Genomic DNA, 72,089 nt, shown 5'->3' with positions numbered 1-72,089 from the left:
TCAGAAATGTCGTGATAACACTTACTAATGCAATCACCAAGATTAGAGTATAAATCTATCCTAAGCAACGGTGCCAGAAATGCTTGTTAGCATTTCTTAGCGTCGCTACCTAGAATACGGTTCTGGTCTACTCATGATAATGACATTGGCAGTGTTATATTGGCAGATCCGTAGCATCACCACCTTGAATAGGAAGCTAGATCTACCTTCCCGATAACGGCGCCTTATTACCGTTAGGGTAGGGTTCCAGTTCTTAATCATGGTAGTGGCACTAGGATTGCCATGTTGGTATTCCTTAACAAGTCACTAGCTCGGTGCATGTCTAGCAATAGTGTTAAGTATATACCGGGGTGATAGTTCCTTAGGTTTGGAGTTTAAGTACCGCAAGCGGACGGGAATTATCGTGTAGCATTTCAACCCGGGGATTTACCGAGTGTCGTATTTATAGGTTCGCTCTAAGGAAGGCTTAATATGTTAAGGATTCTAAGATAAGCATAGATCAAAGTAATTATGATAGCAATAATGGAATCAAAAGTTATAGCAGGTGATAAACATTTATATGTAGAATAGTGAACCATCACAATCTAGGCATGGCATATGGGCTAAGGAATAAAAAGAGACTAAAAGAATGAATTAAATCAAAGAATAAACAAACAACCTATTGGAGCAGGTGTGGTCCTAGATACAGATCATGTCATAGAACAAGTTAATCATGTAATTATACTACTTAGATCTAGTCCTGTGTTTAGATGGTTTGGTAGGTTACGCGAGTATTGGTCTGCCAGCAACCTCGCAACTATTTAGACTCCTACACCGTAGCCGAACGTGGGGGAATGCCAAGGACGGACAGGGTTGTCACCACCTGCCGCCATCCCGTCAACCGTGGACTAGGACAATGCATTTACCCGACCTTTACACCCAAGCACCATGCTTACATGCAAAGAACCTACGCGGACTCCCCCGGGTCCCCGACCCTACGGATCGACAGGTAAGAAGCCTGAGCCTACTCAAAAGAGCATGATAAACCCCACATCTTCACATAAAGCTATTTCTAGGCAATTAATTAACATGAAGCAATTAGACTAAAGTCCTAAGTGAGAATAATACAACATACACTTAGCACTAGTTCATATAATACACTACTAGCCCTAGGGTAGCATTATACTATAAGAACTATATACTAAAATGTATGTCATATCATTTTCACTAGAACTATATTCTAGTTCATATGCTAGCATCATAAAACAGGGCCTATGATCTATGTCATATACCATAGCATAAGAACTATACTCTAGTTCATATGAAGAACTATATCGGACATGATAAGGCATGGACTTGGAGTAAAGATATTCTTTATTCATACCCAAGTTTCTCTCCAAGGAGCCAAGCCCTCCTTGATAGCTCACCCAACTCTCTCTCTAAAAGCTAAAAGGAAAAAAACTAAGAGGAGGTAGTGCCCAAATGCCTTGAAGGTGGAGTGTTGATTGTGAATGTAATGAGATGAATGGAGCCTCCCTCTCCCCCTCCTTAAATAGGTGGGGAAGGTCGGTTCCCCAGGGTGTAAACTGCAATTTGCACGCGCGGACTGCGGGAGGATAGGCTCAGCACCGCCTCTGCGAAAGGCGGTGCCGAGATGGGCTGGGTTAGGGTCGGCCGACCCTAGGGGGCGGCCGCCCCCTAGTGGGCCCCTCTGGCCCCGACCCGAAGCCCGTTGCCTTCCTCTCGGGCCCCTGAGTCCAGATCCACCTGCAAATTGATGCACTTCTATATTGGGCTTTTGGGTACTTGTTTATTTGCGCATTTTTTGACGTGTCGGATTGCGCCTTTTTATTTGCTTTCCACCTGTATGCCTGTATATGATCTGCAAAACACAACTTGCACTACATGTGGAACTTGGTAAGCATTTAATAAGTATATGTGAGTAAAATACATGCTTTTCTTCCTTTGCATGGACTATGTTGGCGGGGTAAATATGTCACTAAAAACCGCCAACAGTCGTGCGGCGCTGGAGTAGACGAACGGCCGGCGCCGCTGGAGACTAGAGCTGCTCGACGAAGACGAAGACGATGCTTCAGATCTAGGGCACCTGTGCGCTTATATAGGGGCGGACCCTTTAGCACCGGTCTGTAGCTGGAACCGGTGCTAAAGGGTCTTTAACACCGGCTTGTAACATGAGTCGGTGTTAAAGGGTGACCCTTTAGCATCGGCTCGTAACACCAGCCGGTGCTAAAGGGACCCTTTAGCACCGGTTTCAGCCACGGGCTGGTGCTAAAGGGTCCTTAGACGGGCTCACGCAGGGTCGTGAAATTTTCAGGACCCTTTAGCACCGGTTCCAACCATGGGTCGGTGCTAAAGGGCCTGTTTTTTTAGTTTCAGCTTTTTAAAGTGTTTATATATACACTATACATTATTAATTGTATAGTAAATTAAATATTTTGCATAATATTTTCATTTGGAAAAGTTTGAACCACTCAATTTTGAATTTTGAAAGAATTTATAGCCAAGCATCGGTTTTCGGAACCCTAGATGGTCTTGAATGGAAAAGTCAACAATACCGATATTGTTTCACTCATCAAAATCTATATTTAACATATAGACCATTTTTGTATTTGACAAAGTGTTGGGAAGGTGTAGTTGAAAATCCACAATTGACACATATAGTTTCATATAGTTTGTGTGAGATTCAAGATTTGGTGGGTATTGTTAACTTAAACTTTCTCAAATGGAAAATTGTCTATATAAAAGTTTAGATCTTGATGATATCTAACAACTTGGTATCCAAAAGTTTTCATTTTAAGCAATTTAGTTTGTTATTTGACCAAGTTTGACCAAAATCCATCTTGGATTTTAAACAAATGTGTTTAGGATTGGCTCAAATTTATCCAAATGGAAAAATGGACAATATATCAAATATAGATCTTAATGATCTCCAACAACTTTATATTCAAATTGTTTCATTTCAAGTCATCAAATGGGTCATTTGACCAAGTTTGACGAAAGTCAAAGCATTAGTTATTACAAACACACACTTTGACCGAAACCTAGATGGTCCCAAATGGAAAAAGTCATGAATACAAAGTTTGTTACACTCATCAAGTTCTACATTTGGTCTAATGGTCAAGTTTTCATTTGGAAAAGTTTCAACTACTCAATTTTGAATTTTAAAAGAATTTATAGCCACACATTGGTTTTCGGAACCCTAGATGGTCTCGAATGGAAAAGTCATGAATACCAATATTGTTCCACTCATCAAAATCTGCATTTAATATATAGACCATCTTTTCATTTCACAAAGTGTTGAGAAGGTGTATTTGAAAATCCACAATTGACACATTTAGTTTGATATAGTTTGTGTGAGATTCAAGATTTGGTGGGTATTGTTAACTTAAACTTTGTCAAATGCAAAAATTGTCTATATAAAAAGTTTAGATCTTGATGATATCTAACAACTTGGTATTCAAATTTTTTTCATTTTAAGTAATTTAGTTTGTCATTTGACCAAGTTTGACCAAAACCCGTTATGGATTTTAAACAAATGTGCTTAGGATTGGCTCAAATTTTTCCAAATGGAAAAATAGACAATATATCAAATGTAGATCTTAATGATCTCTAACAACTTTATATTCAAATTTTTTTCATTTCAAGTCATCAAATGGGTCATTTGACCAAGTTTGACCAAAGTCAAAGCATTGGTTTTTACAAACACACACTTTGACCAAACCCTAGATGGTCCCAAATGGAAAAGTCATGAATACAAAGTTTGTTACACTCATCAAGTTCTACATTTGGTCTAATGGTCAAATTTTCATTTGGAAATGTTTGAACCACTCTATTTTGAATTTTAAAAGAATTCATAGCCACGCATCGGTTTTCGGAACCCTAGATGGTCTCGAATGGAAAAGTCATGAATACCAATATTGTTCCACTCATCAAAATCTACATTTAATATATAGACCATTTTTGCATTTGATAAAGTGTTGGGAAGGTGTAGTTGAAAATCCACAATTGACACATATAGTTTCATATAGTTTGTGTGAGATTCAAGATTTGGTGGGTATTGTTAACTTAAACTTTCTCAAATGCAAAAATTGTCTATATAAAAAGTTTATATCTTGATGTATCTAACAACTTGGTGTTGGGTATTCTTAACATCATTACCGAAAGTAGACTTAGTTTTCTAATTCTGATAACGGTGCCAAAAATGCCAAACCTATCCCTCATACCACTTAAGCCAAGTTGTCATCCCCAGCATAACATGAGAGACGCGGTATTGAAATATGCAATTGCTCTTCTAAATAAATAATGAATGGGATCTGCAAGCACACAGATTAATACCGATGTAGCATTTTAATCGGAAAGTATTCCAGGTATCGTTATTTATATTTTTACCACTGGGAAGGGATTAGCAATCATCAATATTGATTACAGAATGGAATATGAGATTGAGTATCTATCATTGCATGTATAATTGAGAACATTTATATAATTCTTTATAGTGGTAAGTGTCACATAAAAGATATATGAAGTAATAAATAGTGACAAAGATAATTAATCTGATCAGCATAACTTAGCCACATATAAATATGATAAGCACCTCAATTAGATACTCTAGAAAGTCATTAGCATAGAATTAGAACGAACTACAAGAATATTTCCTAAGTTATTCTCAACTATATAGTCTAGCATTATCATAGTTAGTGCAAGCATACTTAGCAATCATTGTGAGAGAAGACTACGCCCATGCATAGTGATATTAGCAAGGTAAATGAGAAACATAGCAATCACTCACCTGTAATAATGTTGCTCTGCCAGCCCAATACACGAGAGGGGGACTATATAAGAATCAATGAAGCTGTCACTATCACGAACTACCCCACGATCTGGCATATTGGGTACAATCGCAGATAAATACGGTATAAGCACCACGCCTACATAATATCTATCATTTACCCATGGATCCGATGGATAAACGCTATACGATCCTAAGCATGTATATAGATCCAATCTAACTAAGCCAAGTACATAACTATGATAAACTAAGAACAATATAATCTTGAATATAAACAAGTAGAGTAAAGCCATAAGCAATATGTTGAAGTAGAACAAAGTCATATTCATAATATTGAAGAACAAAGATGATTAGAAGCACAATTAGAGCATTACCAATGTAGCTATGCTAATCTAGATATCTAATTGATGTGGTGGCTCTAATCTTGATCAGAGGCTTCTTCTCCCTTGAGGAATAATGAATTTTGGTTGAGCGGCTCTCTCCTCCAGGGGCCAGGGGTCTGGTTGTATAGTCCCTTCAAGTGAATATGGGTCGTTGGATCAAACCGACATAGATTGAACGGTTATCTTTGATCCTTTAGGTTGGTGGAGATCTTTCCCGAAAGAGTGTCCTGATTGGACTCCAACAGGGGGCGGGCGCCCAGTGCCTGGCCCCGTTCGGCCTCCGCTTCCTTCCCGTGGCTTCTGGAGTCTTCTAGATGTAAGGTAATTGCGCGGCACGTTGATATCTCTATGTAATCCCGACGTGTGGGCCATTCTTCCATATTTCCTGATAACCCCCTGCAGAAATAGACAAACACCAAAACTCGTGGAATTTTGTCTGATAAAACCCTAAATCTGGATGTTGATTTCATTTGGATCCTTTTCTTTGTATATTTAATAACTAAATTTGATACTTAAGGACCGTCAACACTTGGTATTCAAAATTTTTTTATTTTAAGTAATTTAGTTTGTCATTTGACCAAGTTTGACCAAAACCTATTTTGGATTTTAAACAAATGTGCTTAGGATTGCCTCAAATTTATCCAAATGAAAAAATGGACAATATATCAAATGTAGATCTTAATGATCTCTAACAACATTATATTCAAATTTTTTTCATTTCAAGTCATCAAATGGGTCATTTGACCAGGTTTGACCAAAGTCAAAGCATTGGTTTTTACAAACACACTTTGACCTAACCCTAGATGGTCCCAAATGGAAAAGTCATGAATACAAAGTTTGTTACACTCATCAAGTTCTACATTTGGTCTAATGGTCAACTTTTCATTTGGAAAAGTTTGAACCGCTCAATTTTGAATTTTTAAAGAATTTATAGCCACGCATCGGTTTTCGGAACCCTAGATGGTCTCGGATGGAAAAGTCATGAATACCAATATTGTTCCACTCATCAAAATCTACATGTAAAATATAGACCATTTTTGCATTTGACAAAGTGTTGGGAAGGTGTAGTTTAAAATCCACAATTGACACAGATAGTTTCATATAGTTTGTGTGAGATTCAAGATTTGGTGGGTATTATTAACTTAAATTTTTCTCAAATGGAAAAATTGTCTATATAAAAAGTTTAGATCTTGATGATATCTAACAACTTGGTATCCAAAAGTTTTCATTTTAAGTAATTTAGTTTGTCATTTGACCAAGTTTGACCAAAACCCGTCTTGGATTTTAAACAAACGTGCTTAGGATTGGCTCAAATTTATCGAAATGGAAAAATGGACAATATATCAAATGTAGATCTTAGTGATCTCTAACAACCTTACATTCAAATTTGTTTCATTTCAAGTCATCAAATGGGTCATTTGACCAGGTTTGATCAAAGTCCAAGCATTGGTTTTTACAAACACACACTTTGACCGAACCCTAGATGGTCCCAAATGGAAAATTCATGAATACAAAATTTGTTACACTCATCAAGTTCTACATTTAGTCTAATGGTCAACTTTTCATTTGGAAAAGTTTGAACCGCTCAATTTTGAATTTTTAAATAATTCATAGCCACGCATCGGTTTTCAGAACCCTAGATGGTCTCGAATGGAAAAGTCATGAATACCAATATTGTTTCACTCATAAAAATCTACATTTAATATATAGACCATTTTTGCATTTGACAAAGTGTTGGGAAGGTGTAGTTTAAAATCCACAATTGACACATATAGTTTCATATAGTTTGTGTGAGATTCAAGATTTGGTGGGTATTGTTAACTTAAATTTTTCTCAAATGGAAAAATTGTCTATATAAAAAGTTTAGATCTTGATGATATCTAACAACTTGGTATCCAAAATTTTTCATTTTAAGTAATTTAGTTTGTCATTTGACCAAGTTTGACCAAAACCCGTCTTGGAATTTAAACAAACGTGCTTAGGATTGGCTCAAATTTATCCAAATGGAAAAATGGACAATATATCAAATGTAGATCTTAGTGATCTCTAACAACCTTACATTCAAATTTGTTTCATTTCAAGTCATCAAATGGGTCATTTGACTAGGTTTGACCAAAGCCAAAGCATTGGTTTTTACAAACACACACTTTGACCGAACCCTAGATGGTCGCAAATGGAACAGTCATGAATACAAAGTTTGTTACACTCATCAAGTTCTACATTTGGTCTAATGGTCAACTTTTCATTTGGAAAAGTTCGAACCACTCGATTTTGAATTTTGAAAGAATTCATAGCCACGCATCGGTTTTCAGAACCCTAGATGGTCTCGAATGGAAAAGTCATGAATACCAATATTGTTTCACTCATAAAAATCTACATTTAATATATAGACCATTTTTGCATTTGACAAAGTTTTGAGAAAAGTAGTTGAAAATCCACAATTGACACATATAGTTTCATATAGTTTGTGTGAGATTCAAGATTGGTGGGTATTGTTAACATAAATTTTCTCAAATGGAAAAATTGTCTATATAAAAAGTTTAGATCTTGATGATATCTATCAACTTGGTATCCAAAATTTTTATTTTAAGTAATTTAGTTTGTCATTTGACCAAGTTTGACCAAAACCTATCTTGGATTTTAAACAAATGTGCTTAGGATTGGCTCAAATTTATCCAAATGGAAAAATAGACAATATATCAAATGTAGATCTTTATGATCTCTAACAACTTTATATTCAATTTTTTTTCATTTCAAGTCATCAAATGGGTCATTTGACCAAGCTTGACCAAAGTCAAAGCATTGGTTATTACAAACAGACACATTGACCGAACCCTAGATGGTTCCAAATGGAAAAGTCATGAATACAAAGTTTGTTACACTCATCAAGTGCTACATTTGGTCTAATGGTCAACTTTTTATTTGGAAAAGTTTGAACCGCTCAATTTTGAATTTTGAAAGAATTCATAGCCACGCATCGGTTTTCAAAACCCTAGATGGTCTCGAATGGAAAAGTCATGAATACCAATATTGTTCCACTCATCAAAATCTACATTTAAAATATAGACCATTTTTGCATTTGATAAAGTGTTGGGAAGGTATAGTTGAAAATCCACAATTGACACATATAGTTTCATATAGTTTGTGTGAGATTCAAGATTTGGTGGGTATAGTTAACTTAAACTTTCTCAAATGGAAAAAATGTCTATATAAAAAGTTCAGATCTTGATGATATCTAACAACTTGGTATGCAAATTTTTTTCATTTTGAGTAATTTAGTTTGTCAGTTAACCAAGTTTGACCAAAACCCATCTTGGATTTTAAACAAATGTGCTTAGGATTGGCTCAAATTTATCCAAATGGAGAAATGGACAATATGTCAAATGTAGACCTTAATGATCTCTAACAACTTCATATTCAAATTTGTTTCATTTCAAGTCATCAAATGGGTCATTTGACTAGGTTTGACCAAAGCCAAAGCATTGGTTTTTACAAACACACACTTTGACCGAACCCTAGATGGTCGCAAATGGAACAGTCATGAATACAAAGTTTGTTACACTCATCAAGTTCTACATTTGGTCTAATGGTCAACTTTTCATTTGGAAAAGTTCGAACCACTCAATTTTGAATTTTGAAAGAATTCATAGCCACGCATCGGTTTTCGGAACCCTAGATGGTCTCGAATGGAAAAGTCATGAATACCAATATTGTTTCACTCATCAAAATCTACATTTAATATATAGACCATTTTTGCATTTGACAAAGTTTTGAGAAAAGTAGTTGAAAATCCACAATTGACACATATAGTTTCATATAGTTTGTGTGAGATTCAAGATTGGTGGGTATTGTTAACTTAAATTTTCTCAAATGGAAAAATTGTCTATATAAAAAGTTTAGATCTTGATGATATCTATCAACTTGGTATCCAAAATTTTTATTTTAAGTAATTTAGTTTGTCATTTGACCAAGTTTGACCAAAACCTATCTTGGATTTTAAACAAATGTGCTTAGGATTGGCTCAAATTTATCGAAATGGAAAAATGGACAATATATCAAATGTAGATCTTAATGATCTCTAACAACTTTATATTCAATTTTTTTCATTTCAAGTCATCAAATGGGTCATTTGACGAAAGTCAAAGCATTGGTTATTACAAACAGACACGTTGACCGAACCCTAGATGGTCCCAAATGGAAAAGTCATGAATACAAAGTTTGTTACACTCATCAAGTTCTACATTTGGTCTAGTGATCAACTTTTTATTTGGAAAAGTTTGAACCACTCAATTTTGAATTTTGAAAGAATTCATAGCCACGCATCGGTTTTCGAAAACCTAGATGGTCTCGAATGGAAAAGTCATGAATACCAATATTGTTTCACTCATCAAAATCTACATTTATTATATAGACCATTTTTTGCATTTGACAAAGTGTTGGAAAGGTATAGTTGAAAATCCACAATTGACAAATAGTTTCATATAGTTTATGTGAGATGCAAGATTTGGTGGGTATTGTTAACTTAAACTTTCTCAAATGGAAAAATTGTCTATATAAAAAGTTTAGATCTTGATGATATCTAACAACTTGGTATCCAAAATTTTTCATTTTAAGTAATTTAGTTTGTCATTTGACCAAGTTTGACTAAAACATGTCTTGGATTTTAAGCAAATGTGCTTAGGATTGGCTCAAATTTATCGAAATGGAAAAATGGACAATATATCAAATGTAGATCTTAATGATCTCTAACAACTTTGTATTCAATTTTTTCATTTCAAGTCATCAAATGGGTCATTTGACCAAGTTTGACCAAAGTCAAAGCATTGGTTTTTTCAAACACACACTTTGACCGAACCCTAGATGGTCCCAAATGGAAAATTCATGAATACAAAGTTTGTTACATTCATCAAGTTCTACATTTAGTCTAATGGTCAACTTTTCATTTGGAAAAGTTTGAACCACTCAATTTTGAATTTTAAAATAATTCATAGCCACGCATCGGTTTTCAGAACCCTAGATGGTCTCGAATGGAAAAGTCATGAATACCAATATTGTTTCACTCATCAAAATCTACATTTAATATATAGACCATTTTTGTATTTGACGAAGTGTTGGGAAGGTGTAGTTTAAAATCCACAATTGACACATATAGTTTCATATAGTTTGTGTGAGATTTAGGATTTGGTGGGTATTGTTAACTTAAATTTTTCTCAAATGGAAAAATTGTCTATATAAAAAGTTTAGATCTTGATGATATCTAACAACTTGGTATACAAAAATTTTCATTTTAAGTAATTTAGTTTGTCATTTGACCAAGTTTGACCAAAACCTATCTTGGATTTTAAACAAATGTGCTTAGGATTGGCCCAAATTTATCCAAATGGAAAAATGGACAATATATCAAATGTAGATCTTAGTGATCTCTAACAACTTTATATTCAAATTTTTTTCATTTCAAGTCATCAAATGGGTCATTTGACTAGGTTTGACCAAAGTCAAAGCATTGGTTGTTACAAACACACACTTTGACCGAACCCTATATGGTCGCAAATGGAAAAGGCATGAATACAAAGTTTGTTACACTCATCAAGTTCTGCATTTGGTCTAATGGTCAACTTTTTATTTGGAAAAGTTTGAACCACTCAATTTTGAATTTTGAAACAATTCATAGCCACGCATCGGTTTTCGGAACCCTAGATGGTCTCGAATGGAAAAGTCATGAATACCAATATTGTTTCACTCATCAAATTCTACGTTTAATATATAGACCATTTTTTGCATTTGACAAAGTGTTGGGAAGGTATAGTTGAAAATCCACAATTGACACATATAGTTTCATATAGTTTGTGTGAGATTCAAGATTTGGTGGGTGTTGTTAACTTAAATTTTCTCAAATGGAAAAATTGTCTATATAAAAAGATTAGATCTTTATGATATCTATCAACTTGGTATCCAAACTTTTTCATTTTAAGTAATCTAGTTTGTCATTTGACCAAGTTTGACCAAAATCTATCTTGGATTTTAAACAAATGTGCTTAGGATTGGCTCAAATTTATCGAAATGGAAAAATGGACAATATATCAAATGTAGATCTTAATGATCTCTAACAACTTTATATTCAAATTTTTTTCATTTCAAGTCATCAAATGGGTCATTTGACCAAGTTTGACCAAAGTCAAAGCATTGGTTTTTACAAACAGACACTTTGACCGAACCCTAGATGGTCCCAAATGGAAAAGTCATGAATACAAAGTTTGTTACACTCATCAAGTTCAGCATTTGTTCTAATGGTCAACTTTTTATTTGGAAAAGTTTGAACCACTCAATTTTGAATTTTGAAAGAATTCATAGCCACGCATCGGTTTTCGAAACCCTACATGGTCTCGAATGGAAAAGTCATGAATACCAATATTGTTTCACTCATCAAAATCTACATTTAATATATAGACCATTTTTTGCATTTGACAAAGTGTTGGGAAGGTATAGTTGAAAATCCGCAATTGACACATATAGTTTCACATAGTTTGTGTGAGATTCAGGATTTGGTGGGTCTTGTTAACTTAAACTTTCTCAAATGGAAAAATTGTCTATATAAAAAGTTTAGATCTTGATGATATCTAACAACTTGGTATCCAAAATGTTTCGTTTTAAGTAATTTAGTTTGTCATTTCACCAAGTTTGACCAAAACTTGTCTTGGATTTTAAGCAAATGTGCTTAGGATTGGCTCAAATTTATCGAAATGGAAAAATAGACAATATATCAAATGTATATCTTAATGATCTCTAACAAATTTGTATTCAATTTTTTTTCATTTCAAGTCATCAAATGGGTCATTTGACCAAGTTTGACCAAAGTCAAAGCATTGGTTTTTACAAACACACACTTTGACCGAATCCTAGATTGTCCCAAATGGAAAATTCATGAATACAAAGTTTGTTACACTCATCAAGTTCTACATTTGGTCTAATGGTCAACTTTTCATTTGGAAATGTTCGAACCACTCAATTTTGAATTTTGAAATAATTCATAGCCACGCATCGGTTTTCGAAACCCTAGATGGTCTCGAATGGAAAAGTCATGAATACCAATATGGTTCCACTCATCAAAATCTACATTTAATATATAAACCATTTTTGCATTTGACAAAGTGTTGGGAAGGTGTAGTTGAAAATCCACAAATGACACATATAGTTTCATATAGTTTGTGTTAGATTCAAGATTTGGTGGGTATTGTTAACTTAAACTTTTCCAAATGGAAAAAATGTCTATATAAAAAGTTTAGATCTTGATGATATCTATCAACTTGGTATTCAAAAAATTTTTATTTTAAGTAATTTAGTTTGTCATTTGACCAAGTTTGACCAAAACTCGTCTTGGATTTTAAACAAATGTGCTTAGGATTGGCTCAAATTTATCGCAATGGAAAAATGAACAATATATCAAATGTAGATCTTAATGATCTCTAACAACTTTATATTCAATTTTTTTTCATTTCAAGTCATCAAATGGGTCATTTGACCAGGTTTGACCAAATACAAAGCATTGGTTTTTACAAATAGACACTTTGACCGTACCCTAGATGGTCCCAAATGGAAAAGTCATGAATACAAAGTTTGTTACACTCATCAAGTTCTACATTTGGTCTAATGGTCAACTTTTTATTTGGAAAAGTTTGAACCGCTCAATTTTGAATTTTGAAAGAATTTATAGCCACGCATCGGTTTTCGGAACCCTAGATGGTCTCAAATGGAAAAGTCATGAATACCAATATTGTTCCACTTATCAAAATCTACATTTAAAATATAAACTATTTTTACATTTGACAAAGTGTTGGGAAGGTGTAGTTTAAAATCCACAATTGACACATATAGTTTCATATAGTTTGTGTGAGATTCAAGATTTGGTGGGTATTGTTAACATAAATTTTTCTCAAATGGAAAAATTGTCTATATAAAAAGTTTAGATCTTGATGATATCTAACAACTTGGTATCCAAAATTTTTCATTTTAAGTAATTTAGTTTGTCATTTGACGAAGTTTGACCAAAACGTGTCTTGGATTTTAAACAAATGTGCTTAGGATTGGCTCAAATTTATCCAAATGGAAAAATAGACAATATATCAAATGTAGATCTTAATGATCTCTAACAAATTTATATTCAAATTTTTTTCATTTCAAGTCATCAAATGGGTCATTTGACCAGGTTTGACAAAAGTCAAAGCAACGGTTTTTACAAACATACACTTTGACCGAACCCTAGATGGTCCCAAATGGAAAAGTCATGAATACAAAGTTTGTTACACTCATCAAGTTCTACATTTGGTCTAATGGTCAACTTTTTATTTGGAAAAGTTTGAACCGCTCAATTTTGAATTTTGAAAGAATTTATAGCCACGCATCGATTTTCGGAACCCTAGATGGTATCGAATGAAAAAGTCATGAATACCAATATTGTTCCACTCATCAAAATCTACATTTAAAATATAGACCATTTTTGCATTTGACAAAGTGTTGGGAAGGTGTAGTTTAAAATCCACAATTGACACATATAGTTTCATATAGTTTGTGTGAGATTCAAGATTTGGTGGGTATTGTTAACTTAAATTTTTCTCAAATGGAAAAATTGTCTATATAAAAAGTTTAGATCTTGATGATATCTAACAACTTGGTATACAAAAATTTTCATTTTAAGTAATTTAGTTTGTCATTTGACCAAGTTTGACCAAAACCTATCTTGGATTTTAAACAAATGTGCTTAGGATTGGCCCAAATTTATCCAAATGGAAAAATGGACAATATATCAAATGTAGATCTTAGTGATCTCTAACAACTTTATATTCAAATTTTTTTCATTTCAAGTCATCAAATGGGTAATTTGACTTGGTTTGACCAAAGTCAAAGCATTGGTTGTTACAAACACACACTTTGACCGAACCCTATATGGTCGCAAATGGAAAAGGCATGAATACAAAGTTTGTTACACTCATCAAGTTCTGCATTTGGTCTAATGGTCAACTTTTTATTTGGAAAAGTTTGAACCACTCAATTTTGAATTTTGAAAGAATTCATAGCCACGCATCGGTTTTCGGAACCCTAGATGGTCTCGAATGGAAAAGTCATGAATACCAATATTGTTTCACTCATCAAAATCTACATTTAATATATAGACCATTTTTTGCATTTGACAAAGTGTTGGGAAGGTATAGTTGAAAATCCACAATTGACACATATAGTTTCATATAGTTTGTGTGAGATTCAAGATTTGGTGGGTGTTGTTAACTTAAACTTTCTCAAATGGAAAAATTGTCTATATAAAAAGATTAGATCTTTATGATATCTATCAACTTGGTATCCAAACTTTTTCATTTTAAGTAATCTAGTTTGTCATTTGACCAAGTTTGACCAAAACCTATCTTGGATTTTAAACAAATGTGCTTAGGATTGGCTCAAATTTATCGAAATGGAAAAATGGACAATATATCAAATGTAGATCTTAATGATCTCTAACAACTTTATATTCAAATTTTTTTCATTTCAAGTCATCAAATGGGTCATTTGACCAAGTTTGACCAAAGTCAAAGCATTGGTTTTTACAAACACACACTTTGACCGAATCCTAGATGGTCCCAAATGGAAAATTCATGAATACAAAGTTTGTTACACTCATCAAGTTCTACATTTGGTCTGATGGTCAACTTTTCATTTGGAAATGTTCGAACCACTCAATTTTGAATTTTGAAATAATTCATAGCCACGCATCGGTTTTCGAAACCCTAGATGGTCTCGAATGGAAAAGTCATGAATACCAATATTGTTCCACTCATCAAAATCTACATTTAATATATAAACCATTTTTGGATTTAACAAAGTGTTGGGAAGGTGTAGTTGAAAATCCACAAATGACACATATAGTTTCATATAGTTTGTGTTAGATTAAAGATTTGGTGGGTATTGTTAACTTAAACTTTTCCAAATGGAAAAAAATGTCTATATAAAAAGTTTAGATCTTGATGATATCTATCAACTTGGTATTCAAAAATTTTTTATTTTAAGTAATTTAGTTTGTCATTTGACCAAGTTTGACCAAAACTCGTCTTGGATTTTAAACAAATGTGCTTAGGATTGGCTCAAATTTATCGAAATGGAAAAATGAACAATATATCAAATGTAGATCTTAATGATCTATAACAACTTTATATTCAATTTTTTTTCATTTCAAGTCATCAAATGGGTCATTTGACCAGGTTTGACCAAATACAAAGCATTGGTTTTTACAAATAGACACTTTGACCGTACCCTAGATGGTCCCAAATGGAAAAGTCATGAATACAAAGTTTGTTACACTCATCAAGTTCTACATTTGGTCTAATGGTCAACTTTTTATTTGGAAAAGTTTGAACCGCTCAATTTTGAATTTTGAAAGAATTTATAGCCACGCATCGGTTTTCGGAACCCTAGATGGTCTCAAATGGAAAAGTCATGAATACCAATATTGTTCCACTCATCAAAATCTACATTTAAAATATAGACCATTTTTTCATTTGACAAAGTGTTGGGAAGGTGTAGTTTAAAATCCACAACTGACACATATAGTTTCATATAGTTTGTGTGAGATTCAAGATTTGGTGGGTATTGTTAACTTAAATTTTTCTCAAATGGAAAAATTGTCTATATAAAAAGTTTAGATCTTGATGAGATCTAACAACTTGGTATCTAAAATTTTTCATTTTAAGTAATTTAGTTTGTCAGTTGACCAAGTTTGACCAAAACCTATCTTGGATTTTAAACAAATGTGCTTAGGATGGGCTCAAATTTATCGAAATGGAAAAATAGACAATATATCAAATGTAGATCTTAAAGATCTCTAACAACTTTATATTCAAATTTGTTTCATTTCAAGTCGTGAAATGGGTCATTTGACCAAGTTTTACCAAAGTCAAAGCATTGGTTAGTACAAACAGACACTTTGACCGAACCCTAGATGGTCTCAAATGGAAAAGTCATGAATACAAAGTTTGTTACACTCATCAAGTGCTACATTTGGTCTAATGGTCAACTTTTTATTTGGAAAAGTTTGAACCGCTCAATTTTGAATTTTAAAAGAATTCATAGCCACGCATCGGTTTTCGAAACCCTAGATGGTCTCGAATGGAAAAGTCATGAATACAAATATTGTTCCACTCATCAAAATCTACATTTAATATATATACCATTTTTGCATTTGACAAAGTGTTGGGAAGGTGTAGTTGAAAATCCACAAATGACACATATAGTTTCATATAGTTTGTGTTAGATTCAAGATTTGGTGGGTATTGTTAACTTAAACTTTCTCAAAGGGAAAAATATCTATATAAAAAGTTTAGATCTTGATGATATCTAATAAATTGGTATTCAAAAATTTTTTATTATAAGTAATTTAGTTTGTCATTTGACCATGTTTGACCAAAACTCGTCTTGGATTTTGAACAAATGTGCTTTGGATTGGCTCAAATTTATCCAAATGGAAAAATGGACAATATATCAAATGTAGATCTTAATGATCTCTAACAACTTTATCTTCAAATTTTTTTCATTTCAAATCATCAAATGGGTCATTTGACCAGGTTTGACCAAAGTCAAAGCATTGGTTTTTACAAACAGACACTTTGACCGAACCCTAGATGGTCCCAAATGAAAAAGTCATGAATACAAAGTTTGTTACACTCATCAATTTCTACATTTGGTCTAATGGTCAACTTTTTATTTGGAAAAGTTCGAACCGCTCAATTTTGAATTTTGAAAGAATTTATAGCCACGCATCGGTTTTCGGAACCCTAGATGGTCTCGAATGGAAAAGTCATGAATACCAATATTGTTCCACTCATCAAAATCTACATTTAAAATATAGACTATTTTTACATTTGACAAAGTGTCGGGAAGGTGTAGTTTAAAATCCACAATTGACACATATAGTTTCATATAGTTTGTGTGAGAATCAAGATTTGGTGGGTATTGTTAACTTAAATTTTTCTCAAATGGAAAAATTGTCTATATAAAAAGTTTAGATCTTGATGATATCTAACTACTTGGTATCCAAAATTTTTCATTTTAAGTAATTTAGTTTGTCATTTGACCAAGTTTGACCAAAACCTATCTTGGATTTTAAACAAATGTGCTTAGGATTGGCTCAAATTTATCCAAATGGAAAAATAGACAATATATCAAATGTAGATCTTAATGATCTCTAACAAATTTATATTCAAATTTTTTTCATTTCAAGTCATCAAATGGGTCATTTGACCAGGTTTGACAAAAGTCAAAGCATTGGTTTTTACAAACAGACACTTTGACCGAACCCTAGATGGTCCCAAATGGAAAAGTCATGAATACAAAGTTTGTACACTCATCAAGTTCTACATTTGGTCTAATGGTCAACTTTTTATTTGGAAAAGTTTGAACCGCTCAATTTTGAATTTTGAAAGAATTTATAGCCACGCATCAGTTTTCGGAACCCTAGATGGTCTCGAATGGAAAAATTGTCTATATAAAAAGTTTAGATCTTGATGATATCTATCAACTTGGTATCTAAAATTTGTAACAGAACCGACCAAATTATAAGAGATTAAGCCTAATAGTGACCATTTGCATAGTCAAACCATCGAGCTTAAGCCCATATAATCCCGGTAGTCCATGAAATCTCGAAGGATGTCAAACCACATATCGTACATACAGCCAAGATCGTAATAAGTTTAGCGGTCGCCATCCACAAATACATCCGGATTACAACATTCATAAAATACATCGGAGTTCTGAAAGTTATTACAAACCAAGTTCTCAGGTAGAGGAAGCTTCATTGTTCGAAAATACAATACACACACTTGGTCTGATACAGTGCCATAATTCAGTCATTCCCACAAAAGCAAAAGAGAAGACGGAGTGACCATCGCCCTTGGTCTAGTCATCACCCATGGCTGGGTACAGACAGAGGATGCAATAACCTTAGTACATTTGACCATCTGCAAAACAACATGGGAGTAGAACCCTGAGTACGAGAATGTACTCAGCTAGACTTACCCATCATAAATTAAAATAAAGACTCTTCAAGGATCATGAAGGCTATATAGTGGGGTAGCTGACAACCTTTTTGCATAACTGCAAGATCCTATTAACATGCCCTACATAAATCTTTATTCTTTTAATTTGCTCAAGTTGACAGTATCATTACCTATTATCTAGGTTTGCACCTGCGCTATTACAAGCAAGTATAGTGATATGATGGTACCTCATCATAGCATTCATAGAACCCCTTTATCATTATAACCCAAGTGTTCCATAGTCCTTACTACGAGGACAGGGCTCGTGTCAAGTGCTCACTATCCAGGAGCGATGGTGATTCGAATCGATTTCTAACCAGTTGGCGAGGTATTCCCCACACAAACCACACTCACTGATCAAGTGAGCTACAGATCACCGTATTACACTATCCAGGACCAATTCGTGGGTTCGGCAGGCACTTCCAGTACCCGAGGACCCTTCTGGCGACCGAGGTATCCAAGGTATACCAAGATTGCGCGCCGCGCCCTCGTCGTTCTCCTCAACCATCACCAATACAGCGCATGGCGGCTCGATTCCCGGCCCGGATAGTGTTCAGGCTTCGCGGTCGGAACGACTTATCCTTCCAGCTAAGTGTGGGGCATGCGTTCAACATGACAAGAGGGCCGTCAACGATCGGTCCTTAATCGACACAGGCAGGGGCACTATAGTCAACCCACCATAAGACCCTGTCCGGTCTTCAATTCCATTTCACACTTGGTTATTCTTTTACCAAAGCAATCACTGCTTAATCAAGCAGGTATCCACCTATATCTCGCAGGTGACAAGAAATCACCCGACTTCTACCGGACTAAGCAAGCTAAGCATAGACTTCGTACCTATCTACATAGGACAAGGTAGATAAGTGAGGGGTGATATCAAGGAGTACCAATGCATCAACGGTATCAACCAACTCCTATCACTTAAATGCAATATCATAGAACAAGCATAATATATCATGTAAGTTAGCGAGAATAGGGAGACTTAGAATGCTCCGGGGCTTGCCTTTCTCAAACGTGCTGGGCCGGTGATCCGGACACTCCTTTAACTCTTCTCCGGCTTCCTGTGCTTCCGGAGGTTCCTGCTCCTAAATCTCCTCTGGCTCCTCGGGTCCCACCTCCTTCTCCTGTGGGCCTGTATGATGCATGTGTGCTCATGAGTGGAGTGCGGGATGCCCGGGGTACAATGCTCATACGATAGAACACCAGATGACTATGACATGATGTAGGGAGGATTTATGTGAGAATTTACAAGGTAGTCAACATCATCCAAGAATCATGCAATTGAATTAAACACATATTGCATTCTCTTCTATAAATTGCCTTCAAGTGTAACCAGCAACTCACATGATGCTTCAAAGATACACCAAACCCCTTTTTATCCTATTTAACCCATATATAACAATTCATAGTTTCTTTATTCATTTTTAGACCCCTCAAAATTTGCATGCAGTTCTGTTCATCAATAAATTCCATAAAAATTACAGGAGACTACCAGTCAAGCATAAAGTCTACTATAAATTTTTCATAATTTTTGGATACTCATTTTGAGCTACAAAAATCACAAGATTAATTAATAAGGGCAATTACAATTACTGTACTGTGGTATAAGTGTCAAACAACAGATTTCATATTTTTATAATTTGCCTAATATCATAGGAAACACCCACAAAAATTTCCAGATTAATTGCATGACCAAATAATTATTAAAAATCATAAACCACTGCCATGCAAGCATTTAAATCACTATAAATTCATTTATACTCCAAATAATGTGTAGCAATATTTTCCCAGTGATTTAACACACATGCAGAGCCAACAAAACAAGTTTCACATTTTTCTGAGCCATACTTTAATTACTATGCATTTTCCAAGTCTAGCAAAAGCATGGATTAAATATATTCTTACAGAAAAAGTGTTCAAACATGACATGCAATTACATCAAACTGTAGATCTGAAATTAGAGAGCACACCAAACTTTATTTCATCAGATTTGGAGCTGTAGAACTCAAGATGTGGATTTTACAAGTTTTAAATCAATTTGTGGAAAACATTTTCTGAAAATCAAATCGAAATCGGGATAAAAAACGCTAAAGCCACCCAGATCTACACCCAACGCGGTCTCCCTGCGACTGACAGTGGGCCGCAGACCCCACTGGTCAGCGAGACCGAGAGGGAGGGCACCTCCGACGAGCAGATCTCGCCGGCGGTGAGGTTCCCGGCCACGGGGTGAGCACCATCGTGCTCCCCGCAGCGAGGCGCACCCAGCGGTACCCTCGGATTGGCCGGAGGATGGCCGGAGCACCTCTGACGAGCATGCATGGTGGCACGGCGGCGCTGCTCGCCGTGGCCAGGCTGCTCCGGTGCGGTAGAACATGCGCAAGGGCTCCCCCGAGCTTCCCCGTCGAGCTACGGATCTAACGTGCTAAAAAGCAAGCGAAACGAGGCGAAAACGAGCGAGGTTCGATGCGGCGGAGCTCTCCGGCGAGGTCGGAGCAACTCCGACGAGCGATTCACGGCGTTCGGCGGGCTCTCACCTCGGTAGAGCGTTCGCAGGAGCTTACCGCGACGACGGTGAGTGCGTTGGTGGTTTTGGCGTCGAGGTTGGGGCACTGGCGTGGCCGTCGGTGAGCAGCGGAGCTGCTCCGGCGATGGCGCTGCGGCGGAGCTCCTACCGCTGCGGTTGCGCTCGCGAGCGGAGGGAGGAGGGAGAGAGGCACGGGAGACAGAGCGAATGGAGTGTCCTGGGAGCTCGGGCCGGCGTCCCGACCAGGTGAAGCCGGTCGGCCGCGGCGCGCCCATCGCCGGCGTACGGCCGCCACGTGGCCGTCGCTGGCTGGGACGAGGCGGGCGTCCGCGCGCGGGAGAGAGGTGGAGGGGGAGGCAGGCCGGGCCGCTGTCTGGGCCGAAAGGGAGGCGGGGTTGGCCCAGCAGCGCCTGCCCCCTTTTCCATTTTTTTTGAATTTCTTTTCTCAAATCCTTTTCTAAATTCATTTGGACCATTTCAAAGTCATTTCCACCTTTTTCCCCCAACAACAAAGTTGTTCCAAAACAAAAACCCTACAACTTTGTTTTCATAAGCAAGACCAAATTCCCAATAGAATTTGAATTACAGATTAAAACTAGTTCTAGGTTTTCAAATAAATTCATTTTAGGATTTTTGTATAAATTCCATTTCTCAAATTCTACTGCTCCAAAAATTGCACAAAAATGTTCTTAAACCTTCTTACACATAAATCAACCTATCTTGAATATTCCACAATTTTAGAAGCAAGCATCATATTTTTAACATATTTAAAGCACATGGATTAACATGCTCATGATGCTATGCTTGATGAGAATGGTTATGAATGTTTTGATAAGGCTAAGTGCATGCTTAACACCTAGGGTGTTACAGCCCTTCCCCCCTTAGGGAAATCTCATCCCGAGATTTGGGTTACTAACCATTTCTTATGAAATTTTGGATAAACTGTTTTTAGATAATCCTCAGTTTCCCAGGTGGCATCTGTTGGGTATTCTTAACATCATTACTAAAAGTAGACTAAGTTCTAAATCTAGCAACAGTGCCAAAAATGCCAAACCTATCCCTCACACCACTTAAGCCAAGTTGTCATCCCCAGCATGATATAAGAGACGCAGTATTGAAATATGCAATTGCTCTTCTAAATAAATAATGAATGGGATCTCCAAGCGCACAGGTTAATACCGATGCAGCATTTTAACCGGGAAGTATTCCAGGTATCGTTATTTATATTTTTACCACTGGGAAGGGATTAGTCAATCATCACTATTGATTACAGAATAGAATATGAGATTGAGCATCTATCATTGCATGTATAATTGAGAACATTATATCTAACTCATCATACAGGGATAAGTGTCACATAAAAGATATATGAAATGATAATAGTGACAAGGATAACTAATCTGATCTAGCCACATAATAAATATGATAAGCACCTCAATTAGATACTCTAGAAAGTCATTAGCATGGTATTAGAACGAACTACAAGAATATTCCCTATGTTATTCTCAACTATATAGTCTAGCATATCATAGTTAGTGCAAGCATACTTAGCAATCATTGCGAGACAAGACTACGCCCATGCATAGTGATATTAGCAAGGAATATGAGAAACATAGCAATCACTCCCCTGTAATAATGTTGCTCTGCCAGCCCAATACACGAGAGGGGGACTATATAAGAATCAATGAAGCTGTCACTATCACGAACTACCCCACGATCTGGCATATTGGGTACAATCGGAGATAAATACGGTATAAGCACCACGCCTACACAATATCTATCATTTACCCATGGATCCGATGGATAAACGCTATACGATCCTAAGCATGTATATAGATCGTATCTAACTAAGCCAAGTACATAACTATGATAAACTAAGAACAATATAATCTTGAATATAAGCAAGTAGAGCAAAGTCATAAGCAATATATTGAAGTAGAACAAAGTCATATTCATAATATTGAAGAACAAAGATAATTAGAAAGCAATTAGAAGCACAATTAGAAGATTACCAAGAATCCTCCTGACAGATCCAGAAACCAATCGAAGATTGACTCCTTCTAGTTCTAATCCTATGTAGCTATGCTAATCTAGATATCTAATTGATGTGGTGGCTCTAATCTTGATCAGAGGCTTCTTCTCCCTTGATGGAACAATGAATTAGGGTTGAGAGGCTCCCTCCTCCAGGGGCCAGGGGGTCTGGTTTTATAGTCCCTTCAAGTGAATATGGGCCCTTGGATCAAACCGACATAGATTGTATGGTTTAGATTCATCCTTTAGGTCGGTGGAGACTTCCCGCAAAGCAGAGTCGTGATTGGACTCCAGAGGTGGGCGGGCGCCCTGACCAACTGGGCGGCCGCCCAGGGTCTGGCCCCGTTTCGCCTCCGCTTCGGTCTCGTGGCTTCTGAAGTCTTCTAGATGTAAGATAATTGCGCAGCACGTTAATATCTTTACGTAATCCTGACATGTGGGCCTTTCTTCCATATTTCCTGATAACTCCCTGCAGAAATAGACAAACACCAAAACTCGTGGAATTCTGTCAGATAAAACCCTAAGTCTAGATCTTGATTTCATTTGGATCCTTTTCTTTATTTATTTGATAATTAAATTTGATACTTAAGGACCGTCAACAAACTCCCCCAAGCTTACCTCTTGCTCGTCCCTGAGCAAGGATAGACTCAGCTATGGATCATAAGTAGTTGCAATATCTTTAAAAATTTGACGGTACACATGCTTTTAAATAAGATCTCATCTCTGAGTAAGAGTAAACTGTCAAGACTTAAAACTTACTTACTTTACCTTCACCATGGGACTTGTAATTGTCACTTCGGTCTTGAGTGGTTAAAAGATAGAACAGTCTAGCCAAGTGCCATGTCTCTTATTCTTGATCAGCTATAGCTCTGGGGTTTTTGCAGATTTTCAAATAAAACTCAGAGATTCCTTGTATGATTCTCTCAGGTCTCTCTTTTGTGGTATTTTTGGATCCTTACCAAGGCATTGATGGTATATGCCTTCTCTCAAGATATGTGGTATTTGGGGTATAAGGCATAGTGACATTGTCTTCTCTCTCACTCTATTCTAATAAGGCTTTAATATCTGGAGCTCATAGGTGGGAGATAAAATATACATACTTACAAGACATTTATTGCATAGTCAAACCGTGGATCCAAAGAAACAAATCAATAAGCCTAATCAAGATGTGCATGTGTGGTGAATGAATGATGTATGGTGGTGATAGTGATAACAATGGTGAAAACAATGGTGAAAACAATGGTGAAAACAATGGTGGTGAAAGTCTAATTCTACTTTGCTCTTTTGAGGGGATACATACCTTCCTTGCTTTTGAAACTTTATGAGGAGAATAAGATGCTCTTCTTTTTCTTTTCTCTCAGGTGGGTATCTTGCAACCCTAATTCTACTGTCGGACACTTGTCCATTTTTACCTCTCGTCTCACTTTTTCTTTTCTTTCGAGGTTCCGAGCACTTGCTCCTTTTTATTTCCTCGTATTATTTTCTCTCTCTTTTTTTTAGAGCACTCATCTCTTGAGATAATATAGCAAGTGGTAGTAACAAGATAACTTGAGCATTTATTTCACAAGGGAAAACAGAAATATTTTTGGTTATTCTCTCCCGGATTAGGAGTAGAATATTTTTAGGTGGTTCTGGAGATGGAATGGGTGGATATATGTGGATGGTACTTCCGGAGTAGAAGTAGCATATATGAGTGCAAGTGAAATCTTGATTTAACCACATGACAAGCTCCTAAGGGTCTACACAGCTTGACCATACTCAATGCTCATAAGCAGTAAATAGTAAATGTGTGGCTCAAGGTCTAGCAAGCATGTATATATGGCTGTGGTAGGAATTTAAACTCTCATCATACAGGAACTCATCATGCAACATTTTAAAGATTTTCAAAGATAAATTCTTCAGAATTCTAGCATCTCTAGGAACCGATAAACAGCAGCTCAACCTTCCCATATCGTATCCGTTAACAACTTAGACTTCAGATCAAGTTTTCATCCCACAAGTTTAGGTCTAGAGCAAGCTTTAAATTATAACAGTTATGTCTAAACTTGAGAGAGAACTTAAAATGTGCAAATTAGGCAGAGCAACTATTCATCATATCCATGCTTAAGTTTTATTAGATACAGATTAGCATAGCCACTTTATTTATTAATTAAACACACTAAGTAATATATATATATATAAGCATAAAATCTTTATTTGGTTTTCCCATAGTTTATGTGTATTAATATTCTAAAATAATATAAGTATAAAGATAGATAAAAATACTTATCGGAATAAATGGGGGTGCTCTCCCCCAAGCTGAATTTTGACGTAATTTCTCTCGATGTAGCTAGCAGGTGGCAGAGGTGTAGTTGAAAGTCAGCAGCATTCTGACAGCGATTAGAATATCCTCCGTCTGCTAGTCTTCTTGAATTCTTAAATTCTGTGGAGCTCAAATAGACAACAAAGCTTGTGGAACTGATTAAGTGTTAGCATAAATATCTAACCTTTATCATCTTGAGACTCCTTAATAATTATTACTCCCTGTTTTTATATTTTTATTTTATAAAGCAGAAAAATATTTATTTTATTTTTATGCCACCACAGTGAATGTACGTATGGGTTTTATGCCACTCGTCTATTCACATGGGGCTTACTATTTTTCACATTTTTATTTTCTTTTTAAGACAGTATGAGCATGTTTAACTAAGTAGAAAGGATAACTACCAAGTTTACCTCTTGGCAAGGCGTTCGGTGTTTTTAAGTCCTCCGAACGGGACTCTCCAATTTCTTAATCGTCCTGAGGTTCGTTGGGTGGCGTAGTCGGTACTTCCGGCAGCGCCTCCTCTTCTTGTATAGTTATCTTCATTTTCCATACCTGACTCGGTGCTTCAATCTCCTCTGGATAATTCTGTTTAAACTCTACGTCTTCTGACCTTACAACTTCTCCTTCATAGTCTGCCCATCCGTCCTTGATGATCTGCCTCCTCTGGTTGCGGTTGCGTCTCTTTCTGACCTGCTTAGATTCTTCAACGATATAGTCAGGGTCAGTAAAATAACGGCGTACCTTCTCTGAGGGGAAGTGCATATGGACTTCTCCGGTTCCAATATAGATAATTGCTTTAACGGTGTTGAGGAACGGTCTTCCAAGGATGATGGGTGGATCATATTCATCTTCTCCCATGTCAACAACTTGAAAGTCTGTGTAGACAAAGTGATCGTCTATTTTGACTGGGACATCAGATACTATTCCTTTAACTTCTCGAAATGTCTGATCTGCCATCTGGAGTTGAATGTATGTTGGTCTTAGTGGCATGGTTCCGAACAAGAGCCGATAGGTGACTGCGGCCATTATGTTGACGCCTGATCCGGTGTCGCAAATCGTCTTGTAGAAGTTGTATCCATTTATGGAGCAGTAAATGCTTGGCATGCCTAGGTCGTCCTTCTTAGTCAAACACAGTGACTTAAGTTGATGATCTTGGCCTCCATGAATTGCAGTGACCATCTTAGCTGACTCGGTCCACACTTGCTTGTTCCTGTTTCTCCTGTTGGTCCTCTTCCTTGATTTACGTCTCGATTGATCTTGAATTTGTGTAGTCTTGTTCTTGAAGAAAAATATCTCCTTCTTCCCTTTGACGTAGAAACTGATCTTAGCAGCACTGGCGTAGATGATAGCTCCCGTGGTGTTCAAAAATGGCCTCCCTAGGATGATAGGTGCTCTCTCATCATTTCCGGTCTCTACCACTACGAAGTCTGCTGGTGCATACAAGGTACCAACTCGGACACAAAGGTTCGTCACTATTCCTTTTGGAAAAGTTATCGTCTGATCTGCAAACTGCAAACACATGGTTGTCTCTAATAAAGGATATGTAAAGAATTTCTCATAGAGTACCCTGGGTATAATGCTGACACTGGAGCCAAAGTCGCAGAGTGCTTCTGGGACATCCACCATGCCGATGGAGATCGGGATGACGGGGCGTCCTGGATCGCCTCTCTTGACCGGCAGACGGTCAGTAGAAAATTCAGTGACGGGGTTACTCCAATTACCTGCATCAAACACGTCTACAAGATTTGCAGATTCTAATCCTTCCGGTTGTGATGGTATACCGGGGTTAGTAGTAGGAACCGCAGCAGCTATTTGATTTAACTGAGATTCAATCATTTTATTAAAGCTATTTTGATTCTTGATGGCAGTAGAGAAATTATCCATTCTATTATTTATATTTTCTAGCATTTTATCATTAGATGCCAATTTCTTAGATAGATTATCCATTAGCTTTCCTTGATTAGACACTAACTCTCTCAAAGGTGGAAAATTATTATTGTTGTTGTAAGAATTGTTACCTTGATAATTACCTGAGTAGTTAGGCCTCTGTTGATTCCAACCTTGATTTTGTTGAGGACGGTTGTAGTAGTTATTGTTGTTGTTGATGTAGTTCACATCCTCAAGTATCTCAGGGCAGTGGTTGCCTGAGTGTCCAGTGTCTCCACACTCCTCACAAGTCATGTGAGAGTCGTAGATGTGCATAACTTCTTTCTTGTCTCCAGCTCTATCGTCGAGCTTCTTCATGAGCAGGTCTAGCTTTGCAGACAGCATGTCTACCTCCTTCAGCTGATGCATACCTCCACCTCTCTTGCGTGTCTGGGTCCTCTCTTCATTCCAGCTTTGATTGGACGCCATCTTCTCCACAAGAGCTGTGGCTTGTGGTATAGTAAGTGATAAGAATGCTCCTCCAGCTGCAGCATCCATAGTCTCTCGGGCACTGTTGCTGAGCCCATGATAGAATGTCTGCATCAATAGCCAACTCTCCATTCCATGATTGGGACATTCTAGGATGTAGTCTTGAAAGCGCTCCCATGCTTCTGGAACAGATTCATCATTTTGTTGCTGAAAACTTGTAATCTTCCCACGGAGAGCATTGGTCTTGCCCATGGGAAAGAACTTAGCCAGGAAGTTTGTTGAGCAGAGTGCCCACGTAGTATTCTTCTCCTTTGTAGCGTAGAACCACTGCTTCGCTCTTCCTAACAGTGAGAATGGGAAGAGGCGAAGTAGTATAGCGTCTTTGGAAACTCCTGCTATGGTGAATGTGTTGCAAATCTCCAGGAAGTGTTGTAAATGAGCACTAGCATCTTCGTGTGCCTTCCCACAGAACTGGTTGGATTGCACCATGTTGATAAGTCCAGGCTTGAGCTCAAAGTTGCCATCGATCTCTGCAGCAGGTCCAGTGCGGATGTTGTCCGTAGTGGGAGCTGAGAACTCGCAGATTGATTTGTTCGCCATGGCTTCGAACTCTGAAGACAAGTTCCGGTGATCTTCTTGATTGGATGAAGCTTCTTGCTGAAGTGTTGATGATTTCTTTAGCTTGGCTCTCGTCTTCTTGAATAATGCTTTGGGATTGTCAACAAAATTTCCTGGAAGATGTCTTCTATTCATACATTCCCCTGCATAAGATAAAATAGAAAAATATCGGGGTAAAACTGTATGAGAGAATAGATAAGCTCAATCATATTAGTGATGCGAATGATAACTCAAAATCTTTTATTCCATTCCTGATTGGTAATCAACCTTCTCCGGCAACGGCGCCAAAAATGCTTGTTGGGTATTCTTAACATCATTACTAAAAGTAGACTAAGTTCTCAATCTAGCAACGGTGCCAAAAATGCCAAACCTATCCCTCACACCACTTAAGCCAAGTTGTCATCCCCAGCATGATATAACAGACGCAGTATTGAAATATGCAATTGCTCTTCTAAATAAATAATGAATGGGATCTGCAAGCGCACAGATTAATACCGATGCAGCATTTTAACCGGGAAGTATTCCAGGTATCGTTATTTATATTTTTACCACTGGGAAGGGATTAGTCAATCATCACTATTGATTACAGAATAGAATATGAGATTGAGCATCTATCATTGCATGTATAATTGAGAACATTATATCTAACTCATCATACAGGGATAAGTGTCACATAAAAGATATATGAAATGATAATAGTGTCAAGGATAACTAATCTGATCTAGCCACATAATAAATATGATAAGCACCTCAATTAGATACTCTAGAAAGTCATTAGCATGGTATTAGAACGAACTACAAGAATATTCCCTAAGTTATTCTCAACTATATAGTCTAGCATATCATAGTTAGTGCAAGCAAACTTAGCAATCATTGCGAGACAAGACTACGCCCATGCATAGTGATATTAGCAAGGAATATGAGAAACATAGCAATCACTCCCCTGTAATAATGTTGCTCTGCCACCCCAATACACGAGAGGGGGACTATATAAGAATCAATGAAGGTGTCACTATCACGAACTACCCCACGATCTGGCATATTGGGTACAATCGCAGATAAATACGGTATAAGCACCACGCCTACACAATATCTATCATTTACCCATGGATCCGATGGATAAACGCTATACGATCCTAAGCATGTATATAGATCGTATCTAACTAAGCCAAGTACATAACTATGATAAACTAAGAACAATATAATCTTGAATATAAGCAAGTAGAGCAAAGTCATAAGCAATATATTGAAGTAGAACAAAGTCATATTCATAATATTGAAGAACAAAGATAATTAGAAAGCAATTAGAAGCACAATTAGAAGATTACCAAGAATCCTCCTGACAGATCCGGAAACCAATCGAAGATTGACTCCTTCTAGTTCTAATCCTATGTAGCTATGCTAATCTAGATATCTAATTGATGTGGTGGCTCTAATCTTGATCAGAGGCGTCTTCTCCCTTGATGGAACAATGAATTAGGGTTGAGAGGCTCCCTCCTCCAGGGGCCAGGGGGTCTGGTTTTATAGTCCCTTCAAGTGAATATGGGCCCTTGGATCAAACCGACATAGATTGTATGGTTTAGATTCATCCTTTAGGTCGGTGGAGACTTCCCGCAAAGCAGAGTCCTGATTGGACTCCAGAGGTGGGCGGGCGCCCTGACCAACTGGGCGGCCGCCCAGGGTCTGGCCCCGTTTCGCCTCCGCTTCGGTCTCGTGGCTTCTGGAGTCTTCTAGATGTAAGATAATTGCGTAGCACGTTAATATCTTTACGTAATCCTGACATGTGGGCCTTTCTTCCATATTTCCTGATAACTCCCTGCAGAAATAGACAAACACCAAAACTCGTGGAATTCTGTCAGATAAAACCCTAAGTCTAGATCTTGATTTCATTTGGATCCTTTTATTTATTTATTTGATAATTAAATTTGATACTTAAGGACCGTCAACAGCATCCCGATCGTCATGATGACTCCACACCATCTTGTATGTTTTGACAATTCTGTTTCGGGTTACCCATTCCTTGGTATCCACGGTCCCCACTGGCTGCTCTTTATACTCCAAGTCTGCTTTTATTTTGATCCCTCTAGGTTCAATCCTTTGCTCAGGCACTTTCAAACTTTTCCGTAGTTGCGACACATGGAAGACCGGAAAGACCGAACTCAACTCTTCAGGCAACTGAATCTTGTAGGCCACTGGGCCTTTCCTCTCTAGCACTTGATACGGTCCCACATATCTGGGCGCAAGCTTGCTTCGAACTCGGAAACGTTGAACTTTCTTCATTGGCGTAACCTTGAGGTACACATAGTCACCTATATTGAATTCAAGTGGCCTTCTCCTCTTATCAGCATAACTCTTTTGTCGTGATTGTGCCGCTTGCATATGCTGCTGTATGATTTGTACCTTTTTCTCTGCTTCGTTCACAAAGTCAATACCATAGTATCTTCTTTAACCAGGTTCAACCCAGTTTAACGGAGTTCTACATCTTTGACCATACAAGACTTCGAACGGAGCCATCTTGATACTCTCTTGATAACTATTATTGTATGAGAATTCAGCCAGAGGTAACCATGATTCCCATGATCCCTTGGACGATAGCACACAGGCCCTCAGCATATCTTCTAACACTTGATTTAGCCTCTCAGTTTGACCTGAGGTCTGGGGATGATACGCGGTGCTTCTTATTAGACTGGTCCCCAAACTCTTATGCATTCGCTCCCAAAAGTGAGCGGTGAACTATGGTCCTCTATCCGATATGATGGTTTTGGGAATGCCATGTAACTTCACGATCTCTGCGATATAAATATCAGCATACTCAGGAGGTCGGTAACGCGTCTTCACAGGAACGAAATGAGCCGATTTGGTCAATCGATCTATGATTACCCAAATCGAGTCATTCCCCTTCCTTGTCGTTGGTAAACCTGTGATAAAGTCCATACTGACCTCTTCCCATTTCCACTCTGGAACTGATAACGGTTGCAACAGACCTGCAGGTTTCATATGTATAGCCTTGACTCTGCAACACGTGTCACAATGGGCCACATATGCGGCTATTTCTTTCTTCATCTTGGTCCACCAAAAGTGGGGTATCAGGTCTTGATACATTTTACTACTGCCAGGATGAATAGAAAGCTTAGAGAGATGGGCTTCATCCATGATACGATTCTTCAATTCACGATCTTTCGGGACTACTAACCGATGTTGAAACCACAGTACCCCTTTCTCATCAACTCGAAATTGAGTTTTTGGGTCATCCTTGATCTTTTCTTTGATGTGGAAAATACCCTCGTCTGTTTTCTGACCTTCAATGACTTGACTCTTGAGTGAACAACTGAGTTGTATGTGACATAAGACTTCAGGATGCATGAGATTGAACCCATCTTCAAACAACGGCTGAACCACTTGATAATGCGGTTTACGACTGAAAGCGTCTGCTACTACATTAGCTTTGCCTGGATGATAGTGAACTTCCAGATCATTGTCCTTGATTAACTCTAACCACCGTCGTTGCCTCATATTCAGCTCGGACTGAGTGAAGATGTACTTCAAGCTCTTATGATCAGTATAGATATGACACTTATTTCCCAGCAAATAGTGTCTCCAAATCTTCAAAGCGTGCACTACTGCTGCAAACTCGAGGTCGTGAGTTGGGTAGTTGACTTCGTGCTTTCTCAACTGTCGTGAAGCATAAGCTATCACTCTACCATCTTGCATCAACACACACCCCAAGCCACTTTTCGACGCGTCGCAAAACACATCAAAAGGCTTCTCAATATTGGGTTGCGCCAGAACAGGAGCGGTGGTCAGCAACATTCGCAAGGTGCGGAAGGCTAGCTCACACCCCTCCGTCTAGACAAACTTATGATCTTTTTGTAGCAAACTAGTCATCGGCTTAGCAATCGTGGAGAAGTCAGGTATGAAACGACGGTAATACCCGGCCAGACCAAGAAAACTTCTAACTTCCGAGACAGAAGTTGGTGCCTTCCAGTCCATGACTTCCTGCACTTTTGACGGATCCACAGCAATCCCTTCTTCAGACAGAATGTGCCCAAGGAAAGGAACTTTCTTCAACCAGAACTCACACTTGCTGAACTTGGCATATAATTGATGCTCTCGTAATCGTGTTAGCACAATTCTCAGATGCTCGGCGTGATCTTGCTCATTTTCTGAATAAACTAGAATATCATCGATAAACACTACCACAAACTTATCTAATTCTGGCATAAAGACTGAATTCATGAGATACATGAAGTATGCAGGAGCATTCGTCAATCCAAAGGACATGACAAGATACTCATACAACCCATATCTGGTGGAAAAAGCAGTCTTTGGGATATCTTGCGGACGAATCTTGATTTGGTGATACCCAGACCTCAAATCTATCTTGGAAAACACTTTTGCCTTGGACAACTGATCAAATAAGATATCAATCCTCGGCAAAGGATACTTATTTTTGATTGTCACTGCATTGAGCGGACGATAGTCCACGCACATGCGCAATGACTGATCCTTCTTTTTCACGAACAACGCGGGACAACCCCATTCTGACGAACTTGGCTGGATAAACCCTTTATCCGGTAACTCCTTTAGTTGATTCTTCAACTCAGCGAGTTTGTTTGGTGGCATCCGGTACGGCCTTCTAGATATTGGTGCTGTACCTGGTATCAACTCGATTGCAAACTCTACCTCCCTATCTGGGGAAGTCCTGGTAATTCCTCGGGAAAAACATCAGGGAACTCACAGACTACTGGGATCTGTGGCAATGGAACCACGTGCGTAGCACAAGAGATGCTTGCAAAGTCAAGACGACGGGGCAGAGGTACTTGAAAAGAGCTACTGCCCTGTGGTTCTCTGAGAGATAACATCCTCTTCCCGGTATCTATGACGGCATCTCATTCTCTCATCCAGTTCATGCCCATGATAACATCCAAAACTAGCCTAGGCATGACCACTAGATTCACTCGAAAAACTCAGCCACTTACATCTAGGGTTGCCCCTCGAACCACTCTATTGGTCAACACATCTACCCCTGCTGAGCTGATGCGGTAGCCATAAACCAGATCTGTAACTGGTTGATTATGCTTTTGTGCAAATGTTTGGCTCATGAATGAATGCGATGATCCAGAATCAAACAAAACAACTGCAAGATGTTGGTTGACAGGAAACATACTAGCTATTACCGGTTCTCCTTCCGGAATTTCCTCGATCGAGGTATGATGCACACGAGCTGGATAAGTTGGTTGTTGCCTCTTGGGGTAGGGACATTCCTTAGCAAAGTGCCCCATCTTGTGGCAGTTGTAGCACGGACCCTTGGTCGCATTGTTGGCGGCAGGTGCTGCAGCTTGAATCGCCTTTGGCTTGGCAGGAGCTATCGCCGCCTTGTACGGCTTTTGCTGCGTTGGATGCCCGGTGTTCCTCCTCTGCGGTGGTCTGAACCTAGCACCTGGGGCAGGAGGACGATACTGCTGTCGCCCTGCCACTGGTGCCCTGGACTGGGACGACCCGGCTTCGAAAGCCCTCTTACGAGACTTGGATGCACTATAGTTGTTGTTATTGTTTTCCTGGGTTAGACAGTCACTGATGTAAGCATTGAAGGTAGCCTGGGTTCCTGTACCCATGGTTTTCAGCATCTTTGGATTCAAGCCTCTCTGGAAACTAGCAATCTTTTTGGCCTCCGTGTTTACAAACTCGGGGGCATAGCGAGCGAGATTGTTGAAAGCGTGCAGATACTCCTTCACAGATTTTGTCCCCTGGGACAGCCTCATGAACTCCCCAACCTTCATTTCCACCACACCCGGAGGAATATAATTTCCCCGAAATGCGGTGGTGAAGCGGTTCCAAGTGATTGGGGTCCCCTCTGGGTAGGTAGTACGATGATGGGACCACCAAATCCCAGCAGGTCCTTGCAACTGGTGTGCCGCATACTCAGCCTTGAGTTCTTCTGTCATCCGAAGAAGATGGAACTTCTGCTCCATAGTGTTGATCCACTCATCAGCTTCAAGCGGTTCCAAAGCCTCCTTGAAGACTGGTGGCTTGGTATCCATGAAGTCCTTGAAAGAGCTATACTGATTGACTTCACGGCCGCCCTGGTTATCCCCACGACGGGTGTTGTCAGCTATGTTTCACAGAGCTTCTTCCATGTTGCGTTGCATCTGTTCCATGTTGCGTTGGCTCCCCAGAAACTGCGTGAAAAACACGTCCGCAGTGTACGGAGGAGGTGGTGGTGGCGGTGATGGTGCTCTGTCCTCATTCCGTTGAGCCCCACCTCCGGACGTACTCGCTCCAAGACCCGGGTTGCTGTTACGCCCGCCACGTGTTTGCACCATCTGCATACGTCAATGATAAGCAATTGTTAGGAGTTGTCATCAACGGTAGACATGTGTAGAATTATGCCACACTGAATTTACTGAGGGAATAAATTCGCACAATAAACAGAGGCACAATAATTCATCATCTACGCACAACATTGCTAACAATTTACTCAACATTCAAGCAACAAAGTTTGCATACATCCAAACTCGCCAGCATACATACACTGGACTTTCAACATCATCTCATAAAGTTTTACATAGCCCAGATCCCACAGTACAAGACATGCCATGCAACAACAACAAAAGAAGAAGGACTAGCTCTATGCTCTAGCATCTACTCGCTATGGTCACTGTCCATGCTGGAGCCCTCCTTGTCCTCATCTCCACTAGCAGCTGCTCCCTTCTCGGGATCCTCATCCATCTCATCCTCAGAGTCTAGCTCAGCTGCTCCAGGTAGGTGGTGAGGGTGGAGCTGGTTATGCAGCTGGTGGATCTCCTCATGCAAGTTCTCATTGTACTCCTCAGCATTAGCTAGCTGCTGCTCAAGCTCTAGCTGTCGGGCCCTCAAAGTGTCCTCCTCGTGCCAGGCTTCATTCCTCTGACCAAGCACGTGGACTAGCATGTGCTCGCAGTTCCTGTGAGCAGTAGTCACCCTGTCTCTCTGCTCTCGCACTGCAAGCAGGTCCTGGCTCAGCTCACTGTTTTTCTAGACTGCCTGGTCCCTCTCTTGGGTCACGCGAGCCAACTCTGACTGCAGCCTCTCAAACTCCATGTCGAACTCATGCTGCAACTGGCGCTTCTCATCTTGGACTGTGAGAAGAGATCCGGACAAGCGACCCAAACAACGCTCCAGGCCTCCATAGGTCTTCATCAAGGCGTACATAGCACTCATAGCTGCGCTGTCACTGTGCTGGTCCTCATCCGCACTCCTCTCTAGAGCGTTCACCTTGGACTGATCCCACACCAAAGTGTAGGGGTCACCCCGGGGAAACAACCCAGTGAAGGCGTGGGCCAACTCCTGTGGAAACCTCGCCATGAGGTCTCTCAGTACTGCGAAAGCTGTCCTGCTGGCACCATGGAAAGGCCTGGTACCTCGGGACTCATACACCCAGATGCCCCAACCAGGGTCACCTCCACTGGTAGGGACAACTGCCTCGATCCCCACCAGTGTCTCGTCACCAAGCGGCTCCTTATCCCAATAGTAGCGAGGCTCCCTTCCTTCAGGATACCCCATCGAACTGAGCACCCTCCAAAGCAAAGTGGGCATCCCAAACTCCTCTAGGAACTTGCTCTTATGTCGTGAGCTCCTAGCTGCCAACGGATGGCGAGGGGCCCGCCCACCAGTGGACTTGCGAGCGGTGAGCCTAGTGCGTGCCATCTGCTGCAAATGGAATACCTTGGTTAAGATCAAGGAATACCTTTAATTATTTTATTTAGAATTGGGACTGATTAAATTAAGGGGGAAAGTAAGCAATGATATGAAATGATCATGATGCATGCACGAACTTACAATCTCACAAACTTAGAAACAAAGGTTAACACTAAGCGGTATATGCGGTGGCACACAGCGTTCTCTCATAACGTAACTAGCGTTCTAAGCGAGAACGTGGTTAGTGTACCTGCAGAAAACTCATTTCAGCCCACCCACAGTATGATTATGCAGAACAAGAATTTAAAGTTATACACCCCACATACACAGACACCCGTCCATGCATATGACGTGTTGCTACCCACATCATGGCCCTAATGACGGCATCGCCTCTCAGGACAGAATTCCCAACATGCGGTACTGTTCCTAAACACACCAAAACATGTGTGCATGACACAGCACCTAACAACACTCCCCTAGACCGGCAATGTATCCGGTCATGCTCTCACAGCTCCCACTTACTGTGGCGTAGAGGAAAAATTGATCCATACATTACCATTCAAATGAATGGTACTCATACTATTGTACGCCGTATGAGCGACGAAATAGAAATATGATGCATTAACCCCCAAGTCAGTACTTAACTAGCCACCTTAGAGTCCTTAACTGGGCATAAAGGATATGACCATGGCACACTAGATAGTTTTCCAAAACTTAGTTTAACACCTTGTTCATTATTAATTAATAAAATCTTTTATTAGTCCGGTTTAGATTTTTGTTTAGAACATATTTATGAACAGTAACTCGCTAAACCTTGCTCCGATGCCAGCTGTAACAGAACCGACCAAATTATAAGAGATTAAGCCTAATAGTGACCATTTGCATACTCAAACCATCGAGCTTAAGCCCATATAATCCCGGTAGTCCATGAAATCTCGAAGGATTTCAAACCACATATCGTACATACAGCCAAGATCGTAATAAGTTTAGCGGTCGCCATCCACAAATACATCTGGATTACAACATTCATAAAATACATCGGAGTTCTGAAAGTTATTACAAACCAAGTTCTCAGGTAGCGGAAGCTTCATAGTTCGAAAATACAATACACACACTTGGTCTGATACAGTGCCATAATTCAGTCATTCCCACAAAAGCAAAAGAGAAGACGGAGTGACCATCGCCCTTGGTCTAGTCATCACCCATGGCTGGGTACAGACAGAGGATGCAATAACCATAGTACATTTGACCATCTGCAAAACAACATGGGAGTAGAACCCTGAGTACGAGAATGTACTCAGCTAGACTTACCCGTCATAAATTAAAATAAAGACTCTTCAAGGATCATGAAGGCTATATAGTGGGGTAGCTGACAACCTTTTTGCATAACTGCAAGATCCTATTAACATGCCCTACATAAATCTTTATTCTTTTAATTTGCTCAAGTTGACAGTATCATTACCTATTATCTAGGTTTGCACCTGCGCTATTACAAGTAAGTATAGTGATATGATGGTACCTCATCATAGCATTCATAGAACCCCTTTATCATTATAACCCAAGTGTTCCATAGTCCTTACTACGAGAACAGGGCTCGTGTCAGGTCCTCACTATCCAGGAGCGATGGTGATTCGAATCGATTTCTAACCAGCTGGCGAGGTATTCCCCACACAAACCACACTCCCTGATCAAGTGAGCTACAGATCACCGTATTACACTATCCAGGACCAATTCGCGGGTTCGGCAGGCACCGCCAGTACCCGAGGACCGTTCCGGCGACCGAGGTATCCAAGGTATACCAAGGTTGCGCGCCGCGCCCTCGTCGTTCTCCTCAACCATCACCAATACAGCGCATGGCGGCTCGATTCCCGGCCCGGATAGTGTTCAGGCTTCGCGGTCGGAACGACTTATCCTTCCAGCTAAGTGTGGGGCATGCGTTCAACATGACAAGAGGGCCGTCAACGATCGGTCCTTAATCGACACAGGCAGGGGCACTATAGTCAACCCACCATAAGACCCTGCCCGGTCTTCAATTCCATTTCACACTTGGTTATTCTTTTCCCAAAGCAATCACTGCTTAATCAAGCAGGTATCCACCTATATCTCGCAGGTGACAGGAAATCACCCGACATCTACCGGACTAAGCAAGCTAAGCATAGACTCCGTACCTATCTACATAGGACAAGGTAGATAAGTGAGGGGGGATATCAAGGAGTACCAATGCATCAACGGTATCAACCAACTCCTATCACTTAAATGCAATATCATAGAACAAGCATAATATATCATGTAAGTTAGCGAGAATAGGGAGACTTAGAATGCTCCGGGGCTTGCCTTTCTCAAACGTGCTGGGCCGGTGATCCGGACACTCCTGTAACTCTTCTCCGGGTTCCTGTGCTTCCGGAGGTTCCTGCTCCTAAATCTCCTCTGGCTCCTCGGGTCCCACCTCGTTCTCCTGCGAGCCTGTATGATGCATGTGTGCTCATGAGTGGAGTGTGGGATGCCCGGGGTACAATGCTCATGCGATAGAACACCAGATGACTATGACATGATGTAGGGAGGATTTATGTGAGCATTTACAAGGTAGTCAACATCATCCAAGAATCATGCAATTGAATTAAACACATATTACATTCTCTTCTATAAATTGCCTTCAAGTGTAACCAGCAACTCACATGATGCTTCAAAGATACACCAAACCCCTTTTTATCCTATTTAACCCATATATAACAATTCATAGTTTCTTTATTCATTTTTAGACCCCTCAAAATTTGCATGCAGTTCTGTTCATCAATAAATTCCACAAAAATTACAGGAGACTACCAGTCAAGCATAAAGTCTACTATAAATTTTTCATAATTTTTCGATACTCATTTTGAGCTACAAAAATCACAAGATTAATTAATAAGGGCAATTACAATTATTGTACTATGGTATAAGTGTCAAACAGCAGATTTCATATTTTTATAATTTGCCTAATATCATAGGAAACACCCACAAAAATTTTCAGATTAATTGCATGATCCAAATAATTATTAAAAATCATAAACCACTGCCATGCAAGCATTTAAATCACTATAAATTCATTTATACTCCAAATAATGTGTAGCAATATTTTCCCAGTGATTTAACACACATGCAGAGCCAACAAAACAAGTTTCACATTTTTCCGAGCCATACTTTAATTACTATGCATTTTCCAAGTCTAGCAAAAGCATGGATTAAATATATTCTTACAGAAAAAGTGTTCAAACATGACATGCAATGACATCAAACTGTAGATCTGAAATTAGAGAGCACACCAAACTTTATTTCATCAGATTTGGAGCTGTAGAACTCAAGATGTGGATTTTACAAGTTTTAAATCGATTTCTGGAAAACATTTTCTGAAAATCAAATCGAAATCGGGATAAAAAACGCTAAAGCCACCCAGATCTACACCCAACGCGGTCTCCCTGCGACTGACAGTGGGCCGCAGACCCCACTGGTCAGCGAGACCGAGAGGGAGGGCACCTCCGACGAGCAGATCTCGCCGGCGGTGAGGTTCCCGGCCACGGGGTGAGCACCATCGTGCTCCCCGCAGCGAGGCGCACCCAGCGGTACCCTCGGATTGGCCGGAGGATGGCCGGAGCCCCTCTGACAAGCATGCATGGCGGCACGGTGGCGCTGCTCGCCGTGGCCAGGCTGCTCCGGTGCGGTAGAACATGCACAAGGGCTCCCCCGAGCTTCCCCGTCGAACTACGGATCTAACGCGCTAAAAAGCAAGCGAAACGAGGCGAAAACGAGCGAGGTTCGACGCGGCGGAGCTCTCCGGCGAGGTCGGAGCAACTCCGACGAGCGATTCACGGCGTTCGGCGGGCTCTCACCTCGGTAGAGCGTTCGCAGGAGCTTACCGCGACGACGGCGAGTGCGCTGGTGGTTTTGGCGTCGAGGTTGGGGCACTGGCGTGGCCGGCGGTGAGCAGCGGAGCTGCTCCGGCGATGGCGCTGCGGCGGAGCTCCTACGGCTGCGGTTGCGCTCGCGAGCGGAGGGAGGAGGGAGAGAGGCGCGGGAGACAGAGCGAATGGAGCGGCCTGGGAGCTCGGGCCGGCGTCCCGACCAGGTGAAGCCGGTCGGCCGCGGCGCGCCCATCGCCGGCGTACGGCCGCCACGTGGCCGTCGCTGGCTGGGATGAGGCGGGCGTCCGCGCGCGGGAGAGAGGGGGAGGGGGAGGCAGGCCGGGCCGCTGTCTCGGCCGAAAGGGAGGCGGGGTTGGCCCAGCAGCGCATGCCCCCTTTTCCATTTTTTTTTGAATTTCTTTTCTCAAATCCTTTTCTAAATTTATTTGGACCATTTTAAAATCATTTCCACCTTTTTTCCCCAACAATAAAGTTGTTCCAAAACAAAAACCCTACAACTTTGTTTTAATAAGCAAGACCAAATTCCCAATAGAATTTGAATTACAGATTAAAACTAGTTCTAAGTTTTCAAATAAATTCATTTTGGGATTTTTGTATAAATTCCATTTCTCAAATTCTACTGCTCCAAAAATTACACAAAAAATATTCTTAAACATTCTTACACATAAATGAACCTATCTTGAATATTCCACAATTTTAGAAGCAAGCATCATATTTTTAACATATTTAAAGCACATGGAGTAAAACACATAAAATCACATTTTGGGATGAAATGACATGCTCATGATGCTATGCTTGATAAGAATGCTTATGAATGTTTTGATAAGGCTAAGTGCATGCTTAACACCTAGGGTGTTACAAAATTTTTCATTTTAAGTAATTTAGTTTGTCATTTGACCAAGTTTGAAAAAAACCTATCTTGGATTTTAAACAAATGTGCTTAGGATTGGCTCAAATTTATCAAATGTAGATCTTAATGATCTCTAACAACTTTATATTCAATTTTTTTTCATTTCAAGTCATCAAATGGGTCATTTGACCAGGTTTGACCAAAGTCAAAGCATTGGTTTTTACAAACAGACACTTTGACCGAACCCTAGATGGTCCGAAATGGAAAAGTCATGAATACAAAGTTTGTTACACTCATCAAGTTCTACATTAGGTCTAATGGTCAACTTTTTATTTAGAAAAGTTTGAACTAATCAATTTTGAATTTTGAAAGAATTCATAGCCACGCATCGGTTTTCAGAACCCTAGATGGTCTCGAATGGAAAAGTCATGAATACCAATATTGTTCCACTCATCAAAATCTACATTTAAAATATAGACCATTTTTGCATTTGACAAAGTGTTGGGAAGGTGTAGTTCAAAATCCACAATTGACACATATAGTTTCATATAGTTTGTGTGAGATTCAAGATTTGATGGGTATTGTTAACTTAAATTTTTCTCAAATGGAAAAATTGTCTATATAAAAAGTTTAGATCTTGATGATATCTAACAACTTGGTATCCAAAATTTTTCATTTTAAGTAATTTAGTTTATCATTTGACCAAGTTTGACCAAAACCTATCTTGGATTTTAAACAAATGTGCTTAGGATGGGCTCAAATTTATCCAAATGGAAAAATAGACAATATATCAAATGTATATCTTAATGATCTCTAACAAATTTATATTCATATTTTTTCATTTCAAGTCATCAAATGGGTCATTTGACCAAGTTTGACCAAAGTCAAAGCATTGGTTATTACAAACAGACACTTTGACCGAACCCTAGATGGTCCCAAATAGAAAAGTCATGAATACAAAGTTTGTTACGCTCATCAAGTGCTACATTTGGTCTAATGGCCAACTTTTTATTTGGAAAAGTTTGAACCGCTCAATTTTGAATTTTAAAAGAATTCATAGCCACGCATCTGTTTTCGAAACCCTAGATGGTCTCGAATGGAAAAGTCATGAATACCAATATTGTTCCACTCATCAAAATCTACATTTAATATATAGACCATTTTTGCATTTGACAAAGTGTTGGGAAGGTGTAGTTGAAAATCCACAAATGACACATATAGCTACATATAGTTTGTGTTAGATTCAAGACTTTGTGGGTATTGTTAACTTAAACTTTCTCAAATGGAAAAAATGTCTATATAAAAAGTTTAGATCTTGATGATATCTAACTAATTGGTATTAAAAATTTTTTCATTTTAAGTAATTTAGTTTGTCATTTGACCATGTTTGACCAAAACTCGTCTTGGATTTTAAACAAATGTGCTTAGGATTGGCTCAAATTTATCCAAATGGAAAAATGGACAATATATCAAATGTAGATCTTAATGATCTCTAACAAATTTATATTCAATTTTTTTTCATTTCAAGTCATCAAATGGGTCATTTGACCAGGTTTGACCAAAGTCAAAGCATTGGTTTTTACAAACAGACACTTTGACCGAACCCTAGATGGTCCCAAATGGAAAAGTCATGAATACAAAGTTTGTTACACTCATCAAGTTCTGCATTTGGTCTAATGGTCAACTTTTTATTTGGAAAAATTTGGACCACTCAATTTTGAATTTTGAAAAAATTCATAGCCACGCATCGGTTTTCGAAACCCTAGATGGTCTCAAATGGAAAAGTCATGAATACCAATATTGTTGAAAGGTCCTAATATGGCTAGAGGGGGGGTGAATAGCCTATTTAAAAATTCTACAAAAACACTAGAGCAAGAGGTTAGTAAATAACAAAGCGAAGCTTTTTGCTCTAGCTCTAATGGGGTGTTTGCAAGCCACCTACCCAACAATTCTAGTTGCTATGATCACTATGCACACAAGAACTAAGTCTCTACTTACACTAGAGAGCTACCTAAAGTTTCTATACAAGAAGTAAGCTACTCTAGTTTGCAAGAAAGTAAGAGAGAGAGTTTGATCTTTATACCACCACGTAGAGGGGATGAACCAATCAAAATATTATGAAGTCCAATCACCGGGAGAAATCCAATCAACAAACACAATGGAGACACAAGATTTTTCTCCCGAGGTTCACGTGCTTGCCGGCATGCTACGTCCCCGTTGTGTCGACCAACACTTGGTGGTTCGGTGCCTAAGAGGTGTAGCACGAACCTCGTCCTCACTAGGACACCACAAGAACCTACCCACAAGTGAGGTAGCTCAATGACACGAGCAATCCACTAATGTTGCCTTTGGCTCTCCGCCGAGGTAGGCACAAACCTCTCACAGTCACCGGGAGATGGCCACGAACAATCACCAACTCATGCCAATGCTCCTCCGCTGCTCCAAGCCGTCTAGGTGGCGGCAACCACCAAGAGTAACAAGAAAACCACAGCCAAATCGATCCCCAAGTGCCACTAGATGCAATCACTCAAGCAAATGCACTTGGAATCACTCCCAATCTCACAAAGATGTTTAATCTATGAAGGAGATGAGTGGGAGGAGTTTGCCTAGGCTCACAAGGATGTCAAGTATGTTAGAATACCAAGAGAGTGAGCCCCAAGCTGGCCAAACACGTATATATAGCCCCTCAAGAAAATAGAGCCGTTGGCTCTTTCACTGGGCAAACTGCGGGGTCACCGGACGCTCTTAAAGGGGCACCGGACACTCAACACCAGCGTCCGGTGCTCCAACGTCAGCCACGCGTCGTCTTTTGAAACGCTCGTGTCAGAGTCTAACGGTCACCTGCAGTGCACCGGACGCTGAGCAAGTTAGCACCGGACGCGTCCGGTGCACACCGGACTCATGCGCAGAGAGTTCCGCAAACCTGCAGGTCACCGGACACTAAGCACCTGTAGCGTCCGGTGCTCACCGGACCCATGCGCAGAGAGGGTCACAAAATGCCCGCACACCAGACGCTAACCACCAGACGCATAGGCCTACGTCCGGTGCCTATCGTCCGGTGCCTTACCCTAGCTGGGCGAGGCACTGTCTGCACCGGACGCTCAGACGCAGCGTCCGGTGAGTGTTTTCTCAGCAAAAAACACTCCCGCGACTTCTCCAAATTTCCCACCGGCGCAATAGAAAATATGCACTTCATTTTCTCGAAAAGCGCTGAATCCCGCCGAGCAAGCTCGGCGGGAGGGAGAGAGGAACCCATCCTCTCTCTACCCTTCAACTTCAACTCCCTTCTCAAAGTGTGCCAACACCACAAAGTGTGTACCAACAAGTGCACGTGTGTTAGCATTTTCACAAACATTTTCTTTGAAGGAGTTAAGTTAGCTCACTAGGTTCTAAATGCATGCACATGAACAATGACACCTAGTGGCACTTGATAACCGCTTAGCCAAAGAATTCTCCTCTTTATAGTACGGCTATCTATCCTAAATGTGATCACACCCTACTTGTGTGCTTCAAATTTTAATTGATCCCCTTCTTTTATCACCCTATCTTTGTACTTCTCCTATAATTTCTCCCCCTTTGTCATCAATGACCACAAAAGGTGAGCTCAAATTTTAGATAGGTTTGTGTGAAACCATGTGAAGTGAGATCATTTTACCAAATTGGTCCAATCTAGATTACTTGCCTAAGATATTTAACTCGGTTTGATCTAAGGACAAGCTTCTTCACACCTCCAAATAAGGGTTATCTTGTACCATGTTGAGTTAAACACTTATAGCTCATATTCTAGATCAAACACTAGGATTGCAAGCCCACAAACATGTCATATGCTACCACTAGATCAAGTCAAGCATAAAAGCAATAGTGGTACCATACAAGCATCAAATTCATTTGATTTTCATGAATGAGCCTAAGACATGTAAGGAATGACTAGATGCACTAAACAAGTCCTTAGCATAGGATGAATGACATGTCAATCAATTGTACCTTGCTTTGCTTGAAGGAGAGGCATGTCATCAACACATATTTGAGAAGTCAAGTATGTTCAATTCATTCCTTAGCTTGCAAATCCTCTTCTCATCAAGTGGCTTGGTGAATATATCAGCAAGTTGATCATCGGTGCCTATACTCTTGTTGACGGTCCTTAATGCTCATATTTAATCATCAATTAATCATGGAAAAGGATCCAAATGCAACTAACACCTAGACTTAGGGTTTTATCTGACAGAATTCCATGAGTTTTGGTGTTTGTCTATTTCTGCAGGGGGTTATCAGGAAATATGAAAGAAAGGCCCACACGTCGGGTTTACATAGAGATATTAACGTGATGTGCAATTTTCTACCATCTAGAAGACTCCAGAAGCCACGGGAACGAACGGGAAGGCAATCGGGCTCGGAGGCAGGGCGCCCGCCCTACTCTCCTGGGCGCCCGCCCAGCTACAGTGCCCAATCAGGACTCTCTTTTGGGACAACGCTCCACCGACCTAAAGGATCAAGGAAAACCGTGCGATTAATGTCGGTTTGATCCAACGGCCCATATTCACTTGACGGGACTATAAAACCAGACCCCCTGGCCCCTGGAAATCATACCTCTTCTACAGAATCAAAGTTAGGGTTTCAATTCATCATCCAAGTAGAGAGGATCCCTCTAGTTCTTCTAGTTCTACTTCTAGTTCATCTAGATCTAGTTCTAGTTCATCTAGTTCTAGTTCTAGTTCCTCTAGTTCTAGTTCTAGTTAGTTCTAGTTGTAATCTAGAAAATAGGGAGAGAGAAGAGGAGAGCGGAGGAGGAGCCGGATTTGTCAGATCTTCCTCAACATTATACTTTTGCAGCAACTGGTTCGTTCTTCATCGTTCTCCAGGTTCTTCAATTCATAATTCCTGAGTTCTTTAATTACTTTTATTTACATTCAAGTTATTTATTGGATTCCCGCTTGCATCAAGTGCTCTAGTCTTTATAACACTAGAGTAGTAATTAATAGATTAGACGTGGTGTTTAGTCTTGCGATTACCTGGAATTGCACCCAATCCTGCGGATTGTTGTGGTAGCCTTAGGGTAGTGACAGCTCTAACGGTCGACGTATTCCACCTCGTTCGGATCGGTGTTTGTAGGACCGTAGTCGGAGCTTCCTAGCCCCCTTCTCATCTCTTTCTGTGGTTAGTGTTCTGATGTCCCGATATAGATAATCTTGAAGTAATTCTTGATTCTTAGATCAACTAGAGAATTCTCAGGAAACTTCCTCTCTTCCCACCAAAAACAATTATATAGTTATCCTTGGGCGATCTTGGATCTTAATTAGTATACTCACGTTCCCTGTGGAAAATCGATACTCTGGAATACTCCCGGGTGAAGGCTACATCGGTATCCGTGCGCTTGTGGATTTTTCTGTTTGCGTTTAAAATACCCAACAAGCTTTCTGGCGCCGTTGCCGGGGAACGGTAGCTGTGCTAGTTTCGAACCAAGTCGTCCGTGTATCCTTTTTCGTTTCCCTTTTTACCATACTCACCTTATCACTTTCACCATACCACATGGATTTCACTCTAAGCATTAATGAGCATGGAATTTATTTCATAGCCACTTCATTTACTCCATGATCATATGCAACATCTTCACAATCCATTGGTCTCTCCAACATCATCACATTCGAGATCTCCAACCCCCTCTTCCTTTCTATTTATAAAAACTTTAAAAGGGTGGTTGTCGATGCATATGTCTATATGAAATATTGCAGATCTCGTTGAGTTGGTCTTGATATAGGTCAGCGTTGGAGGGGAAACCACTTCACTGACATAAATAGACGGTTTCCCACGGACAAGCTTAGTGTCCTAAAACAAGCACTGATCAGACCATAACATGAGCTTTTAATTATTTGCAACATTACCTTGTGTGTTGAGCATATAAGTATAATTGTAAAAAATTCCTTCGGGTATTCTTGTCACTAACCTTTCCAGGATTGGAGCAAGAAGATCGGATGAATGACAAGCACAAGGTATGTACAACCAATCATCATACAACATTGAATTAAATTCATCCAAACTTGAATTTTGCAAAATTCAAGCTTGGGGGAGTACTTTACATAAAAACATCCTTTGCCATGTTGCTATGTTGGTTGTCCCTACCTTTGAGACATGCTCAATTTGTTAAATACTAATCACACTACTTTATCTCCACTTGAGTAGATCTCTATAAATGCTTTCATGCTACCTTTATTTGCTTTAGTATATGTCTAGGTTTGGAGTAGATTCATTTATCTCTTAATTAAGCATGGTGCTTAGTTTAGGAATGATGATCTTACTTCCAAAGGTTTTTAAATTAAGCATGGTGCTTAGGTTAAAATGCCCTCCTAAATCAAATTAGACATGGTGTCTAGGTTGATCTTTGAGCCGATAGTATGCTATAGTAGATATTGGATATTTTGTTGGACTAACCCCTGCAGAAAAACTTTCAATATCAACCTGGGAAGTCCTGAGATAAACTCACATTGGAGACAAAGAGAGAGACACATGAAGTTTAACAATTTACACAAGGAAGGCATAGCTCACAAGAGATGATCCATGAAGGGTGCCACAAACATGATGCACAACCGCTAAGAAAGGAAAGCTTCCACAAGGTGATACTGTACCATCACTCTTCAAGTAAGGTAACATCTTAAGGTACTTGACTATCACTTTTATAAGCTTCTCCTTGGTTCTGGCGTTCACATGAATAAAAGAGACAAACATGTATGATTTACAACTCTAGATAAACCAACCCAATCGATTCAACATGTTTAGTCCTTCCACCTTTGTGATCCCATACTCCTAATATAAGCTAAAATGTTGCACATGCAATCTTTGGAAGATATATAAAAAAGATAAGTATAGATAGATTATCTTTCCATTAGGTTGAGTAATCTGATCTGACGAATGTTTTAAATGATACACTCATGATCGTATTATCCATCAACTTTGTCTTGCTCACTATGCTTAAGGATAGAGAAGAATAAATATACTTTTGGTTCTGTTGGTGTTTTCCACCAACAGGGCCCATGCACTTGATCTCTGCCTTGTCTCTATGAGGAGGTACACTTCAAGCAAACTATGAAGGACTTTTACAACTCCCAGACTCCACCAAGTGATGACCTAGATCTACGAGCACAAACACACTGGAGATACTGGACACTCAGGCAATCACTGCCCTGAGATGCTTGAGGACATAACTACTGGAGTAACCCCATTGTGGAAGTAATTACTGGCCTTCTGCCAGTCAAGAGAGGCGATCCAGGACGCCCCGTCATCTCGATCTCCATCGGCATGGTGGACTTCCCAGAAGCACTCTGCGACTTTGGCTCCAGCGTCAACATTATGCCCAGGGTACTCTATGAAAAATTCTTTACACATCCTTTATTAGAAACAGCCATGTGTTTGCAGCTTGCAGATCGTACGCTAAGTTTCCCAAAGGGAATATTGAAGAACCTTGTTGATGCAAAACTGATCTGCAAACACAAAGGGCTAATACCCGATTCAAACGTTAAGGCGTGCCAGCCGATTTGACCTTGCTATCGGCAAAGGTGATAACTCGAATACTTTAGTCCTGACAACAGCGATGCGCCCGGATGTCACGGCTAAGAGGTACTCACGCGGAACTCGAGAACACGCCGAGCTTAAGTCGACGAATTCCTAAGAACTCGTAATAAAAGGAAAAAAAAATATGACGAAGTCGTCGAAAAGTAGATGCTGGAATATGAGTAAAAACGTGTGTTTGATTGATTTCTTTTTTTTTTTACAAGGTCCTAGGGTTTATATTTATACCCTGCTCAAAGAGCTACGACCAGACACGATTAGAACTCGAATTCCAAATTACACGGAATCCGTATACAAAACGATGCAAATAACTAAGGAAATAATAAAACTATCCTTCGTGACAAACCGAAACTCCTCCAGATGACAACTGGCAGCTTCCGGACTCCTCCTTCGCGTCATCGGCAATCCCCTTGCCATAGTCATCGGCAGACCTTTTTACCCAGTCATCGGCACCATATTACTGCCTGTAGACTTAGTCACATTCAACCTCTCCCTCATCGGCAACCATCCTCATCAGCAACCCGCATTGTACTGCCACCCTATCCTGCCATCCTGGACACGTGCCCAAAAATGGTGTCAACACATGCCCCCCAGTTTTGGAGTATAAAACTATTAATGCTCCGAAATTCTCTGCAGTAATGATGCCTTATCCGCAATTAATGCTCCTAATCTGGTAACCGACAACCTCAATCTGGACAACTCTGATCCTAATCCTCCGCAGATTCCTCGAAATCCCCAACTTCCTAAACGGGCATCTTTCTTGGTCGTACATCGGCAACAATTCTGTTACAAAGATCTGCCGATGCTCTGACCAGGATATTCGCAAAAAACGGTTACCCCCCGTCTATCCGCCCATCGGCAAGATGACCGTTATAGAATATCGCCGATGGACCGACCAGGAGATCGCGCATAGTAAAATATCTTTAGATAATGACCGCTTCCTGTCAAATCACCTGCACAATCCCTGGATTACCATGCGAACAGTTACCATATCCACCTGAGTACCCTCGGGCTTCTCGGATGCGGCAAAGAGATAAGTCGGATTTGCCCTTGCCCATCTTGTCCTATAAATAGTTCCTTCTTGGGTACTCCTCCCTCATTACACCATTCTACTATCCAACTTTGCTTTTCCAGCGGCGGCGCCATCTACAACCCTCAAGATCTCCGACAACCACTCCGCTTCATCAACTCCGGTGCTCTCCAACGTCCTCTTTACGACAAGATGGCCATTGGCTTCGTCGTCCCTGAGGTCAGACTTCCATCTCATCTGCTGTACCTTTTTCTCGCATTCCTATTCATCTGCGATTCATCTTACCGAATATTTTCCTTTTCCTTTTTCTTTGTATTTTTATTCCCCAAAACACTAGGAGTTGTCCAACAAAATTGTCATCCCTACCGATCAACCACACCTTCAGTGCCTCGGCCCTCTAGGGGATCCAGATCCAACCGACCTTATCAATGCAGAAACCAACAGGATTCCCTTTAGAGCTGAAAACTTTTCTTTAGATCTGTGGAAAGACACCTTTCGCTCTTGGCCTAGCCCTACTGTAGGGTGGAAAGATTGGTTCTTGAGGGTCAGCAATTCTTATGAAGTTCAATGGGGTGAGAGGAAGCTAGCTCAATGCATTAGGCTATCCATTGCCGATATGCACAGGAACGAGTCATTGCTGATAGCTGCATCCTACTTTTGGTCAGACACTCTCAATGCTTTTGTTTTTGGCCACGGCCCTGCTTCTCCTACCCTTGCCGATGTAGCCATGCTTACTGGGCTAGATATATCTTCTGCCGATAGTACCCACTTTTTTGATACCGCCCCCAGTGCCAAAGTGGAGACTCGCGCTATTGGCGGTTGGTCAGGGTACATCCAGAAGTACCGCGGGAGAGGGCCTGTCACCACAAAGGAGCAAACCACCTTTCTGAACATGTGGCTGGACAAGTTTGTATTCTGTGGTCGATCGGCAGGACCGACTTCTGTCTATCTATCGGCAGCAGAAAGACTGGCTAGCGGCGGCCAATTTCCTCTCGGCCGATATTTGCTCGGCGCTGTTTACCACCTTCTTCATCAGGTAGCCCAGAAACTCCTGCTTGGCCAATCCATCGGCAACTTGGGAGGCCCCTGGTGGTTTATTAATATGTGGCTCAATCTGCACCTGCATAAGCGCCTTGATTTCAACTTGTTCTCACAGCACTTCCCAAGAGATATAGCCGAGAATCATGTGTTGGGTGAAGAGGAATCGGCAACGCGTGCCCCCTTGAACTTTGGCGAAGCCGTTATAGTCTTACCCGGTTCAGGGAACAATCCGGATCAGATCGGCCGATTCTTCGAGACTCTGTATGAGGGTCTGGCCAGAGATGAACGACCATGGCTGGCTTATGACGACCCAGACAGCATGCTCCCTCTGACCTTCAATCCATTTCATGAAGCTCTCGACAGGGACAATGAGGTGATGATAGCAATTGTGACTCCCAGAGCCATACCAGTGAATCTCTTCGGTAGCACGAAAACCTCTCCCCAAACCTATGAATTTTATAATCCATCGGCATTAGCTCGCCAGCTAGCTTTCGGCCAGCTGCCGATTGCACTTCCTTATGCCGATGTAATAAAGCCCAGAGAACCCATCGCCAACCTCCTCGAGTGGACTCGAGTAGCCCAGCTACCACCAAATGCCGATACAGATGTAGATCTGTCAGAATGGGTTCCAGCCGCCTTTATTACTCACGCATACAAGCTATGGTGGGTAGAATGCAAAGAGAATCTATTCTGCAGATCGGCTCTCTCATACCGCGGCATGATCGACCCCGAATACGAAGTCCCTGATGACACTGTAAGTATTTTAAACCGATGTCTCATTTTCCAATACCATTCCCATCGGTAACTTACCCCTGTATTCCTTTTGCAGATTGACAACACCCCCCCATCGGTTAGCAGGAGTGGCAAGCCGATCGACTTATTCCCATCAGGCCCGATCTCCTCAATCGGCCATAATGCTCCCACTCTGGCTTCCATCGTGCACTGGGGTGCGCGCCTCAAGAAAGTTACCACCAGGAAAACTCAGACATCACCAACGGTAACCGCTTCCACTCTGGCGCAAGCTTTCAAGGCAATCTGTTAAAACCTCTTTCATTTATGCTGACTATCTTTGTATCGGCTATCTGTGCTCATAAACTCCTTTTTGTTGTTGCAGCAAACTGGTGCATCGGCAAAAGCCAAACGCCAAGGTGCCGATGCCCCCCAGTCTAGCCAGCCAAAGAGGAAGGGCATCCAAGGTGCTAAGGCCGGAACAAAGCGCCAGAAAGTGGCAACTCCTCCTCCTCCTCCGGTGTCTCCAATCCCGGTGGAATCTTCCCCTTCTTCTCCAGAAGTCCAGACACAGCAAGCACCATCTCCCCAACCAATACAGGAAGCACCACAGATGGAAGAACCCCAGCAGGAAGAACCTCAAACGGAAGGTACATCAGCTGACGCAGGTGAACAAACAACTGGCCCGGCAGATCCAGTTATATCATCGGCGGTTTCCCCGATTCAGGCGGCTGTTGTTTCTCCTCCGGGTAACATATCTCAACAATACTTCCGCTGATAAACTTATTCACATTTAGTCTCATAATCCTTCCTGTCTTCTTTCAGGCGATATCGTTCCATCGGCAACATTTGCCGATCAACCTGTAGCTCCATCGGCATCTCTGAGTCAAAGGCAAGAAATCGCCTTGAAGCAAGTAAGTCATCCAATTTTCCACCAGTATCGTCTGCCGAAGTTTTGACCATAAAACTGACTTATTTCATCTTCATTTTCAGGAACAAGATTCTCCCAATAGCTTATTCTCCTTCGCCATTGATATCTTCGAAGAAGAAGGCGAGGAAGCAAGCTCCTCTCGGGCAGTTGGAACTGTATCGGCAGAAACCAGAGCTAAGCTGGAAGAGCTATCGGCCATACTTCATCAAGACACAACTCAACTGGTCAATGATTCTGACCCAGCCAAAGCCCTGTTCAAGACCCTTAGAGGCCAAATTCCTGCCGATGCTGAAGAAACACTCTTCCATGCTGCACACCTAGAAAGCCGCCAGCTACAGTACCAGAGAGCCACTCGACGCCTTGCCGATAGAGCCGCTCAAATCCAGCTTTCTGAGGAGATGATGAAAGAAAAACTCTTAGCCAATGAGAAACATAAGAACATCGGCACCTTAAAGTCCTCAGGTGATGCACTGAAGCAGAAAGTGTCTGATCTATCGGCAAAAAGAGAAGCTCTACTGGCCGAACTCAAGCAAGTAGAGGACGCTCTGTCCCAAGCCCAGCAAGAAGAGAGTCAACTGCCGGAGACCATCAAGCACCTTGAACAAGAACGAAACGTCCATGGTCGCAAAGCGCTGCAGCTAAAGAGGAAGCTGAAGCCGATAGAAGGTTCTGCCGATGATGATATCAAAGAGATAGAGACAGCCAATCAGATTCGGCTGCGCGCCATATCAGCAATCCAAGCGCTGCTGAACATCTGAAGCTTTCATCGGCAACACACCTTTGTTTTTCCGCTTTTAGCTTTTAGTCTAGCCGATAAGACTGTTATCGGCATCTTTTGAAACATTAAGTCTGCCCCTGAACATTTAAATCCAGCCGATAGGAGTGTTATCGGCACTTAAACTTTTATGCGTCGACCCATATGCTGGGGTAGTACTTTTTTAAATATTTGCCATTTAATGCTCTGGGAAATTCAACTCCTTCGAGAGTTTCTAGAACATAGGCATTACCAGGAGCTGAGTGTCTTATCCGATAAGGACCTTCCCAATTAGGAGACCACTTCCCAAACTTCGAACTTTTAGTCCCGACTGGCAAAATCAACTTCCATACGAAATCCCCATCGGCAAACTCCTTAGCCTTTACTTTTTTATCATACCATCTAGCAACTCTCTTCTTATTTTCCTCTATACTCATTAAAGCCTTTAACCGATGCCCTGCTAAATCATCTAACTCATCGGTCATCAAAGTGGCATAATCATCGGCAGCCAATTGATCTTGAAAAGATAATCGCCTAGATCCAGCCTTAATCTCCCAAGGCAACACTGCATCATGTCCATACACCAACTGATAGGGTGACACCTTGGTTGATCCATGACAAGCCATCCGATAAGACCACAGTGCTTCATTTAACAATGTATGCCACCGCCTAGGATTTTCTTCAATCTTTCGTTTAATAAGCTTGATAATTCCTTTGTTAGACGCTTCGGCCTGCCCGTTGGCTTGAGCATAGTAAGGAGAAGAATTCAACACTTTAATTCCCATACCGATTGCGAATTCATCGAACTCCCCCGACGTGAACATGGTGCCCTGATCGGTAGTAATCGTTTGGGGAATCCCAAATCGGTAAATAATATGCCCCTTCACAAAATCAATCATATTGGCCGATGTGACTTTCTTCAAAGGAATAGCTTCGACCCACTTAGTAAAATAGTCAGTGGCAACTAGAATGAACTTATGCCCTTTGCTAGATGGTGGATAAATCTGGCCGATCAGATCGATGGCCCACCCCCGGAACGGCCAAGGTTTTATTATAGGATTCATAGCCGATGCGGGTGCTCTCTGGATATTACCGAACTTTTGACAACCTTGACATCCCTTGAAATATTTAAAACAATCTTCAAGTATGGTTGGCCAAAAATATCCATTCCTTCGAATCATCCACTTCATCTTAAAAGCTGACTGATGCGCTCCACACACTCCTTCATGGATTTCCCCCATCAAACTTCTGGCTTCATCATCACCCAAGCAACGGAGAAGAATTCCGTCGATAGTTCGATAATACAATTCATTTTCAAGGAGCACATACTTGGTCGCTTGAAATCGAACCCGTCTTTCAACTTTTTTGGATGGATCTTCTAGATAGTCGATAATTTCTTTCCTCCAATCACCGGCACTGACTGCCGATGTCGCATTAATCATTGGCTGATATCCTGAGGCATGCTGGGCTAACCGATTAGCGTCTTCATTATGCAATCGGGGAACATGCTCCAATCGGAAGTTCTTGAATTCCTTTAACAGTTGCATACTTCTCTCGAAATAGGTTATGAGAACTTCACTTCGGCATTCATAGCTTCCGGCCAATTGATTTATAACCAACATGGAATCCCCGAATATTTCAACAGCGTCAGCACGAACTTCTCTTAACAACTCCAATCCCTTGATCAGAGCTTGATACTCAGCCTGATTATTTGTTGATGTAGCAACAATCGGCAAGGAAAACTCATACTTCCTCCCCTTAGGAGAAACTAATACAATGCCGATGCCTGCTCCCCGGTCATAGGTAGATCCATCAAAGAAGAGCGTCCATGGTGCAACTTCCAAGGTTTCCACTAGACCGCAATGCTGAGTCACAAAATCGGCCATAATCTGCCCTTTGACTGCCTTAGCCGATTCGTAACGCAAATCGAACTCCGACAGCGCTAAAATCCATTTACCGATCCTACCACTCATAATCGGCATAGATAACATGTATCGGACCACGTCATCTTTGCAAACAACAGCACATTCGGCCGACAACAGGTAATGTCTCAGCTTGATACACGAAAAATATAAGCATAAGCACAGCTTCTCAATGGCCGAATACCTGGTTTCAGCATCAATCAACCTCCTACTCAAATAATAAATTACCCTCTCTTTCCCTTCAAATTCTTGAACTAAAGCTGAACCGATAACCGATCCATCGGTAGATAAATACAATTTGAAGGGCTTCCCTTGTTGAGGTGGAATTAAAACTGGAGGATTTACCAGATACTTCTTGATTTCATCTAGAGCCAACTGCTGTTCTTCTCCCCAAACAAACTCTTGATCGGCTTCCAATTTAAGAAGAGGACTGAAAGCACGAATCCTCCCAGATAAATTCGATATAAATCTTCTGATAAAATTCACCTTGCCGATCAAGGATTGGAGCTCGGTTTTATTGGTAGGGGCCACTATTTTATTGATGGCATCAATAGATCTTCGACTAATTTCAATACCCCTCTGATGTACCATGAAACCAAGAAACTGCCCTGCCGATACGCCAAATGCACACTTGTTGGGATTCATCTTCAATCCATGCTTCCTTGTGCACTCCAACACTTTTCGTAAATCGGCAAGATGCTTTGAGAAATCTCCAGACTTAACCACCACATCATCGATATAAATTTCTACGAACTTGCCGATGAACTCATGAAATATAAAATTCATGGCCCTTTGATAAGTAGCACCAGCATTCTTTAACCCAAAAGTCATGACTATCCATTCAAATAGTCCAACATGACCAGGACACCTGAATGCGGTTTTTGGAATATCCTCCTCTGCCATGAATATTTGATTGTAACCCGCATTACCATCCATGAAGCTGATAACCCGATGGCCAGCCGCAGCATCAACCAGTAGATCGGCGACAGGCATTGGGTATCCATCCATCGGCGTAGCTTTATTGAGATTCCTGAAATCAATGCACACCCGAAGCTTCCCGTTCTTGAGTTATGACGATACCAGACCGAGGAGGCCTTCCTGAGCTAGTTCCTTCCTGGACCAAGCCCTTATTTCTTGCATCGGCAGTAGTAACTTGATGCTGAGGATCTACCGATGCACTCTTCTCAGCTGTCTCCGATGTTAAGACTTTAGCCTTCCCCTTAGCATCCAACATGTTTGTCGGGAAAGGATGTTGGTCTATCTTCATCGGCTTCTGGGCTTTAGAACTGTCAAACTTGATTCTCCCTGACTCTATAGCCGATTGCAGCTGCTGTCTGAATACTTTGCACTCGTTGGTGTCATGTGAAGTTGCATTATGCCACTTGCAATATCTCATCCTCTTCAACTCTTCTGCCGACGGGATCACGTGGTTAGGTGACAGTTTGATTTGACCTTCCTGAAGTAGAAAGTCAAATATCCTATCGGCCTTGGCGGTGTCAAAGGCGAACTTCTCTGGTTCCTTCTGCCCAAAAGGACAAGACATCGGCTTCTTGTTTTTTACCCACTCGGCCAAACCAATTACTGGTTCCTCATCAGAATCTGAGCTTGTTGCTTCGTCAACAAATGACACTTTCTTATTCCATGCCCTCTTAGGCTCGAAAGGCTTGATGTCTTGATCAGATATCCTCTGCACCAAATGACTTAAACTTTCGAACTCCTGGGAGGCATACTTATCCCTGATATGTGGCAACAAACCTTGGAAAGCCAAATCGGCTAGCTGCCGATCATCCAGAACCAGGCTATAGCATTACGTTGCCTCAACTTGACCAAGTCGGTGATCTTCTTCTCATGAACCCCCGAGAAGAAGTATCTGTGGAATTGCTTCTCTAGATCGGCCCAAGTAATTACTGAGTTGGGAGGTAATGATATGAACCAAGGAAAGGCCGATCCAGACAATGATGATGAAAATAGACGAACCCTCAATTCGTCCCTGTTACCAGCCTCTCCACATTGAATAATGAACCTGTTGACATGCTCCATGGTTGACGTGTCGTCCTGTCCGGAAAACTTTGTAAAATCTGGTACCTTGTACCGATGTGGAAGCAGGATCAAATCATACGCTGGAGGATACGGTGTCCGATAAGAATAAGTGTTGACTTTGGGTTTTATCCCAAATTGTTCCCTCATTACTTCAGCAATCTTATCGGCCCAATACGCATCGGCATCTTGCCGATGAGGCGGCTGCGGATCTGGCATTTGGTGGCGAACCTCCACATGTCTGTTCGGGACGTGACCTGTATGGAACATTGTATTGGTCACCTGTCCTCCAATCTGCGGACTACCAAACTGTTGTCCACCGATTGGCTGTCCTCCGAGTTGCTGTCCAAAATTTATTGGCTGGTTGGGAATTCCCTGACCTTGGAACCCGGGATAAACCTGCCCTTGCTGGAACCCCGTAGTCTGATAACCTTGCTGGGGCGATTGTGGAAAGGCTTGCTGTCCAAGCCATCCATTATTAGCGTTCATCGGCATAGGTGCTGCCGATGATTGGTAATTGGGTACCGTCGTTGAATTGACATACCCCGACTGGGCCATAGACCTCTGTTGCATCAACATTGACTCTGCCGATGCGTTGGGCATCTGGAACATTGAATCTTGAGGATTCCCAGTGTAAGGCCGTGCGGTAGTAGTTGTGGTATACCGAGGACTCTGGTTCACCGGCGCATTGGGAGGTGTCGATGTCATAGGAGTTTTGCCCCTCATGTCAGTTATTTGTGATGTTCCCGGCGTCAACTCTGGAGGCATACCATAACCCCACCAGTTGGGAGGAAGATTTAACCCTGACATTGCCGATGCCAACATATCTGTTGTCAGTTTATGCTGATCAACTGAAATTTGTGGGTTGGTTGCCATCGGCATAGATAGTGCGTCAGTAGTCCCCAATGTACTTGGAGGGACGGCAGACTGTGCACTTGCATTCGTCAAGGCAGCCGATGGAGCCGTGACCTCTGGTGCCGTTGGCTGATGATGGGAGGGCCCCACATAATCTGGCGGAATTTGTCCTTCCTTGAAAGTTCTTGCCACGGCGTTGAAAACCGTATTAGACAGTACACCAGCTTGGTTAATCAACGCTCGATTGATGGCATTGTCAACCATATCTTGAAGCTTGCCAGGATTGGCGTCAAAGGTGACCTGCCGTGGTGCCGGCAGTGCATCTTTCTGGACCACTTCGCCGCTCCTGTTTATGCTGAAAGACCTCAGGCATTGCTGCTTGAACTCTTCCATGGCTTGGGCAATAGCTTGCTTTTGCTCATCCTTGAGGTTGGCCTCCGTCACGGGGATGACGTTCTCTTGATCGAGGTCAGAGATCGACATGTTGATCTTGATCTTGAATCTGTCCCACTGGGCGTGCCAAAAGATGTGTTGATGCAAAACTGATCTGCAAACACAAAGGGCTAATACCCGATTCAAACGTTATGGCGTGCCAGCCGATTTGACCTTGCTATCGGCAAAGGTGATAACTCGAATACTTTAGTCCTGACAACAGCGATGCGCCCGGATGTCACGGCTAAGAGGTACTCACGCGGAACTCGAGAACACGCCGAGCTTAAGTCGACGAATTCCTAAGAACTCGTAATAAAAGGAAAAAAAATATGACGAAGTCGTCGAAAAGTAGATGCTGGAATATGAGTAAAAACGTGTGTTTGATTGATTTCTTTTTTTTTACAAGGTCCTAGGGTTTATATTTATACCCTGCTCAAAGAGCTACGACCAGACACGATTAGAACTCGAATTCCAAATTACACGGAATCCGTATACAAAACGATGCAAATAACTAAGGAAATAATAAAACTATCCTTCGTGACAAACCGAAACTCCTCCAGATGACAACTGGCAGCTTCCGGACTCCTCCTTCGCGTCATCGGCAATCCCCTTGCCATAGTCATCGGCAGACCTTTTTACCCAGTCATCGGCACCATATTACTGCCTGTAGACTTAGTCACATTCAACCTCTCCCTCATCGGCAACCATCCTCATCAGCAACCCGCATTGTACTGCCACCCTATCCTGCCATCCTGGACACGTGCCCAAAAATGGTGTCAACAAACCTCTACGTCCGAGTTGGTACCTTGTATGCCCCAGCAGACTTCGTGGTGATAGAGACTGGTACTGATGAGAGGGCACCCATCCTAGGCAGGCTATTCCTGAATACCTCAGGAGCTGTCATCTACGCTAGTGCTGCCAAGATCAGTTTCTACATCAAAGGGAGAAAGGAGACGTTTTCCTTCAAGAACAAGACTACATAAATCTCAGAGCAATCCTGACAAGAACCAAGGAAAGGACCAACAGGAGGAACAGGAACAAGCAAGTGTGGACCGAGTCAGCTAAGATGATCACTGCAGTTCAAGGAGGTCAAGATCGTCGATTTAAGTCACCGTTCCTGACCAAGAAGGACGACCCTGGTGTTCCAAGCATCGAGTGCACAATCAACGGATATCCTTTTCAGAAGACACTCTACGACATCGGATCTGTCATCAACATAATGGCCGCAGTCATCTATCAGCTCCTGTTCGGAACCATGCCCCTAAAACCAACATACATTCAGCTCCAGATGGCAGATCAGACATTCCGAAAGGTTGAAGGTTATTATCATGGGAGAAGACGAGTACGATCCACTCATCATCATTGGGAGACCGTTCCTCAGCACCGTTAAAGCAATCATCTACATTGGAACCAGAGAAGTCCACATGCACTTCCCCTCTGAGAAGGTACGCCACTATTTTACTGACCCTAACTATATAGTGACGACTCTAAGCAGGTCAGGACAAGAAGAAGACAACGCAACCGCAACCAGAGGAGGCAAATCATCATGGACGGATGGGCAGACTATGAAGGGGAAGTAGTACAGTCTGAAGACATACAACTTGAACAAAATTGTCCTGAGAAGACCGTAGCACCAAGTCAGGAGTGTAGAGAGAAGATAGTTATACATGAAGAGCAGGCGCCGCCAGAACCACCGACTATGCCATCCAGCGAATCCCAGGATGATTGAGAATACAAGAGTCCCGTTTGGAGGACTTAAAAACACCGAACGCCTTGCCAAGAGCTTTGTTGTCTATTTGAGCTCCATAGAATTCAAGGATCAAAGAAGACTAGCAGACGGAGGATATCCTAATCGGTGTCAGGGTGCTGCTGACATTCAAATACACCTCCGCCACCTGCTAGCTACATCAGGAGAAATTACGTCAAAATCCAGCTTGGGGGAGAGCACCCCCATTTATCCAGCTAAGTGTTCTACTCATGTTTATACTTTACTCAAATAATAAAAAGATACATAATCATAAAAACCCAAATAAAGATTTTGTGCTTATATATATCTTTGCTTAGTTTGCTAAATAAATAAATAAATAAAGTTTGCTATGAACCCTAATGATAAGCTCTCACATGGAAATGATGAATAGTTGCTCTGCCAATGACTAGTTCTTAAAATTGAAATCTCTCTCAAGTTTAGGCATGACTGGTATTAATTAAGATTTGCTCAAAACCTGAACTATGGGGAGAGTACTTAATCTAAAGCCTAAGTCGTTAACAGATATGACATGGGAAGGTTGAGCTGTTGTTTATCTATTCCTAGAGATGCTAGAATTCTGGAGAATTTTATCTTTGAAAATCTTTAAAATATCATAGGATGAGTTCCTGTATGATGAGAGTTTAAATTCCTACCACAGCCATATATACATGCTTGCTAGACTTTGAGCCACACATTTACTTTTTACTGCTTATGAGCATTGAGTGTGGTCAAGCTGTGTAGACCCTTAGGAGCTTGTCATGTGGTTAAATCAAGATTCACTTGCACGTTCACTCACACAGGCTGCTTCTACTCCGGAAGTACGCATCCACATATATCCACCCATTTCCATCTCCAGAATCACCTAAAAATATTCTACTCCTAATCCGGGAGAGAATAGCCAAAAACATTTCTATTTTTCCCTATGAAATAAATGCTCAAGTTATCTTTGTTTCTACCACTTGCTATATTATCTCATGAGATGAGTGCTCTAAAAAAAAGAAAAGAAAAGAAAAGAAAAAATGTATATGAGGAAATAAAAAGGGGCAAGTGCCCGGAACCTCGAAAGAAAGAAAAAGTGAGACGAGAGGTAAAAATAGACAAGTGTCCCACAGTAGAATTAGGGGTACAAGATACCCACCTGAGAGAAAAGAAAAAGAAAATATAGAGCATCTCATTCTCTCCAAAAATTTCAAAAGAGCAAGAAAGGTATGTACCCCCTCAAAAGAGCAAAAGTAGAATTAGACTTTCACCATTACTTTCACCATTATCACCATTCATTCGCCACACATGCACATCTTGATTTGACTTATTAACTTGTTCTTCTAGATCCATGGTTTGACTATGCAATAAATGTCTTGTAAGTATGTATTAGCTGTCTCCCACCTATGAGCTCCAGATATCAAAAGCCTTATTAGAGTAGGGTGAGAGAGAAGACAATGCCACTGTGCCTCATACCAAAAATACCACATACTTTGAGAGAAGGCATACACCATTACTGCCTTGGTAAGGATTCAGAAATACCACGAAAGAGAGACTAGAAAGAGTCATACAAGGAATCTCTGAGTTTTATTTGAAAATCTACAAAAACTCTAGAGCTATAGCTGATCACGAATAAGAGACATGGTGCTTGACTAGACTGTTCTATCTTTTAACTGCTCAAGACAGAAGTGACGGTTATAAGTCCCATGGTAAAAGGTAAAACAAGTAAGTTTTCAGTCTTGAAAGTTTACCCTAACCCAGAGATGACATCTTGTTTGAAAGCATGTGTATCTTTAAGGCATGAAACCACTGCAGAAACTTTTGAGTTTACCTTTGCTCAGGGACGAGCAAAGGTTAAGCTTGGGGGAGCTTGTTGACGGTCCTTAATGCTCATATTTAATCATCAATTAATCATGGAAAAGGATCCAAATGCAACTAACACCTAGACTTAGGGTTTTATCTGACAGAATTCCATGAGTTTTGGTGTTTGTCTATTTCTGTAGGGGGTTATCAGGAAATATGAAAGAAAGGCCCACACGTCGGGTTTACATAGAGATATTAACGTACTGTGCAATTTTCTACCATCTAGAAGACTCCAGAAGCCACGGGAACGAACGGGAAGGCAATCGGGCTCGGAGGCAGGGCGCCCGCCCTACTCTCCTGGGCGCCCGCCTAGCTACAGTGCCCAATCAGGACTCTCTTTCGAGACAACGCTCCACCGACCTAAAGGATCAAGGAAAACCGTGCGATTAATGTCGGTTTGATCCAACGGCCCATATTCACTTGAAGGGACTATAAAACCAGACCCCCTGGCCCCTGGAAATCATACCTCTTCTACAGAGTCAAAGTTAGGATTTCAATTCTTCATCCAAGTAGAGAGGATCCCTCTAGTTCTTCTAGTTCTACTTCTAGTTCATCTAGATCTAGTTCTAGTTCATCTAGTTCTAGTTCTAGTTCCTCTAGTTCTAGTTCTAGTTAGTTCTAGTTGTAATCTAGAAAATAGGGAGAGAGAAGAGGAGAGCGGAGGAGGAGCCGGATCTGTCGGATCTTCCTCAACATTATACTTTTGCAGCAACTGGTTCATTCTTCATCGTTCTCCAGGTTCTTCAATTCATAATTCCTGAGTTCTTTAATTACTTTAATTTACATTCAAGTTATTTATTGGATTCCCGCTTGCATCAAGTGCTCTAGTCTTTATAACGCTAGAGTAGTAATTAATAGATTAGACGTGGTGTTTAGTCTTGCGATTACCTGGAATTGCACCCAATCCTGCGGATTGTTGTGGTAGCCTTAGGGTAGTGACAGCCCTAACGGTCGACGTATTCCACCTCGTTCGGATCGGTGTTTGTAGGACCATAGTCGGAGCTTCCTAGCCCCCCTTCTCTTTCTGTGGTTAGTGTTCTGATGTCCCGATATAGATAATCTTGAAGTAATTCTTGATTCTTAGATCAACTAGAGAACTCTCAGGAAACTTCCTCTCTTCTCACCAAAAACAATTATATAGTTATCCTTGGGCGATCTTGGATCTTAATTAGTACACTCACGTTCCCTGTGGAAAATCGATACTCTGGAATACTCCCGGGTGAAGGCTACATCGGTATCCGTGCGCTTGCGGATTTTTCTGTTTGCGTTTAAAATACCCAACAACTCTCAATGCAAATGTCCCCTTTTTGTTGGTGATCTCTTATAAAGTGATGGCGGACATCTATGTGCTTTGTTCTTGAGTGTTGAACCGGATTGTTGGTGAGTTTTACGGCACTTTCATTATCACATAGCAATGGCACTTCTTTGAAATTGATTCCAAAGTCCTTCAATGTTGCCTTCATCCATAGAATTTGTGCACAACAACTACCGACCGCAATGTACTCCACTTCGGCGGTTGATAGTGCAACACTATTTTGTTTCTTGGATGACCATGAGACAAGTGATCTTCCTAATAGTTGGCATGTGCCTGATGTGCTTCTTCTCTCAACTTTGCATCCCGCATAGTCCGAATCGGAATATCCAACAAGTTCAAACTTTGCACCTTTGGGATACCACAAACCAACATTTTGTGTATGCTTCAAGTACCTCAATATTCTCTTTGTTGCTTTCAAATGACTTTCTCTTGGTGAGGCTTGGAATCTTGCACACATACATACACTAAACATGACATCCGGTCTTGATGCGGTCACATAGAGTAGGCTTCCAATCATAGACCGATACAACTTTTGATCCACCATATTTCCACTTGTATCATTATCTAGGCTTCCATTTGTTCCCATTGGAGTGCTAATTGATTTTGCATCATCCATACCAAACTTCTTGAGCATGTCTTTTATGTACTTGCCTTGACTCACAAATGTGCCATTCTTCAATTGCTTGATCTGAAGACCAAGGAGGTAACTAAGCTCTCCAATCATTGACATCTCAAATTCATTAGCCATCATGTTTCCAAACTCCTCACAAAATTCTTGGTTGGTTGATCCAAATATGATATCATCAACATAGATTTGCAACACAAACAAGTCTTTGCCAATCTTCTTGGTGAAGAGAGTGGTGTCAACCTTGCCCATCTTGAAACCTTTAAAGAGTAAGAAATCTCTCAACCTCTCATACCATGCTCTTGGTGCTTGCTTCAAACCATACAATGCCTTTCTTAGCTTGTAAACATGGTTGGGTTTCTTGTCATCTTCAAAACCGGGAGGTTGCTCAACATAAACTTCTTCATTGATATATCCATTGAGAAATGCACTTTTCACATCCATTTGGTATAGCTTGATGTCATGAGCACAAGCATAGGCTAACAAGATCCTAATTGCTTCTAATCTTGCAACCGGGGCATATGTATCACCAAAGTCAAGACCTTCAACTTGAGTATAGCCTTGTGCTACCAATCTTGCTTTGTTCCTTACAACTATCCCATCTTGATCTTGCTTGTTGCGAAAGACCCATCTAGTACCAATAACATTGTGATCACTAGGTCTCTCAACTAATTCCCATACTTGATTTCTCTTGAAATTGTTAAGTTCTTCATGCATAGCATTAACCCAATCAACATCTCTCAATGCTTCATCAATCTTCTTTGGCTCAATGTGAGACACAAAGGAGAAATGCTCACAAAATGATGCTAGTCTTGATCTAGTTTGCACTCCTCTTTGAATATCACCAATGATATGATCCAATGGATGATCTCTTGCAATATTTGTTGGTTGGAGTATTTGCACTTGATTGCTTGCACTTGGTTGATCATGAGATGATGTACTAGCTTGTTGATCTTGCACTTGTGTACCACTTGTACTAGCTTGATTTTGATCATGAGAACCACTAGCTTGCACAATAGTGGTAGAAAGCACTTGATCTTTGTCATCTTCAACATCAATCACATCTCTAGGCCTTAAATCACCAATATCCATATTCTTCATTGCATCGGCCAATTGAGTGCCTCTCACATCATCTAGATTTTCATCTTCCTCTTGAGAGCCATTGGTTTCATCAAACTCAACGTCATGCACCTCCTCAAGAGTACCACTAGCCAAATTCCAAACTCTATAAGCTTTGCTAGTAGTGGAGTCACCAAGCAAGAAGCCTTCATCACATTTCTTTTCAAAATTTACTCAATCTAGTGCCTTTCTTCAATATATAGCATTTGCAACCAAAAACCCAAAAGTATGCAATGTTGGGCTTTCTTCCATTCAAGAGCTCATATGGAGTCTTCTCCATCATTGGGTGACAATAGAGTCGGTTGCTATAGTAGCAAGCCGTGTTGATTGCTTCGGCCCAAAAAGAATGACTCACATTGTACTCACTCAACATTGATCTTGCCATGTCAATCAAGGTTCTATTCTTCCTCTCAACAAGACCATTTGATTGTGGAGTGTACTTGGCTGAGAATTGATGCCTAATGCCAAAATCATCACAAAGCTCATCAACTCTTGTATTCTTGAATTCACTTCCATTGTCACTTCTCACTTTCTTGATGGTTGTTTCAAACTCATTATGTATTCTCTTGACAAATGATTTGAAGGTTACAAAAGCATCACTCTTGTCACTAAGAAAGAATACCCATGTGTATCTTGTGAAATCATCCACTATCACAAATCCATATTTGTTTCCACCAATGCTTGTGTATGTGGTTGGTCCAAATAGATCCATGTGCAACAACTCAAATGCCTTGCATGTACTCATGATGCTCTTCTTTGGATGAGTGTTGCCAACTTGCTTTCCGGCTTGACATGCACTACAAAGCTTGTCTTTATCAAATGTGACATCTTTCAAGCCTCTAACAAGATCATGCTTGACTAGCTTGTTCAATTGTTTCATACCAACATGACCAAGCCTTCTATGCCATAACCAACCCATGCTAGATTTAGTGAGCAAGCATGTTGATAATTGAGCTTCACTAGCATTGAAATCAACCAAGTATAGATTCTCATATCTAAAGCCTTTAAATATCAAGTTAGAGCCATCTACACTTATGATCTCCACATCATCAACTCCAAATATGCATTTGAAACCAAGATCACAAAGTTGAGCTACGGATAGCAAGTTGAAGTTCAAGCTCTCTACTAGTAGCACATTGGAAATGCTCAAATCATTGGATATAGCAATTTTACCAAGCCCTTTGACCTTGCCTTTGCCATTGTCACCAAATGTGATACTATCAACACCATTGTCATCATTTGGATTGATTGCATTGAACATTCTTGAATCACCGGTCATGTGTTGTGTGCACCCACTATCAAGCACCCAATGCCTTCCTCCGGCTTTATAGTTTAGCTATAAAACAAATCAGTGTTTCTTAGGTACCCATACTTGTTTGGGTCCTTGGAGGTTAGTGACTAAGCTCTTTGGTACCCAAATGGCCTTCTTCTTTGGACCCACAATTGGTGTACCAACAAACTTAGCATGCACACCCTTCTCACCCTTGGTAAGCACATAACAAGAATCAAAAGGAATGTAAGGTACATTAGCATTTTTCTTGTTCTTGTTCGTTTTGTTGCAATTAAGCTCTAGGTGCCCAACTTGCTTGCATTTGTTGCAATACCGACCATTGCTCTTCACAAAGCTAGGCTTGTGAGTTGCAAAGGCCACCTTGCCTTTCTTGGGGGTATAGCCTAATCCCTCTTTATTGAGAGAAAACCTTTGGCTACCCAAGCACTTTAGCAAGCGAGCCTCACCACCATAGGCTTTGCCTAGGGCGTGAGTGAGCTCATCCACCTCTCTCTTGAGAGTCTCATTCTCAACCTTTAGTGAGGTATCACAAGTGACACTAACACTAGAAGTGGAGGTAGAGTTGGTTGTGGTGGATGAAGACCTACAAGAAGAGTTAGTGGCAACAACAATAAGTGGGTTGGATGATTCTTTAATTAAGTCACATGTTGTGCCCACATCACATGATACAACAACCTTTTCCTTGTTCTCTTCTAACAACAAGGAGTGAGCTTTCTCAAGCTTGGTGTGAGCCTTGCGAAGCTTCTCATGGGCATCCACTAGCCTCTCATGATTAGCATTGAGCTCATCAAAGGATTGCTCAAGAGCTTTTAACTTCTTGGCCAATTCTTTGCACTTCTTGTTTTTAGATTGAATAAGTGAATCGACTTGTTCTAGCATGTCCATGAGTTGTTCATTAGTGAATTCATTTTCATCATCACTATCACTATCATGTTCATGTTCACTTTCACTTTCACTCTCATCATATTGTACCTTGTGGCCCTTGGCCATGAAACATGAAGGAGTGTCAAAGAGTGATGGCTTGTTGATAGCAATGCTTGCAAGCGCCTTCTTCTTGGATGCCTTGTCATCATCGCTAGAATCATCATCCGAAGAAGCATCACTATCCCATGTCACAACATAGGATCCACCCTTCTTCTTCTTCTTGAAAACCATCTTATTCTCTTTCTTTTCTTTCTTCTCTTTCTTGTTCTTCTTGTCATGCTCATCATGATCACTATTGTATGGACAATCCGCCACAATATGATCGGGGCTTTTGCACTTGTAGCATAGCCTCACATATTCCTTGTTCTTGGAGTTGTCCTTTCTCTTCCTTGTATGGTAGCCCTTCTTCTTCATCATCTTGCCAAACTTGCGAACAAAGAGTGCTAGTGCTTCATCATCACTATCATCATTGGAGCACTCCTCATCACTTGATTCTTCCTTCTTGGCCTTGCCCTTGTTCTTGCTCTTGGATGAAGAGCTAGCTTTGAATGCTACACTCTTATTCTTCTTATCATCATCATCCTTCTTCATGACCTCATCATCATCATTGTCATTGTATTGATCTTCGGTCATGACATCTCCAAGTACCTCATTGGGAGATACACCCGTCAATCCTCCTCTAAATATGATGGTTCTCAATGTCTTGAACCTCTTGGGCAAGCACATCAAGAACTTGTGAATGAAGTCCTCATCCTTTACTTTCTCACCAAGGCCCTTGAGATCATTGATGATGACTTGGAGCCTATAGAACATCTCCGGTATTGATTCATCATCCTTCATCTTGAAGTTTGATAGCTTGTACTTGAGCATGTACAATTTGGGACTTTTTACCGTTGTAGTGCCCTCATATGTTTCTTCAAGTCTTGTCCACACTTCCCTTGCCTTCTCAAGATCTTTGACTTGTTCAAAAACTTTTGAATCAATGCCATTGTAGATTGTGTTGAGAGCCATAGTATTGCATTGCTTGTTTGCTCTCCCATTGTCGGTTGGGTTGGCGGGGTCAAGGATCACAAAGTCATTATCCGTGACTTCCCACACTCTATCATTGATTGATCCAAGGTACATTTTCATTTTTCTCTTCCAATAGTCAAATGAACATGTGCCATCAAAGAATGGTGGTTTGCCTCCAACATGGTTGAAAGGATCAAGATGCCCAAGAGGAGGGGTGAATTGGGCTTCTCTAAATATTTAAGCAACCTATAAGCTCCAATTCAACCCCTTGTGCCTAGTGTGACTTAGAGAGCTACCGGATAAAAAGTTTTGCAACCTAGTTCCAATCCTATTCTAGCATGGCAAGTCTAAGAATGTACCAACACAAAGTAAATGCTAGAAAGTAAAGGAGTAGTGGAAGAAAGTGCTCGGCGATGTTTTGCCGAGGTATCGGAGAGTCGCCACTCTCCACTAGTCCTCGTTGGAGCACCCGCGCAAGGGTCTTGCTCCCCCTTGGTCCGCGCAAGGACCAAGTGCTCTCTACGGGCTGATTCTTCAACACTCCGTCGCGGTGAATCGCCCAAAACCGCTCACAAGCTTGACACGAGCCACCCACAAGAACTCCGGGCGGTCTTCGTGCCTCCAATCACCACCGAACCGTCTAGGTGATGGCGATCACCAAGAGTAACAAGCAAAGAACTCTCACTTGACCCAAACAAGGCTCTAGAGAGTGGTGGATGCACACTTGACTCTTGGAACTCACTAGAGAAGGATTCTCTCAAGAAATCACTCAAATCTCAATCCTCTCTAGGCTCTTGCTACTCTCTTGCTCCACAACAAGTTTCTCTGATGTTCAAATGGGCAAGAGTGCTCTCATGGACGAGGTGGAGGAGTATAAATACTATCCACGAAGTCCAAAGGTCGGCCAACCGTTTTCCACTAAAACGGGGTCACCGGACGCACATTATGTTGCACCGGACGCACTACACCGAGCGTCCAGTGCTCCATAACAGCTAACTGTACTTCCTTCTGACAGGTCACCGGACGCTAACTTCCAGCGTCCGGTGCACCGTCCGGTGCTCGGGGAAACTTTACAAGCTCCCTACGCATGGGACCGGACGCTACCCGGTGTGTCCGGTGCTAGCGTCCGGTGCCTAACCCTAAGCACGACACTGTTCCAACGGCTAAGGACCTCACCGGACGCACTCACAGAGCGTCCGGTGCAGCGTCCGGTTCCCCTTTGGGCACCAAAACTTCGTCGAAACGCGATCGCTCCAAAACGAAGTTGGTTTCTCTCGATCTAAGGACTATCTCTGAGCTGCCTAGTGCTAGGTTTACCAAGTGTGCACCACACCTAAACCTAAAGCCTTGCCTAAGTCAAGCTACTAGATCAAAGCCCCTCTTAATAGTACGGTCAAAGAAAAACAAAGTCCTAAACTACTCTAAGTGCCCTTCTTCACCATATGGCACTTAGACCTAGTCTAGTATTGACAATGTCCATCCATCCTTTGAAAACCGAAACGATTTCCACTATTAAGTAGGCATGTACGTCCCTGTCCATCGAGTACCTATTTACCATGACCTTACTTATGACTTTGCCTCTGCAAAACACACGTTAGTCATAGTAACCAATAACGTCATTAATCACCAAAATCACTAGGGGCCTAGATGCTCTTTCAATCTCCCCCTTTTTGGTGATTGATGACAACCTCGAGTATGAAAAAGAGTTGAGGTTTTCACAATGACTTGGTTTCAATAAGCATGTTACAATAAGAGCAAAAGGATTAGTCATGCTTATATTAACCAAGTCCAATATCCTGCATCCAAATATGTGAGTAGTATACGACAGGATATAACTATAAGGCTCATAAGAACATCGGAGTAGAAAGCGGAAGCAAAAGTAATATGAGCCAAGAAACATGACATTAAGATATCACAGTAAGCACAAGTCATGTCTCACAACCATAGTATCTCACACAAGTGCAATGCATAAAAGTAAACATGATGCATGATAAAGTAGCACACATAAAAGTATCTCAAAAGAATAAAACCCCTCTCTAGCTCCTAGAAACCCCTCTCTAGCTCCTAGCTCCCTCCTAGAAACCCCTCTCTAGCTCCTAGCTCTCCCTGACTCCTAACTCTCATACGCATTCTCTCCCCCTTTGGCATCAAGCGCCAAAAACCTAAGAAGTCGGTAGAGGAGGCGAAGCAGTGGAGTCCCTCAGCACGGCCGCGAAGCGAGCTGCATCGTCTGAACTGTCGGCCGTCGAGGCGGAGGAGGTGGAGTGACCCTCTGAAGTGGCAGGTGCTGGTGAAGCGGTCTGGGTCAGCTCTGGGGGTGCTGAAGCTGTCACGGGCTGTGCTGGCTGCTTGGGTCCGGCTGACGAAGCGGGCACGGACTCGGTCGCTGTAGCTGTCGTCTCTGGCACGGTAGAAGACAGTGCAAGCTGCTCGGACGACGCTATAGACGACGACAGAAGCTCTGTAGTGGTGACTGGCGCCGTAAAGACTGCAGGGGCCTGCAGAGGAGGAGGCGCAGGGTCACCAATCAGAGCACTGTAGGTGAAGCTGAGGTGCGGATCTGTCGACGAGTCCCACACAAGCTGTGACGCTGACGCTGACTGAGGAGTGAAGCCGGAGCGGAGAGGAGTAAACTGAGGTACCTGCTCAAAGCCTGAAGAGATAGCACCCTGGGAGACCTGGTGCTGTGGCGTCGAGAACTTCTGACTCTGAGCTGGTAGCGGGAGAGGCTGCTGTGACTGGCTCTGAGTCTGAGGCGCTGGAGTAGGTGGCCTGACAGTCGAAGTGCCTGGGAGCTGAATCTGCGGTAGCTGAATTCCAGAGGCGGCCATGAGAGCGGCCATCATTGCTGTCTGCTGAGCCTGGAACGCAAGTTGCTGCTCCTGAAAGGTGAGAAGCTATCGCTGGAGCTCATCCTGCCTGGCCTGCATGGCTGCATTGATGGCAGCCTGATCCCTGTCTCACCTCGCTTGCACCTCAGCTGCACGGCGCTGGTCTGCTCTCATACCCTCTAGAATAGCAAGAAGAGCTGGGTCTGAAGCACTAAACGAGCCTCCTGCCTCGTGGTCGTGAGCTCTAGGAGGGAGGTCGGACACTGGCGGATGATAGTCATCATCCGAGCTGTCTGAGGCGAAGTAAAACTCTCCCTCTGCCTCTGCATCTGCGAAAGCTCCAATCGCTATATCCTACTGCTCCTCTGTCTCTGATACAACTGCTGTACTGCGAGTGCCCCTAGGAGAAGGTGGGGGCACCGGTCCACGTGGGGCACGAGGAGGAGGTGTAGCTCTGAGGTCGTGATGCGCTCTCAACATCTGCCTGGGGTCGTAGTGGGGGAAGACGGTGTCTGACTCTATCAACTCCCTCTGCAAGTGAGCTGGCAGGGGTAGTGGCCTGGCACGAAGAATAAGCAGGGTAATCCAATGTGCATATGGCAACTGACGCCGTCCCCTGAAACTCTCTGAGATGGTGTCCTCAACCTCTGAGACGATCAGATCCCACAAGTCAAACTGCCTCTGGGAGATGAGGTGAGCGACGAGCCACTGCTGGATACGAGTGAAGCCATCTCTGTAACCTGTCCTGGGGAGAAGAGTCTTCCTCAACACAAAGTCAAGGATCCTAGCTGGTCGAGTCAAGTCTCCCACTGTCCTGCTGGAGCCCTCTCCAAACGGTGGACGGAAACAAGGAGCCACGAAGTCAACTGGTGGTATCTCACCACCGTGAGGACGTCGGGGAGGCTCAACGTTCCCGTAGCAGAGCTGGTGAATCCTGGTGGAGTAGGCTCTCAACCCCAGCACCTCTCTGGCCCGCTGTGCTATCACTCTGTATTCTGTCCCTGCCAGTGCGTAGTGGATATAACTATGATCTGGAGAAACCCACACTGACGCGTAGAACTCTCTGACCCACTGCTCACAGTAAGTGCCGGGGAGTGCTAGTAACTCTGGAAGTCCGTGGAGGTAGGTGAAATACTGACGAATGTCTGCTCCAACCATGTTCCCCAATATCTCTAGGTCAATCACTCTGTGCTCCCTGAACTGTAACTGAGAGCGAACCAGTGCCTCGTGGATGTCCCCCTGGACGACGGTGTAGAACCTGGCACCGGCTGTGGGATCCCTGGCAGCTGGAAACCAGGTGGGAAACGGAACGAATCGCAGCTGCTGGATCTCTCTGGCTGACACGAGAGTGAGATCCCTGTGGATCCTGACTGGTCTCTGTTGTGAAGCTGGAGTGCCTCTGGCTGGTGTGGCACGAGTAGTGGAGGTGGACTGACCCTGCGTACCAGTCCGGGGAGTGGCCTGGGTACGAGCGCGAGTCGACCTCCTGAGTGGCTGCTCCTGCTCCTGTCCCTCTGCTGTGCCCTCTGCCTGGGCCTTTGTCTCAGTGTCTAGATCCTCCCGAGCTGGATCCCTGACCACAAGCCTAA

The sequence above is a fragment of the Sorghum bicolor genome, chromosome 2 (assembly GCF_000003195.3).
Source record: "Sorghum bicolor cultivar BTx623 chromosome 2, Sorghum_bicolor_NCBIv3, whole genome shotgun sequence".
Taxonomy (NCBI): domain Eukaryota; kingdom Viridiplantae; phylum Streptophyta; class Magnoliopsida; order Poales; family Poaceae; genus Sorghum; species Sorghum bicolor.
This window is presented reverse-complemented; position numbering follows the sequence as displayed.